The sequence below is a fragment of the Streptopelia decaocto genome (genome assembly GCF_964273445.1).
Source record: "Streptopelia decaocto genome assembly, chromosome: 1".
Taxonomy (NCBI): domain Eukaryota; kingdom Metazoa; phylum Chordata; class Aves; order Columbiformes; family Columbidae; genus Streptopelia; species Streptopelia decaocto.
The window spans coordinates 107,418,863-107,490,951 of NC_138663.1; positions in this window are offsets into that span (position 1 = coordinate 107,418,863).

The following is a 72,089-nucleotide window of genomic DNA, read 5'->3' on the forward strand; positions in this document are numbered from 1 at the left end:
TACCATTGACTTTTGTTCCTGGGGAAACATAAGGGGAGAAGGGTAGAAATGACTATACAATACCTGTTCACTGACTGGTATGCAACGCAAGTGTCAATATGGCCATATTTTCACATGGGTATTACCGTTTGCTGAGTTCACAGATTTGTTTCATAAACAAGAAATTAGCTAAACAGAGACTCAGATCCATGAAATGTTTAGAAAGCTTTTCCATTTCAGAGTTTGAAAAGAAGTCTTGCTCATTTGGAAGTTTTCACTAAATGCATATCTCAAAAGGAAATTTCCCTTCCCTTTCCCCCTCCTTTTTTCATCTTTGAATGACATAAAGTGACTGAGTGTTATCACAGCTTAGGGACTGTGTTTTGGGGGGTTTCTTAATCCTATGATTTGTTCACTAGTCCTCTCCCCACTTTGGAGTGTTCCCAGCTGCCTGGAGAGCAGAACCACACAGAGCTGCTTTGTGAGGGACGGTGCCAGGCCTCTGGGGTCCCCAGGGTGACATGTGCCTCTGTGGCCACCTGCCTCAGCCATCAAAACTTAGAGAAGGAAGAAAGAGGCAAACAAATCCTCCTGGGAAATGTTATTGGCTATGCTGGGAGGGCACCATACTCAGCACAGGGACTCTCTCATGGAGGCACATCACTCTCTCCATTCTGTCTTAGATGTGGTTTGTGATGCTTAAAACATTACCATTTGCCTCCACAAGCTCTCCTGATACTATTTTAATCAGTAACAACACAAGTGTAATTTATAGAGAAGTAAATAATCAGTCAAGAATATGTTAAATGTTTGGTAAAGGTTAAGTCCACAGTTTCAGAGTTGTGAATGTTTTGGGGCCTTCACATTTTATTTTCATTGAATTTTCATTCTCAGACTTTGTCTTGATTTCCTTTTAGCCAAGCGAATTACCTTATTCCATAGAAGACCTTCCTAATTTTCAGAGTTCTGCATGCTTTAAAGGAAAAATAAAAATAAAAAAAAGGAAGAAAATGACAAAAATGTGGAAGAGAGCAACAAAAGTAAGAAATGTTTGGAAAACAAGTCCTATAGCAATATATTCAGGGCCTTAGTGATTCAATCTAAAGGCAATAAAAGAGATGTAACTGCCAGAAATACATAAAGTTAATAAATAAAAATCAATATCAGTTTCTTATGTGGCACTCTTCATAAACAGACTTCGAAGAGCTTTGTGTAGGAGGTCACTATCATTAGATGAAGACAAAGACCAGTTATTTTCAGTAGCACAATAAAAAACATTTAGAAGTTCAATCCAGAGGATGATACATATCTCCTAAAAGGACTTATTTTCTCTACAGCACTGTAGAAAGCTTCTATTAAAAATAGCAATTCTGTTAATTAAGAACAGTAATGGAGCTTTTTTCTAGCAGTGTTTTCTTCCTTTTGATCTTATGTCTATATAGAGAGATATATATTCACACATCTTCTACTCATTTGTTAGGAAGCAACAAGGAAAAGCTGGATGAAAAACAGGCAAGGAAACAAATTGGCTACTGGCCTCGTATGAGGCACCACACATATTTCTCTTCCTTGACCATTCTAGCAGGCCTGAGCAAAAGGCAGTCTAGTTGCTCATGTCTTCCCTGATGTTAAATATCATAGAGGATAGATCTCTCATTTCCTCCATCAAATAGTGGACTCTAATGTAGAGTTTTTGCAGAGGTTAGTATACCAGAGGATTACTGGTTATTTGGATTCCTCATCAGATATTGTACTATGTTTAAAAGAACTATGAGGAATTAAAAACTAACATCCAGATTCATTAGCAAGAAAAAAGGTTGGGACTGTAAAATGTGATGTTTCCCTGTAGTGTGTGCTCGCAAAAAGGTCCCCGAACTCTTTCATTCATCCAGTGGAAACTGCTCAGCACTCGAGCCCTCATGTGCAGCGGTAAGCAATAAAACTCTCACAGGTGGAGAATTACCTCTGCCATTCAGAGCGCTACACTTCTTATTTATGTCCGTTAGCTCTATCTCTGCTTTGAACAGTTCACTTGATGGATAGTTCAGCAAATCAGCATGTTACCTCTTAAGTGATTTTATTCACACTAAGTCAGAACTATACTGCAGGATGAAAACAAACCCTAAGGAAGCCACCTGATCCAGCCGGGCACTGCCAGCTCCTGCGTTGTTCTGCTGCCAGCCATCATTGCAGAGCTTGATGCGATCAATACCACATCCCTCCAAATGCCAGCATTTGTCATCTTAATGCAAAGTGCCACTTTTCAGAAATTACAGCTTTAGAAGAAAATTCGTAAAGTAACCAATGAATACCGGTCAGTGAAAATAAAATCATATTGCAACCAGTGGCTTAACTAGCCCAGTGCCCACACATTCCGGGCTTGAAGGAAACATTATAATTAGATTACCAATATTTGCTGAGGGTAACCGCATTGTCCTGGATACTGCATGAGTATCTAGGAAGGCTTGAGTTCTTTGTAAGCTTTTGATCATTTTGAATTTTGTTGTAGGCTAAACTTACTGCCTCTGCCTTCTGTTTTGCTTTTCTCCTCAAGTTCAAGAACAGGTTGGAAGGGAATTGGAGCAACCTGGTCTAGCGGAAGGTGTCTCTGCCCATGGCAGAGGGGGTTGGAACCAGACAGTCTTTAAGGCTCCTTCCAACCCAAACTGTTCTGTGATTCTATGATTAAAGCAAACCACTTCTGCTCCAGGTGAAGTCAATAGGAGTTTCAGCTTTGATTTCTTGAGGCCCTGGCTTTGACAATATAAAGGAATTAGCCTTTTCTGATGAGGGTAGTTAGCTGTTAATGGGTATAAGACAAGGGACGGGCAAAGGTCATGGAAAGGATGACTTGTATCTCCTGCACAAAGATTAGATAAAGCAGAACGGAAAGGGAGAATGAGCAGACACTGATAAATGCCAACACTACAAAGCCGTCGGGTAAGGCTAGATAATGAGTGGGAAAAGGATAGGCTCTGAATCAAGCAAAAACATTTCAGGGCAGCACCATCACAAGAGGCATTACACTGCTACATGTTCATGGGCTCTGGTAGTGATGGGAGTGCTGCTGCCCAGACTTGGATCCCCCAATATCTCCTGGAAGGGGAGACACTGCCTGCATCTTTGAATCTGTTGCTTTCGTGCCACAATATCCATGGACCCTATGTGCTTATACTACTGCCCTGTGTACAGTATATGTCACAACTACAAGCAGCTCTGTTTTCAGCTACTCACGAGTCCAGCCACCTGCATAAGCCATAAGTTTTTATCCTAGAGCCTGTGTTTGCCACTGGGGTTCTCTCTGTTCATCTGATTATTTTGCAGATGTGTCCAACAAGTGGGAGCAGCCCTCAGAAGGGCAGCCTCACTTTAGCAGCCTGTCTGCATCCCCATTCTCTCACCACAGCACCTGCCACAGATGCTGGGAAGGATGTCCGAAAAGAGAGAGATGATTTGCAGAATGGAAAAGGATTTTTTTATTGATAAACAATGAGTCATTCATATTCCCTCCGAGACAGAGACAAATCTCAGCAGCAGTAGAAAGGAACATAAATGCCAGTGGAGGGGGAGTTCGAGGGAACTGTGACATGCATGTTTGAGCCTCCAGACATGACCCTTTGGGGTAGTTACCTGGCTACCAAGGATTTTAGGTCCCAAAACTTAAGCTCATAGTCAAAAAAAGTAGGAAATGGGCAAGCACAGCCGTAAAGGCAAAAAGGAGAGCTGCACAGAATGCATTTTACTTTTAGCAATGAAACTCAGTTTCATATTATATTAAGACTTCATTATTTTCTGGTAAGTGTTTTCTGATAAGTTTTGTAGGGAAATGATGATACTGTTTGCCAAGGTTTTATTGCAAGGCGACAATAAACGTTGGCAGATGCTCTCTGTTGATCCCCCCACCACCTTCTCCTTAGATAGGAAAAAGTGATAAGAGGGATAAGGAAGAAAGGCTTCAAGTTGGGAAAGTTTTAAAGGCTTTACTAATGCTACTAATAAATAGAGAAAATATAATGCAAAACATACAAAACCCAATCTTGAATATCCCAGGGTAGCAGCTTTGCTCCTCCCTTGGTGGAGGATGGTGCTGTCATGGCTCCAGCAGCTGCAAGGCAGGCACCCGGAAGTCCTGGGTGGTAATTCACAGCAAACTGGAAACTGGATTCAGGGATACAGGGCCTGGATTCAGGGATGCAGGTACGACAGGCAGGGTCCTCTTCAGATGCCGGCCATGGCTGAAGAGAGTAAGACCCTCGTGATCTCCCTCTTTCGTAGGGTGTATGATGCATGTGGGACGGAATACTCAGCTGGCCAGTTTTAGTCACCTGTTCTGTCCACCACTCCTTGCAAATACGCCCCTCTCGCGAGAGGACATGCAAAATCTTATCAGTCTTCTTGGTTGTTATAGCAATAAATCTAAACATGGGGCTGCTTCTGCATTCCACTGGTCATCCTTATCGGCTTTGGAGTGCAGTGTCTGAAAAACATGTAGCTAAATTCAGAAAAGTGCAGTTACTTAGAAGAACTTAGCTGGAAGGAAAAATCACTAAAAGAGAACTGGTCTTGTTTTTAACAAAACCAGGACACTGTTGCAAGTAGGTAGCTCACATTCTTGCTGTGCACTTGGACTTCCATTGGGGAATAAAGTGCCTTTTGTGGGGTATTAATTGTCACAGGTGGATACAGATCAGTGAGGTATGAGACCATTTATTTGTCTGATAGCCTGTAAAAGCATCAAGTCAATTTTTCCTAGTGTTTTAACACTAGATACAAAAAGCAGAAGACACAAGGAAAAGGGAGAGGGAGAAGTACAAGAGTTTGAGACAGGGAATACAGAGGGTATCTTCCCATCCTTAAACTGACCCAAGGTGGTGAGACCTATGTATGAGTGTTTTCGCTCAGAGATTGTCTCTGTTTGGAATACAAAACAAATCTATGTATGCCTGCAGTTTCGTCTGTATCTCACAATATAGGAAAAAAAAAGCCAAACCAACAAACAAACAAACACACCAAACAAACAAACAACAACAAAGACACCACTCCTAAGAGGCAGAAGCATTTACTTAACAGTTTCTCAGACAAAGCTTCGCTTTGCATGATGACAGATCCCCTTGTAACAACAGTCTAGAGATCTGTTTGGTTGACTTATTGATTATTGAAAACAGTGTTTTACTGCTGACTTTCCCAGAAGACTGTGCAGCATGTTTGACTTTAATTCTCCCTTGATATTAGTAAGTGCAAATATTCATTTTCAGAACTTAAGCTTGTTAGGCACGTATCTACAAAAGAATAATGGTTCATGCGAGACTGAAGTAACTGGGGATTTTGTCAGATGAGATACAATAAGAAAATTAATGATATAAGCTGTTTGTCTCCATCTGCCATCAAGCTAAATTAGGTTAAAATATCTGCATAGATTAGCCTGGGACCATTTGGGCAATACATTCTCCATGGAACAAGGTTAATTTCCTGCAAAGATAGGCATATATATATATATATATGCACATATATATACACATGGATATTCTTACATCCATGCAATTGGATCACTTGTATGATATGCAGACATGTAAGTATTTATAAAATCAAGCCTTAAATGTACCATGGACCCATAGAACTGCTGCCATGCCAGTGACTAAACTAATCATTACGGATACATTTTTTCTCTTGCTCTCTGAGAATTATTTTTACAGTGAAAAAGTGAATAAAACTAATTACAAGGGCTTTTTATACAGCTGTTGTGAATGCCTCTTCATGCTAGCAGTGCCTTAGCTATGGGAAGAAAGGGCAGCAGTGGGGCAGGTCAGGGCAGGGACCTCTCCCCATGGCCCCATCCCGCTGCCCCACAGGTGGCAAACAGAGCCGAGCTGGGGATTGTGACCACAGCCGTGGGGATGGAGCAGCTCCGAGGCCAAGCTGGGGGTCAGGATCAGCGCAAGATGTGGGCAGGCAGGGGCAGACTCACAACATAACAGCATAACTCAGTCAGGGACCAGGGGCAAGGGCTGGAGCTGAGATGCAGCTCAAGTCTGTGGAGGCATCCCTGCCCCAACAAGGTTTCCTGCAGCTCTTTCTTACACAGCTTTGCCCCTGAGCCGGGGCAGGGTTATTCTTCTGCACCCTGCAGTACTGGCCTTGGGCCTGCATCTCAAAGTCCACTTGGGCTGTGTGGTTTATTCAGGACCCTATCAGGACCCTATCAGAAAATCAGTGATCGTGAACAATAATTCATGTTTTTGTGATCATGAATGATGTTTTTCTTTCTGGGTTTTTGTTGTTGTGGGGTTTTTTTTGTTTTGGTTTTTGGGGGTTTTGTGTGTGTGTTTTGTTGTTGGTTTTTTGTGGGTTTTTTTTGGGTTTTTTTTGTTTTTTTTTTTTTTTTGAATTGAGGAGGTGATTTCTGGTGTGCTTTTTGCCTGGTTTGTAGAAGAGGCCTTTAAAATCTTCAACTCTTGTATTTCTTTTAACTCCAAATAGCGAGCAGTATTGAATTGCTGCCATAAAATAGAAGTCCCCTAAGGAGACAGATATGATTACAATATTAATATTCCATGTAGCAACAAATATATGAAGTGGTAACTCATTGCTATGGGAAGAAATGCACTCCGATGATTAAAGAAACACATCTGGGAGCAAGACTGCTGTTCCCACCTCTGTGAGTGACTTGGCATACGGCATGCAACAAATCACCTGAGGGTGGAATTTGCAAAAGTTGTCTGAATGGGTGGAGACCACAACTGTGAAATTAGGCAACCCCCATCCTCCTAGTGTATTCAGTAATGAGAATGACCATAAATGCCCTTCATCTGATATTTGTATTCACACTAGCTATGAAAAGCATAAGGTAATGCCTCAAGCAGAAATAAATTTTTAAAAATCTTTCTCCTTGAGAACGGGTGTCATGAACAACCATATATTCGTTTTCATGAATGATGGGATTTTGTGGATGGATATCTCACATTTTGTCCTTCTTGGCTCTTTGCCCATAGACTTGCATCTGTTCCTCCCGTTCTTGGTACACCTTTACCCATCCTATACAAGCATTCAGTGACCTCTTACTGCAGTATTAGAGCTATTTATTGACAGGGATTTTGATCCTGCTCTGCCAGGTTGCTCTTGTGCAGCCAGCAAAAGCACATCTCCCATCTCTCACCCCACAGCAGAACTGCCTGAGCCCACCTTCCCACGCTGGCACTGCCCTTTTCCACTCCTGTCGGGCTCCCACAACTCACCCTGAGATCAGAGAAACTCCAACACATCCCCTCTGCCACCACACTGCTCTGAACCAAGCCTCAACCCTGCTGACCGTGCCACCTGCAAGCAGCACAGCTGGTGCACTCGCTACAAAGGGAGCACCACTGAGGCACTCCTTACCTTTTAGCAATCTTCTAATGAGTGCTTTTCAAAAGGCTTTAGATTCAAAAATCAGAGGCACTAAACACCTGTAGCACCCCTCAATGGAGAGATGTTTGTGTGTGGTGGCCCTCCATCTCCTCTCTCGGTAGTCTAAACATAGCCAGGAATATCTCACATCAGGCATCTCTTAATAAATTTGGTGCTCACAAAGGGAATTGCTAGGCTGAAATCCCTAGAAGCTATTATGGTGAAGCTATTACGGTGGGAGCTATCCTTCTCACTGTCTGCCCCTTGACATAAATATATGGAATATATATGAAATGTTTTTCAAAATGGATATAAGCCAGCATCCAGGAAGCATCTGATAAGGCTTTGAGTTGTGTAGTGACACACTTTGTAGAAAGAAGGTCTATATGTGTGTTTTTACCTGCTACATTTCTAGAGTGACAATTTAAAAGTTCTAAAAGGTTGAAGGCACTTGAAAAGGACCACCATCTCCCAGCATAATGGTATCTTAGCTAACAATACACTTTTCTTTTAAAGTTGTGAGTGTTATTCTGTTGACTTCAGAGCTTTTCACCACTTCTGCCACACTAAGTAGCACTTTGCTTTGTTGTGAAGAGGGTGAATTCACCTATTCCCCACAGTCATCATGCCTAGAGAAAGTCACATAGGCCTAAATTACAGCAAGAAAGATTTGGACTGGATAATAGTGGGGAAACTCCTCTAACAGTAGAACTCAGAAGTCACTGCAGTGGTATTTCACAAGGCTATGGACCATCTCTTACAGAGATTTTGGAGAACTAAGTAAACATTTATCAAGAACCATGTAAGTATGTGTTGGGAGGGGACAGACTAAGGACAGCTTCTCAAGGTTCTGGTTGCCTGAAACAAAATATGTCTTTAAGTATTAGGACAAAATAGAAGAGCAGTTTTCCTTTTTGGCCAATCCCATAAGAAAAGCAATATTCTTGTGCTGCACTGTGCTGTACTGTACGGCACTGAATTCGACTGTGAAATCTGTCATAACAACAGTCATCCAATCGCGCATACAAAATGCACACTCAGTTACCATAACCATCGTATGACTAAATGTGTGTTTACCCACAGCCATTACTTTCCTAGCCTTGCAGTTTTCTGCAGGCATTGACTGATACGTGCAATTACGGTGGCTCCATGTATAATTCAACACACAAAGACTGGGCCAGGTTCATAATTTTTTTTCCAAAGAAGCATCAATCTTCTCCTTAAGAACAGAAAAACAGAGAAAGACTGGTTTATAAAAATAGCAAGCAAGAAAGCTAGCACCACTAGCGCAAGTGTGTCAATTATAATTTATTCTATTTCAACCGCAACATTCAAAACATAACAGAAGCATCATGCATGGATGCATATATCCCTACACCAGTGGATCATGCAGCAATATACCATATACTATTGTCACTACCTTGATTTTGACTCTGCGTTCCTTCCTAAAGACATAACAATTTCACCAAATTCTGTGGAGTTAATCTAGATTTACTTTGGCAGAAAAGTAAAGGAATGTACTGCAGAGACGTCTGTTTCACTCAGAAGTCATTTAGTGAGAAGTTCTTAGAGAGAAAGGTTGGGATAAAAACAGCATATCAATCCAAGGATTTAAAGTGTTTTGGAAAAACAAATAAACAAACAAACAACAGAGTGACCCATCATAATCAAGCAAGAGATTTTCGATGACTAATGCCATAACTTGTTTTTAGTCATGATTTTACCAGGGAGCTTGGGAATGTATCTGAACAAGAGGCTTGATTCACAAATAAACTTCTTAAAGCAATGCCCTATTCATAGGCCAAGATGCATAACCTGAATTTATTAATGATAAATGCCAGGCAGTTGGTGAGTTAAAAAAAGAATAGGCATTTCCTGCTGAGCCATTACAAACAGGTCTGCTTAGTGCAAGTGGAAATATCCACTATCAATATTTGAATTACAAATTTTGCTAGTTTTTTTAATTAGGCGTCTGGACTGCCCAATCATGCTATATTGTGGAGTATTGAAAGCCTGTTTCACTGACTTGCCCTTCACGTGATGCTTCTGAAAAAAAGTCATTTTTCTATTCTTATTTAAATTGAAAGCTTTCTAGAAAATGGGGAGCTTATTCTGAAACAATTGTTCCTGGATGGTTTTATTTACATTACAGAATCCTAGCTGGAAGTTTTCATCAGTCTTCTCCAGAGATCGTGCATAATCAGATTAAAATAAAAACACAGATAAGACTAAATCACCCTTCCCAATGTTAGTGGATTTATCACTTAGTGCAAAAGCAAACCATTTTTGGTCTCATATTTCCTTAAATATGAACTCTTCAGAACTAGTCATAACTCTGCGGCTTCTTAGATTTTGTATGTATTTTAACTGCCTTTTTGGACTTAATCAAAATACTGATCCGTTGTGAACTAGGACAAATTTCACATTGTCTGGGAATATATCACTTCACAGTATCACAGTATCACAGTATGTTTGGGATTGGAAGGGACCTCAAAAGATCATCTAGTCCAATCCCCCTGCTGGAGCAGGAACACCTAGGTGAGGTCGCACAGGAACATGTCCAGGCGGGTTTTGAATGTCTCCAGAGAAGGAGACTCCACAACTTCCCTGGGCAGCCTGTTCCAGTGCTCTGTCACCCTCACTGAGAAGAAGTTTCTTCTCAAATTTAAGTGGAACCTCTTGTGTTCCAGCTTGATCCCATTACCCCTTGTCCTATCATTGTTTGCCACTGAGAAGAGTCTGGCTCCATCCTCATGGCACTCACCCTTTATATATTTATAAACATTAATAAGGTCCCCCCTTAGTCTCCTCTTCTCCAAACTAAAGAGACCCAGCTCCCTCAGCCTTTCTTCATAAGGGAGGTGCTCCACTCCCTTAATCATCTTCGTTGCCCTACGCTGGACCCTCTCCAGCAGTTCCCTGTCCTTCTTGAACTGAGGGGCCCAGAACTGGACACAATATTCCAGATGTGGTCTCACCAGGGCAGAGTAGAGACTCTCTGGTTCTGATACATCTCTCTGAAAAAAACAGTAAGAAGCAGAGAGGGAGGCCCTCAGCAGAGGTAATTTGAGCTGAAAACAGAAAGGGCTGACCTTAAATAGGCTCAACCCAACCCAACACCTCAGAGGACTTTTCCTTCCTAGTAAAGCTGTGAGCATCAAAGTAGGCTGATGGCAGCAGACTGGTGAGACACGGGGTGACACAAAAGGTTCCCACTCACATGCTCTGGATTTAGCGTTGAGTCCCTCATTGTGCGGTATCACGTCTTGACCCTTGACAGAGTGAACAGCAGTGATCCTACAGAGCATACTATTGGTAATCTCCTTGTTGTTGCTGCAAATGCCAACCATAACTCTGCTGCTTGTACAGTTTGGTCCCAAGGCCACCACACTCTTGAACTCGTCTTTAAAGGCTGCGCTTACAGGAGTGCTTGGCTGAATGGCTCAGGGGCTATTGTCCAGCCTCTTGACCCCTGCAGATGTCTTCATCAGCTGGTATTACTTTAAGCCTTCATCTAGCTGAACTTTTTGACTGATTACTGGATGAATGCAGGCTTGGGGAGATGGGTAATGCAACATTTGAAAAGGAAAATTTATTTTTCCTGGAGGAATGCTGTCTGATTTGGTAAGACTTACTTCAACAACATGCATTTTCCAGAGTCAGCAAAAATTATGCTTCTGCCTGTGTATGTACCCAATGTATTGAATTTGTCAGCTATGCTGCCCATACATGATTGATGTATTGAATGCATCAGAATTCACAGCTATATTGCATCTGATTTTCACAGCTGATACTTTTGGGGCTAAATTTTCCTCTCCATAAAGATTTTCTAGCAGGATTCATGGGTTGCAGAATCTTTAGTATTGTGTTCACCTCTCCTTGTCATGTTGCGACATGAACTTTAGTTGCAGACTTTTGTCAGCTCTATCAAGAAGCAGCTTTGAAAACAGAAGACTATTTTAAGGCATACTGGGGTTTTTAACTAGCATCCAGTGACAACAGCACAATGAATACCGGTTGGTAATTGATATCCAGTGGCTGTCATTCCTCTATATATCCTACCCTTTATCCCAGCTAAGATTCAAGTAACTATTTTTCGTCTCACAGAGGCGAGAGAGGGCAGACCAGATCCCAGCAGCATTTGGCTGAGGGATATTGAGGACTGAAGGACCCAGTAGCAAGAGCCCAGCACACTCACACTGAGTATTTTCTCTCAGCCAAAGTTGCCAAAATAGTGGTGAAGGAGAATGTTTGAGGGGACAAAGTCTGCATATGAAGAGTATCAAACAGAGCTCCACATGATTCTCAGGGCCGAATTAAACCTAAGGGTTACCATTTCTTACTGTACATCATGGCATTATGTTGCACAAACATACATGCACATACAGAAATACTACATATGCTTGCAAATGCACCCCCACACATACACGCAGCTAGTCTCAAAATCCAAAATCAATTGCTAGTAAGGGAAAAGGAGTAAAAAATTAATTCCCAGGTATGACTAAAACTGTTTAAACCCTCAAATAAAAACTTTCATTAGCATACAATACTCCTTATATTGCACATAGCTCTACCAAATATTTCAATTCAAAAATAATCCACATAATTTATTACATACATCTTCCACAGTCTGTGTTTGGGCTCACCCCACGAGGCACTTCCCTGAAGCTTGAAAGCTGTTTAATCTTCTTTTCTGGCCCCTCAGAGATAACTTCTGAATGGATTCTCTAAGCTCTTTATAATAAAAGGTGATCATAGTGCAAGGCCAGAAGTTCCCAAGTTCCCTTCAGAGGGAGGATGCATGCTGGGCTTGACCAGTTATCAGCAAACACCAGCAGATTTCAGCCTGTTTTACAAAAGGGTCTGTGTATACTGGAGCAAATACATACATAGTAGAAATTTCCTCATGACAATAAGAAATCACTAGGAAATTACCAGGCAGGAGAAATAGACAAATATTTTTAAACTAATGGTCTGAACCTTTCCCTTTGTGACTGATTGAAATGAGAGTTATGAGGGCTGGATTCAGCCTTTTATTATGAGACATTGAGGTTCTGTGGTGTATTTTTTCCTTTCTTTAATTTAGATCCATGAAAAAAATTGGCATGAAATACAAATAAATGACAAAGCAGTGAGAATTAGGCCATTTGTCTATAAAACTAGATATAATCCCCAAAATAGCAAAACACAGAAAAATGCATCAAAATATATTAGAGATGACAGACCATATATTACACAGGCTATTTATGCAGCTGTAGATCACATATCAGTACTAGTGAGTCACAGAAGCCTAACATTAAATGTCAGAGGCATCATACAGATTAATATTAATTAAAATAACAATTACTGTTAAGTACAGCATTCTGCTACGTACAGTGATAGATGAAAGACTGGTGAGGTGTTCACAATAGTGAGCAAAATAAACATTTCCGCTCTGGAGTATGTACATATATACACACATATGTATATATTGCTAGTAGGAAAGACCTGTGGAAAGATATAAATCTCCATGAATACATCATTTTAAATGCTACAGTTATCTTCCTCATTGCAAAATCTCTCTACTGGGACTGTAAGTTTATTTAAAACCCAATAGCTGTTGCCTTACACAGACATATACGTTTTAAGAGCAAGTGTTCAGCCTTTGGATTTGCCTGGTTCATTTGGGTTTTTATTTACTGTGTTTCAACATAATTTTGTCTGGCTTCAATTAGCCCTAAATACCTACTGTCAGGGCACAGTGTGGCTGGGGTGGGCAGCAGTGGGGCAACCTGGAGCAGGGACCTCTGCCAGCATCCCCATCTCTCCACACCCAGAGGTGACCAGCAGAGCCAGGTTGGGGATGGCAATGGGGACAGGACATCTCTGGGGCCAAGTCAAGGAGGCAAGGGTGGGGTCAGCAAGGGATATGAATGGGGATGAGTACAGCTGCACCAGAGCTCGGGCAGGATGCAGCATGAGGGCTGGAGCTGAACTGTGGTCCCCAAGCCCAGGGATGAGTTTTCCCACAGCTCCTCCTGGCTATATCACTGCTTTCCCAGCAGTGGCCTTCTGCACAGCAGCCAAACCACCGGGGTCACAGAGGACATGGCAGAGCCTGCCCCTGCCATCAGGGCACCTAATGTTTCCTGCTAGAAGTCTCCAGCTCTTGAATTTTACCTGGACAATAAAAAACACTAAGTGTGGTAATATAGGACTGATGGGTGTGGTCCCCAGCCTCAGTTTCACATGGCCGCCAAAGAAAGAAGCCATGCCACAGACTTAATGCAGTGATAGTTTTCTTTCCAGTGCCCCTCTGGCATCTTTTCATGAAGCATCATTTGTTTTAGACAGAGATTTACAACATTGCGTCCTCTCCACCATTAAATGCATATGTAGGATACTGGCATTCTCTCATTAATTCTGCACTGAGTTCCTATTAATGTACCTGAGCAGGAAAGGTGAGCCAGACCCACTCTGCTGATCACTTTCATCTGGAAAACAGTGAATGTGCTTGTGTGCAGGCCAAAATCTTGGGTCTTACTGGTGCAACTCTGCTACAGTGCCTGGAAGCCTGCAGAAAAGCTTTATAGACAGGAAATGAGGAATTGCTAGATGTGCCACTTCCATTGGCAAGGATGTGACATAAGGTATTTCCTAATGTGGATTTGAGGGGATTTTTATATCACTTGAGTTTTGTGATAGATCACTGGAGTTTTCACCTGATGATAGTTTTAGACAGGGCCGTGGATCAGAGCACAGATCTGGCAGGGAAAGCACATGCAGCCCCTTGTGTCACAAGGGAAGGTCTGTGGAGTCACCTAGAGTGAGTCAAGAATGAGCTTTAAAAATAAAGAAATAAAAATCACTATCCCCTGTCACCCAAAGACAGGCCATCCACTTGACCTATAACATTTCAGATCAATAGAGTAGTTGTTTCAGTAATTATGGTATTGTTTGCTGAGGTGGCATTCATTTCCCATTAGAAGATTTCTGCCCTGATAGATTAGAGGTACTCTGGTCTATCTTGGAGCTGAAAGGGTTGTACCCTTTCTGGCTAACATTTGTAGCTAGAAGAAAAAAGGTCACTCATAATTATTTTTCTGGTATACTGGCTTAGCTACTCATTTGATTTATCACATGTCCTTTCTGACACAACATGAAATAATAAAAGAGTTAGATTGTCTTTAGGGAAAACAGGCATCCAGCTCACAGAATACATCAGTTTCAATAACACACTTCAAAGGAATCCAGATCTTTTCAATATATTCAGAGATTTGTTCACCAGTTTGGGTTGAGCTGCTTGCAAAATAGATAGAAGAAACCTCTTTGTGTGATATAACCAGATGCCATTTGCAGAGCCTGTGACATATGGTCCTTCAGACGTGGAGATAATCACAGAGGATAATTCTTGAGAGCCCGTTAGGATTCCAGAGTAGCTGTCTCTGCCATGTGGTGCTTGCTGATGTCTAAATATGATAAATTCACTCACTTTATTTTCAAAAACACAGCTGAAAGACTTTTAAAAGGAGTAGCATGAAAGCAAGAAAGTATCAACCCTAACTACTCAATCAAAGTGAGAAATATATTCCTGATTCCATCCAGGCAAACTAATGAACTAAATAGAAATCTGCAGCTGAAACTCACTGATACGAGAATAATCTAATTTTCCACAATGAACACAATGAGGGTTTCAAGGGAATCTACACAAGCTTTTGTTCAATACAGGGTTTGGGCAGGCAGTGGGTACATCTCAGTATTTAACGCTATCCCCCTAAAAAAAAAAAAAACAACTTCAACCCTTGCATTCAGGGTAAGAAGCAAAAAAACCATAAAGCTTATGTTGTTATCACTAAAAGTATTTCAAAGCTCTCTCTTAACACAGAAGCCCTAAAGTACTGGCTTCCCAGCTGTGCACATGGGGTCCAGGCTGGTATTTGCTCATATGCCATTCCTACTCTGGTGCTGGCCCTCCAGCATTGACAAAAATAGTTCTCTGGGAGGAGAAATCATAGCAGATGGTTGGGAGTGTCTAAAACACCAGCAATGCATACACTGCTCACCTTCACTCTACACAAAAGAGGACCAGACCTCAAGCATTGAACCTTTCCTCGCTTGTGTGGATCTTTCCACTGGATCCTGTCACCATGCCTGGGAAAGATACTGGCGCTACGTATGCCAAGGACCGGTCTGAAAGGGAGAGTGTACAAGGCTACATCAGCATTGGCTTGACACACTCTTAGCATCTACAGGGGCCACCACATGCCTTCATGCACTGTGCATGCCATCAGATACATGCAGCCACATTTTCTGACGTGAAACTACTGCTCACCTGGCCTGCAGCACAAAGCTTCCAGAGGAGACCAGATCTCAGACATTTTGAAAAGAAACACATGGAATAACACCAATATTTTAAGGCTATAGGCTAACCTGAAGGCCAGAGGCTGTGCAATACAAATGCGGCCAGTTGGCTCTGGAGAGAACTTGCCTTGAACAGCATGGATGCAAGGCAGGTTGTGCCCCTTGATCCTGAGGCCAGAGTTTGATTCCCTGCCATGTTAGCACTAAAGGCATAGCCTGTAAATCCCTACACTGGTCTGAGATACATAATGAAAAAAGCAGCTCCACGGTCAAGGATCCATGGAGCTAGAAGTTTCATTGGACAGCACACTACTCCCAAAACAATCTAGAAGGTATGAAGGGACATGGTGTCATCACTTGAAACAGCAGTAGCTGAGGGATGTGAAAGAAAGTCCTACAGACTTCCTACAAGTCCTACAGCACCTACAGCACCTTATATTGAGTCACTTGATGAATCTGTATCTCCCATGATATATTTGCTCTCCTTTTGGCTGGTCTTTCTTCTGACACAAGGAATCTTTCCTGAGGTTTTTTTCAGTGCAATGCAAGATACACTGGATCAGACAGGATCTTTTACTGTGCAGAGGATGAAAGTCCTTCTGGCCCATGAAAGCGATATGTGTGAAAGTGGTACCAAAGTTTCCCGTAGATATTTTTAAACTGATACAGTTTGAAAACTGCTTCATACCTTGGTAATACTGGATAAAGGAGACTAAAATACCCTTTCTGGAGCTAGAATGGGGTCATCTGTTGGCAAACATTCCTTATTCTAGGGCACACTCCATTTGTAGCACGTGGCTACACATTTGTTATGGAGCATAATTGCCTAGCTTAGCTGCACATATAGCATCTGGCAGACCTCTTCATGTCTTTTAGATCCAACATATCAGAGACCTCTCTACCCAGTCAAGAGTCCAAGAAAATCAGTTGACTCTTCTATCTCTTATACATGGATTGCCTGAGAAGACAATCAGTTATTTTGTGTAGTTTGTATAAAGCTTTGTGTGCAGGTTCTGGAAACCTGTGCCTGAAGACTTCAGCAGGTAAATCAGGGAGAAAAGACTGTTTTGGATTAACTTGTAAAGTTTCAGCTGCTCCATAGCTCATCTATGACACAAGGCAGCAGCAAATTTGCATTATCAGCCTTGGGAATGTGAATTTTGTGCACCCCGGAGTAACAGAGCATCCTCTGACTTGAGAAAGAAAATAATATGAACTGTTAACTTTTCATATTTGTCAGACCTTCCATCTTAAGAAATGAGGGTGCTCCAAGTGTTTTCATTAAAGTAATTTAATAACAGAGGAGCTAGAACCAAGACATGGAATTTCCATGCTGCAGGAGATGCTGATCATCCTGGATTTGTTTCCTACAAAAATGACACATAAAAGTAGAATGGAAGGAACAGAAGTTTTGCACAACCGTGATTCAGGCATTTTAGAACTTTTGGATTAAAATAAAGCATTTCTTGGCATTCCAAAACCAAAGCTTTTCTCTGTGCTTCAGTGGCCTGAAATGAAACTTATTGTTTCGATCTTAGTCAACATTAATCTCTGTGTCCACTCCAGCTACCAAAAAGCTTCTTGGGAGTTGTCTCCCCTCATCTTCTTGTTCTCCCAGATGGGCACTGCTCACTGGCCCAGTTGTCTTTCCCATGGCCTCTCTGCAGAGTGGAGGTTGAGGAGCATCCCATCATGTATCACACTGACTCAGCCACAAGCAAAAACAGCCATTGTTTTTCATTTTTCATGGGCACAATTTCATCAAAGTCTTTTTTTCCTGTGGCAAATTTCTATTCTGATGAAACCACCATTTCTCAGAAAAATACGTGAATTATTTCTATGCGCTTTTAAACGTCCCTGAGGAAACAGATCTGAAGAAAGAGTGAGTGAAGAAGTATACCACTGAAGGCAGAGTTTTCCCTGTGGAGAAAACAAAAAATAATATTTGAATTAATTTGGTAGCTAATTCTTCTTCTAAAACGATGGAAGTTCATCATGCATTTATTTGTACATCTAACACTCAAAGACAGGGTAACACAGTCTGAATTTAATAAACCTGTATATTCACATAACACCAATGGCTTATTCAGCTTCATAGGGCATGGTTTGATTTTTTTAGAATGGGTATATATTTAATAAGGTAGGAAAAAGTGAACAACATGAATACAAAAATTTGGAATCAGTTCTGTTGCAGTTCTTGTTTCTAAAGGGAAAATTCGATTCACCTTTTTTCCTATTTAGACATATGGGAAGAAAAACACTTTTAATACCCATGGCAAAATTAATTATTTAAAACTTCACATTCCCCACAAATTCCAGTCCTGTTTTTATCTAGTAATTATACACTCATGAATCTCAATTATCATGAAATATTGTGTTATTGATAACTTGCTGTCCAAAAAGTCAACAACAATATTCAGAGCTTCTCTTAATTTGCTCATTTCCCCTAGTTATTGATAATTCTGTTGGATCGTAACTGGCCATCTGAGTCAGATGAGATTGATTTTATTACCCGGTTGGATGACATCCAATTTGAATGAGAAGAAGAACAGGTAGCAAATGATGGAGAATTAGAAATGCCAGATGTATTTACTTTTGATAGTCACAGACAATTTCAATGACTCCCTCCAGCAATTCTGGTATGAGAACAGATCTGATAATGTGACCTCCAAATCACAACTAATTTTGTCAGAGCTATGCATGGGCATCCCAGGGTATTCCTGTCTTCTGTAAGCTCCTGTGCTTAGGCATTGTGTTAGAGGTTGGAAATTGGAGCTTGTATTTCCCTGATAGACTGTAGAAATAAACCCTAGAGACAGTATAGACTTGGGTATAGGTATAGTTGTAGGTGTAGGTGTAGGTGTAGGTATAGGTATTGGTATAGGTATAGGTATAGGTATTAGGTAGGTATATATACTGTCCCAGACAAACAAGACCAGTTTAGAAATCAAGATATTCTTGGTGCCCTCCCAGAGAAGAGATGTCTGATGGAAAGAAAGACAAGGAAGATAAATTCTCCTCCTTGCTAGCCGCAGCAGTTCTCCAGCACTGCACTGTCAAGGCAGTAGGAAGGAAGAGCTAGATTTTGAAACACAGAGCTGTAAAGTAAAAGAAGATGGAGCAGGGACAAAGGGAAAAAAAAACATACTGCAGGTTCCCCTTGCTGTCAGGGTGGACTCCTGTGGACTCTGGCTGCATGGCTGTGGGGACTCTTTAGGTCAGAGACCCAGCAAACGTGCCTTCCCAGCTGGATGCATTGCTCCATGCAGCAAGGAGCAGCGGGCTGCAGCCAGCACCAGCACCAGCACCCTCTCCTCGGCACGGCAGGGGATCTCAGAAAGCAAAGGAGGAATCTCCTCCCTCCAGCTTTAGCAGCTGAATTCCCTCGCCACCCTGCTGGGAGCTGGTGAGGAGGACGGCCTGTGCAAGGGCTGTCATTACCGATGTAAATTAAACAGTTACCACCGCAGGGTGACTCTCTGCTCTTTTCCCTGGGCAGACAGCTGCTCCACAAAACACATGCTCGGGCTGCTCAGGCTGAAAGGAAGAACCACTGAGATTTTATTTATAGATGCAATAGGCAGGTGTTCAGCACTTAATGCCTGCCCAGTAAGAGCTGGAATTGTCTCTTTGCCCACAATGACTACATACTTGATTACTTTCTGTGTATATAATGCATTATATATGCTCTATATCTCTCCCTTCCCATTTGGACTCAGTGCATAATATCTATACAGCTGCGTTGCCCTCTCTCCTGTAGCAAAACATTCACTGATCTTACCAAGACAGAAAGAAAAAGTACCAAACAAAAAGTACTGAACTTTAATAGAGGAGTTCACACTGCAGTGTGCTTCTGGGTGTCCAGAGAATGTCAAACAATGAGCTTGTGTCCATCACTTAAGTATGAAATGTTTCATTGCATCATAGAATCATAGAATGTCCTGAGTTGGAAGGGACCCACAAGGATCATCAAGTCCAACTCCTGTCCCTGCATATGACAACCCCACAGTTCACACCATGTGTCTGAGGGCGTTGTCCAGTCTCTTCTTGAACACTGTCAGGCTTGGGGCTGTGACACCTCCCTGGGGAGCCTGTTCCAGTGCTCCACCACCCTCTGGGGGAAGAACCTTTTCCTCATGTCCAACATAAACCTCCCCTGGCACATCTTCCTGCCATTCCCTTGGGTTCTGTCACTGGTCACCAGAGAGAAGAGATCGGCGCCTGCCCCTCCTCCTCCCCTTGTGAGGAAGCTGTAGACTTTTTTTCATCACGGTTTGGAAAGCCATGCATGAAATATTAATTAATTACCGCTAAGTCTCACTATACTCTTTTGAAACTGGCACAGTGCAGTTTTGCGCAACTTGTTTTCAGGAATTGTTGCCTTTTATTTCAGCTACATGATTGTAGCATTCTGCATAATTTATATGTCTAAGAGCCTTTTGTAGGGCACATCATTGGTAGAAAAGCTCATAAGTACCACAGAAGCTGGGATCTTGTAAAGATTAACAAGGATTTGGGGGCATTGGTAAGCAAACACAACAAAAGCAGTTCCTGTTCTTGTGCCATCCATTATTTTGGTAGTGGCAGCTTTGCTACAATGACTTGTCACAAAGTAGTAAGAGAACAAAAATAAGCTCTCCAAAACCCCAAGTGAAACAAAAAGGACACCTTGCTGTTAATGCGAGATGCCAGCTGTACCATGACACAAATGTATTTTGAAAGTATATGAAAATTAACTTTAAAATTTGAACTGAGAAGGCAGATCCTTTTGGGACTGCAGTGCTGTGCACCAGTCACCAGCAATGCAGAGCGCAGGAGCACAGGCGACTCCACTATGGACTGTCACTGTCAAAACTGAGAAACATTTCTTGTTTGGAATAAATATGCTAGCATGCCATTCTTACATTAGTGAAATGCATCAGAGTGAGGATAATTTTAAAACTCTTCCTCTCTTTGGAAATACCTCTTTTGTCTTTGGAGAAATATCCATGGGACAGAATGCGGAGTGCTTGGGAGTTCCTCAGAGGCTACTTGAGAGGACATTAGTGTCAATGAGATTTTAGGTCCATCGCCTAGAGAGTGGACCTCAGCTGAGATACGTCAGCAAGCACCACCACAATGTACAAGCAGGTGAGGAGCAGTGATGCACAAGTCAGGCACAGCAGTATTGTTCCTGACCCCCAGGTGCAAGGGCAACATAAATCCCACCTGATCTGCCTACCTAAAACCTCAGCACCTAGCCCAAGCCAGGCATCCAGAGCACCTTGACCCATGGTGCAGAGGGGACCTGGCTCTCCTCCTGGGCTGGGAGGGAGCCTCAGTGGCAAGCTTGGGTTGGACCCCTTGCCTTTGCACAGACATAGCCGGGTAAGAGGGATGCGAGGGACGTGTCAGGACTAAGAATAAAGCTCACAACTCTTTGCTTTCCAGCTCTACAATTAAACTGCTAAAATATGTTGACAATATGTCTGAACCTTGTTGGAACATCTACGGCAGAAAAACAGCTTATGCCTGAGCCTGGTATTACTTATAATTAGAACGTGTAATTAGGATGTGGACAAACAGCCAGGCTCAAATGCATACAGAGCACTGTTCCTGCAATGGCAAAATTTACAGAATGCCCAAACAACAATAATCACAGTTTGTAGGCACTAATTCTCATAGCCTGGTGAAGAAACATACACAATAACCTACAAAAGAATTCTGTCCTGTTTACTCTTTTGCACTCCTCAAAGGCAATCCATAATTGAGACATTTTGAGAAAGCCTTTGTGTTGTTTCACTTGCTCCACAGGGTCTATGCAGAGCAGAGAATCACCCTGGTCTGCACGGTTCACAAGGCTGTGCCCTTCTGTTCCCCTTTCCCTGAAAAAGTGATGGCAACCTCAACAAACAACATCCTCCAGAGGCATAACACAGATCAAGCTAAAAAAGGCTCTAGCCCCAGCTATCTCTAGAGATGGGTGCAAAGAGGAGTGCTGGATGTGGTCGTCCACTGGTGTGGTAGCTCGAGGAAAGGGACACAGCAGCAGAGGTCAGAGGGAGCCCAGGGACATCAGCCGAGGACAGGCCTGAGGTATCACAGCATCTCGCCTTTCCCCTGACTACCCTTCCCTAATACTCCAGGCCCTTGCTCCTTGGCATGTGTGGGCAGAGAGACAGCTGTATTTAAGATCAGAGGCACAGGGCAAGATGGTCTAGATGAGCACATGGAGGACCAAGCCATCTGGGGGCACATGCCACAGACCATGCTGAGACAGCCCATCCAGATTCTGCTAGACCCCTCCACCTCGCTGCCATCTGTGTTCTCCCTCATTCCTCCAAGCATGGATGGTGAATCCAAACACAGTGCTCAACTGATACCTGTCAAAGAGAAGATTTAAAGGGAAGTGAGATTCTTTGCCACTTCTCCTCTCTCATTTTACCGGTGAGAGAGCAGTTCTCCAGAGGATGGAAAGTGTCCAAGGAGTTATTCATGAACATGGCACTAGCACAGCACCTCCAGTGTCCCATCAAAGAGGTAATGCTGGGGGAACAAAACAGAGCAGGCAACAAGGCAACTCTTTTGTCCCAACCCTTATGGCACAGATGAAGCCTGAGGACTGAAAATAAACATATAAAAATGGCCCCGTGGAAGGAATTCAGTGGATATTTCTAGCTGGTATATAACAAAGCTACTTCTCTGTTGCTGAAGGGTTTTGCTCTCCGCAGGTTCCCTACAGAAATGTAGGCAGGTACCAAGCCTGCTCAGCCTACAGGAAAAAACAACTCGTGTCTATGAAGTACAGCCAAAGCCTCAGTTAAAAATAGGCTGGATCTCAGGATTCACTCCAATGGGAAGAGGTGGCACGGGTCTATCACCTGCAGGTGGGCTCCTAGGGAACTGGAAATGCATCTGAGAAAGTGCAGCTCACCTGAGAGGCAGCATTCAAGAGAGGGAGCCCCTGATTTTCTCCATGCATTCTGCATCAAAAGCTTTGCAGGGAGGCTAAAGCAAAGTGAGAGGAGGAGGCAAATTTCAGCAAGCAACATACCCTGCTCTGCAAGAGACTTGAGGCTAAGCAAATATTTCCAATCAAAAATCTAAACTGCAGCCCAAAATCTAACTATGTGCTCAGTGGCACATGTTTCCCCCTGATTTTTACTTTCCAGAAGTAAATTTTCAGATGGAGAATGAAAATTATTTAAAAACTCTGAAAGCACGTAGGCACCTTTACATTGACAGGAGCACAGCAGACGAGCTAATTGTTTAACTTCCACAGTTTTCAGTTGAAGCAAGCTGTCTTGGTCCGATGCCCTCCAGCTGCAGAGCTGAGGATTTGTTCCTACTCTGCCTATTTACTTTGCCATAATTAGTTCCTACATCGCAACAGACTTGGCCTCTCACCTGCCAGTGTAGCATTTTACCAGTGGCTACTCCAAAGTTCATACGAGCCGTCTCGCCATTACCCACCATGTCATCAATTCCCCAAAGTAATTTGGAAGAAGACAGATTTTGCCTGTGGTGATCATTTAAGCATCATACATATCCCTAATTATTTTCCTTACTAATTTAACTAGTAAAGAGGTAAAATTACTTTTTCTGTTTTAATAAGGGAACTATGACTTTGGCAACATTCCAGTCCTCCTTTATGGTAGCTGGCTTTAATGATAGTTCATGTACTTTTGCTGACAGATGAACCACTCTTAAATTCTTCCAAAACTCCTGGATGAATACCATCTGGCCCTAGTGATTAATTGCATTTTTAAATTGTTCTTCACCTTTATTACCTAAAAAAAAAAAAAGCTCTAGAGCAGGTATTTCCCCCTTGTCCTCTGTGATGAAGATAAATGCAAGGAATTTGTTTCTTTTTACTGCCATTTCCTGATTATCCCCAACTGTTATTTTTTCAAAACAGGCAATGTCATCTGACAGACACATTGGGTGGAATGGATTTGCTTCTCTCACTGTAGAATTTATGCAGCTATGAACTCTTTTTACTTTTCCAACCAGCTCTGTGGTTGGCCAGCCATCTTTTGGCTGCGTAAACAGCAAAGGGTACTACTGATTTATTTTTGTCCCCATTGGTGCTTTTTTTCTTTTTCCAGACGGCTGCTACTGCTAGACTGTTGAAACTGCTACCCCCTTCACAGACACCTAATTCTGAGTTTCTGAGGAAGATTTTGGCTTTCTTCCCCCTCCTTCCTTATTACGGCCCTCCATACAGTGCATGTTCCTTCCCACTGACTTCACACAAGCTCAGCATTTACTTTTTTGTTTCTTTACTTGCTCAAGAATATGCATCACTCTTTAAAAACATACAATCTATCACCTTGAAAATGTTTTAGCACACCTTTATAGCAGGACTTCAAAAAAATTACTATTGCAGGGAGTTTACATGCCGAAAATCACAGTTGTTTCTTTTGACGTAAAAGCTAAGCCTGCGGGTCCCAGGCAGTTCACAGTATGACATAAAGACACAGATGAGAAAGGCAACCCTGGCCCCAGCCAGCAATGAAAATACAAGTATACACTATGCAGCACCTTTTCAAGAGTTTAACACTTACCAGACTCTGTCATACTTCACGGAGCACAAGGTAATCTAATGTATAATAATACTGTGACAAACTAAACTAATAAGTATATCTTTAATCTCTGCAAAGCCACATTTGGAGAAATGTCATTGTGGGCACAGTAGGAGTAACATGTAATAAATATTTCATTGGCTCCCACAGGTAATATTTTGGCCAGGGCAGCTGGAGAAACTATGCAAGTTTACTGTCTGTCATATTCAAGCTCAGTAGCTATTTGGGGAAAACAGCTGAGGACTAAGTACAAATTTACATCATTAAAACAATAAAAAGCCTCCCTCTCAGTCTTATACTTAGCTCTGACAGTATAACTTTATTACCGTTGTTGCTATTACTAATAATAACATCAGTGTTACAACATCCAAAGCATGGTAGTCTTCAAAATTATGTGTATAGAAAAAAGCAATTACCCAGAACCATGATTGGGGGTAAGAATTGAGCAGAGCTGGAAATATCAGCCATTGCATCCAATCAAAATTCATTCAAAAAATTTATTTTATTACAGGCTTTTTTCCAAGCACGGTAGATCGGGAGGCACAGAACACTGGAATGAAAGAAGGTAGTAAAAGACAGAATATCCATCAAGAGTAGGCATCTAACTGCAATGTTGGCTTCTAGATAAGTTGAACTGGCTTTTCAGTACTGAAAGCACTGAACAGCATTATTTCCAATTACTCCAAAGATTGCCCAGGATTTCTGAAAAAAATCAGGCTGCTTTATTGCCACCTACTGCTCTCATCCATGCCTGCCCACACCCTCACCTACAAGAGACATTTGATGGAGAGATAAGTGTCCATGACACTGCCCTGTCCTTGGTCTTGCATTTGCTAAAGGAAGCAGGCCTAAGTAGGCCAATCAAACATACTTGGAGGACATTCATTGTTAATATCAGCGTAGGCAGGAAAAAATGCAGACATCAACTCTTCCAGGAGCCCATCAACATTTCCAGGAGTCTGACTTTGTTGACATCTTCCATCTTCATCAAGAAATGAAAAACAGAGCTAGAGCTGAAAGCCTGGTGTTTCTCCTGTGAGCTTTTAATAGAACTCAGTGCCAAACTCATTCCCAGAGCATCACACTGTCTCTGGTAACATACACAGGGAAGATGCCTGAGGAGTCAGGAGGCTGTGGCATATTCTCCCACTTGCGCTTTCGCATGGGGGAAGAACCATCTAGTCAGAAAAATATTTCAGCCCTTTCATCGCAGGCACCTAACACTACAGGCACTTATCTTTAAAAAATTATTGTCCACAGCTCCCAGGAGACACAAAAGGAAAACCTGTATTGAACAACATTCACCCCTTCCATCTTCAATACACATATAAACAAGAATGATATATATCAAGACTGGACTATTTGTGTTTGTCTTGTTCTTGCATTAAAAATATTAATAAGGAGGATATTAAGCTATAATGTTCCCTTTTCCTGCATTGGTAATTCTGATGGAAAGCAATATGGACAGCTTATACTGTCCCTGGGCAGACATTAAATAAACAAAAGGCTCAAATACAATAAGCATTAATATTTCATGAAGTTGGGAAGAGCATCAAGAAAGCTTTTCTTGGTCACTTTACCTAGCACTCTCCCAATGGGATTGAAAAGAGCATTAATGAGAAGCAGAAAGAAATATCTCAAGCAGCAAAAGCACACACTGAGTATGAAAATGAACTCCTTTTTGGATCTCTCAGAGGAGTAGGGCTGTGCAAGAGACAATATTTCAGATGTCCTAGCAGGATATCTTGAAAAGTCAGGCAGCTGAGTTCTGTTCAGCTTGTTATTTTATTTGTTGTTGCTCAGAGAGATTCCGAAAGCCTGCTCAGTCACACCACTTTACAGATGCTGCTTGAGAATGGTGACAGCTACTCAGGATGGGACCATTTGGGCCAGCAGATAGATCTTAATGTTGTGGCAACCCAAAAGTACTGTGCAGTACCCACAATGGTTTAACCATCACCTGAAGAGGTGCAGAAAGCCCTTTTCTCTTTTGCTGCAGGTTGGAAGGGGTCCTGGGAACCTCAGGAGCAGGCTGGACCTCCTCAAGCCAGCAATCTTATGGTCATGGGTGCCCATAGGGGTTTGCATTTCAAACCTACAGTGGAAAGTGAGGAAACTTTGCCACCAGTGCTAGGGCAAGGGGAATCCCAGCTGACCATAAAGCGTATGTGCTAGATCTGCAGAGCAAGAGGCTTTTGGAAGTGTGCCATGGCAAGGGTGCACACGGTGTTAATTTGTGTCACCTCACAAGGGACTCATTTTGCTTGATCTTAGACAATTATAGCACAGACATCTTCATCTGAGCTAGTTGTCTAACTCTCTTTATAGTCAAGGAGAAATAGGTGATCCTGGGGCATAATTCATCTCCTTCTCGGATAGATGTCTGAAATAGAGCTGATGAATCATTCTCTAGAAGCATCTCCAGACTCTCTGTTGTCTCCACAGTCATAAAGGAGGCCAGACAACCAGTTCAGATGTAGACTTCTGCTTTGTGGACATATAAAATTAAGTGAGACAAGTCTCACCTTTTGTTACTGAATTGCATTAGACTTGTATATGATTCAATGTGAATGCAATGAAGGATACAATCACTTTCATATAAAACAAAGGAAATAAACTATAATTTTCATCAGCCTGCTTTTTATTGAGCTGTGCCACAAATAGTTCCAAGTCCATTTACAAGAAGAATGCCAGATACCCACTCCTCCTGAACAATTCACAGGATAATGTATAACTTCTTGGAGCACCCCTTTATGCATTTGCTGGCACTTGTGGTTTCCCAGAGCATGCGTTGTTCCCTCTTTGCAGTTTCTCATGGCTCAGCTTGGAGCTCTAATGGTCAGAGCGCATGTGCGCCTGTAGCCAGTTTGTTTCTTTTTCTTTCTGAAAATCAGTCCTTTAACAGATTCGGAGGGCCTATTCTAGCCACGGCCATTTGTAATTCTAATAAAATCGCAGTTTTATGGTGACCCTATCTTCTTTAACTACATGTACTCCCTACAGATCTTTCTCATTTCTAGCACACAAAATGTGCTGTATGTGTCCAAATGTTGGTTGATGACTACTGCCCTGTTCCAGTAGCAGGCCACATCATAAAAATGTCTTCAGTCCACAGCAGAAATGATATTGTGTAGTGCTCTTTTATTTTAATTCAGTTCAGCATTGTTCAGTGATTCTGTTCCAGGAAAAGGAAGCGTTGACAATCAGTATGTTTAGACTATCTGTAGACTTTACCCTGAGCTAATTACCAATTAACTCAATGTACTTAGCACACTTGTAAAGCCTATAATGGACACACTACATATTTCTGGTTATGAATTTCTGTTTCTTATCCAAAGCTGACCTCCTAATCTTTTTTGTAAATAACTATTTCTTTGTTGTTTTGATGAAATGGAAAAGGGTCCACAGTAGCCTTTGTTGAATGTGTTGAATACTTGCTGCTAATTGTCTATTAATTAACTAGAGCACTAACAGTTTACAATAGATCTATCTGCTCTGATTTCTCTGGCAAAAGCATTTTTTCATCAATCATCAAAAAGAACTGTGATTAGTTCCAGACACTGTCCTTCAAACAAGATCATGGCATGGAAGTATAGAGCTCTTATTCTTGTACATCAGGATTTAAGTGACACAGACCAGAAGTTGTTCACTGTGCTCTAGTGACCAAAGTCACGTAACTTCAGAGGTGTCCCAGCTTTCCTGTATTTTTTTGGGCCACTCTTAATCACTTAGAAACACAGCACATTTGAAGACTACTGTGAAGCAAAATGGAAATATTTCAAAAAGTGAAATCAAAGATAAGGTGCTCTGACATACATAGTAATTCATAAAGCTTCCAGGTAATTCAGAAAGCAATTGCAAGAACACGCTTCCCACGTGCTACTCACATACATCAGCTCCCAGTGAAGACATTTTTGTTCACCTTTCACCACTGAAACATTTTCAAACTAATTAAATTTCCTCTGTGTTTTATACTGGAAATAGATTTTCACTTAGAACAGAGTATTGAATAAGCCTTAATATACTCATTATACTATAACTTGGTTTTTCCTTGATTTTAGCATTTTTAATTCACATCCTACTGTAAGAACACTTTACCCAAGGAAAGAAAGAAAGAAAGAAAGAAAGAAAGAAAGAAAGAAAGAAAGAGAGAAAGAAAGAGAGAAAGAGAGAGAGAAAGAGAGAAAGAGAGAAAGAGAGAAAGAGAGAAAGAGAGAAAGAGAGAGAGAAAGAGAGAAAGAGAGAAAGAAAGAGAGAAAGAGAGAAAGAGAGAAAGAGAGAAAGAAAGAAAGAAAGAAAGAAAGAAAGAAAGAAAGAGAATTTTAGAGAAAGTATCTGGAAAGAAAAAAACTGAGTTTAATTAAATAGCCATTTGCAGGTCTTTGTGGTTTATATTTGAGGAGCGGGTTATTTCCTAAGTGCTAAAACTGCACATTGTTACATTAATTCAACTAATAGGTGTTAGTTATGACAGCCTGCCTGGTAAAGGTTCTAAGCCAGTGTCATTCCTATAGATTTATACACTTGGAAATGCGCACTTTAAATGAGAATCTTGCCAGTGTCAAAATTAAATTAAACTGAATTAAATCATGTGCCTAATCACAAAGACCTGGGATTCTTTTCAGAATCAGGTCCAAATTACAATCGTAACTCTAGCCCAACTACTGAAGACAATGAAAAGGCAGTTCCAGCTTCATTATCCCTTACTGAAGTTGCTGCCTACACAAACACAGAGCTAAGTCCTTAGCTGAGCAAAGTGACTGATACTAGAGCAGTTCTGGGACAATTACGCCCACCCTCACAACCTGAAAAGCTCCCACAGCCACAACGCCCTGTTAAAAATGGCTCCTCCAGAGACTATGATCATCATGAGGTCAAGTGCTCACGAGATGAGCATCCAAGATCAAACTTCAGGTCCAACAAGACCCCACTCTCAGGGGTCAAACTCCAGACCCAGCAGCATCTAGTAGTGAAGCACTCTCAGGATTCGTCTGTCAATGTTGACACAAATGTCTTGATGCATTGGCGTATACCTTGTCTGAATTACTATAGTTGATCATAGGTGGTCCTGTCTTGCCTCGGACCACACCAGTCAGAGTGGTCTTCACAGAAAGTGGAGTAAGTGGTGGCTCTGCCTTCTTTAATCCAGTAGTCCAGTGGTTTTCAGCATTTAGGTGTGTCACAGCCTTGGTGAATATAAAATGCAAGCTAAGAAAGGCTTTTCTGCAAAGAGGGAAGGTGCTACTGCTAACTCAGTGATGCTATATTGCCTCAGAGTAAGCCAGCATCCATCACTCCTGCTGAATTTGGATTCCTGTAGGAGTCCAGAGCCAGGAACCAGGAACCACTGCCTCCCAAAGACTGTCCTTTTGCATTTATGCAGCTCCCACATGTGCTGGCTAAGAGTGGCCCGCCTGCTACTTGCTGATCTATGTCAAGGGCTATTACCCTACCTTAAGCTACTGTAAACAGCAAGGCAAGAGCAAACAAATGCAACATCTCAAGACAATGTGTACTGGGAGTTTTGCCAGCAAGCACCCGCTATCGGCTGTGCCACACAGAATCACAGACCCTTCTGCATACAGGAAAATTCTCCAAGAACTCTAAACATCTAGCACAAGTCATAGCAAACATATTAGTCTCATAAAATCAAAAAGCTAACACCATTGCCTTATACAAGTTGCAAATGTAGGCTTAGGCCCCAGCTCTGTCAAGCTCTCATCAGTCAGGAACAGAACCATGGCAAGAAAATTTTCATTCTCATTATTGACCACAATCAATATAGCATCTGTTAAGCAGGGGATGGGGCTGCTGAAAAACATGAGCGTCAAAGTTGCACCATGTAGCATCAATTCAGCTGTGTCTGTCTTCACTGGTTAGACCAAACACGCTACTGCAACAACCATGGACTTGTAAGAAATGGTATTGGAAGTTAACATGAATGAGCTGAGGGCTCGGCTTTGGTGAAAAGAAATCCCATCACATGTATCTCTGCATTGCAGATGTGTGCCTCATCTAGGGGTGAGATTTAGGGACTTTCTCCTCATACAGCTGGGGCAGAGTCATCACAAATAATCTGCAAACCTGACAAGTATCTGGTGTTAATAGGTTTCAGTAATCAAGGGAAGAGCCCTGACCTGTCATTTTCATGTCACAACATTAAAGAAAAACAGGACACAAATGAAAGGAGACAATGCACAAATCCCCAGATGACACTGCACTACCATACCCTGTCCCCTTCCATCCACATGGGCTGTGGGACCAGGGATGGTTGACATGCTGTGCTGGTGGCAGACCGCCCTCCACCAACCGACAGGCACCCTGGGAGTAGGAGCAGTACTCAAAATGTACCAGACACCAAGCTTACCCCTGTCTTCTTCCAGCTTCCTGAACCCTGCATAGCTCAGTACTCCCAACGACCAGCCCACTGGTTTTCCACTCCTCTCTCTTGCCTGCAGAGAAAGCAAAGTACCTATTTCCAACAGATACCTGCTACGATCAGAAGCCAGCTTTGTTCAGATACTGTGCCCAAGGGCAACCTCTGGTCAGCCAGGCTCAGAAGTCTCTCTGGCTTATTGGCTGCCTAGAAACAGATTGAGGCAGAGCAAGTTTTTCCTTTTCTTTGTATTTTCTTTTAAAGAACTTTTCTTTTTAAGTGACACTCAAAGGAATGCCTACTCCTCTGTACAGTGTTCTCCATGGGAGGGGAAAATATTGCAGTTCAGTGCACTGTAGAGAAATATCAATTATTTTAACAGGATGCAACTTGCATTACTGTGCTTCCAAAACATGTAGAACAAATACTTGTACATATAGCACACGTTTATTTGGAAATGAAGTCTAATATTCCAGTTTTCCCAGATGCTGAGGGTTTCCTCACCCATTATACTGCAACCAAAATATGTCAGTATAGCTTTTAATTTTCCTGGATAACTTATAAAATTATTTTCCCTGGCCATCCTTCCATGCACATCTGCATTCAAAACAAGCTCATCCGTGCCTTTCTTCAGGGAAGGGACGGGGTGAAGGAACGAGGGGTGATGCAATAGCTTTCCTGCCAGCAGTCAGAAGAGTGGCACAAACAAAATCAGCCAGCCCACTTAGTTCTCTGAAAAGAAGTATGCTCACAGAATCAGAGAACGTTAGGGATTAGAAGGGACCTCGAAAGATCATCTAGTTTAATCCCCCTGCTGGAGCAGGAACACCTAGATGAGGTTACACAGGAATGTGTCCAGGTGGGTTTTGAATGTCTTCAGAGAAGGAGACTCCACAACCCCCCTGGGCAGCCTGTTCCTGTGACAGAGCATCTTACAGGTACTATCAGCAGGAATCTCTTCCATTTGTGCACACTAAAGGGCCACAGCCTGAGTAACAGGAGTATTACAATGATGATTTAATGGTGTGAGCTCTCTACCTGTGCAGTACGAGGCAGGATTAAGCCACAGAAGTAGCTGCAGTGACTTGCTAAAGTAATCTGGATTGCTCAGGCAACCCCTGATAATATGGTTGCATCATCTATGTAGAAAGTGGGAGCAGCCATGGGGGTAGCCATGGGCCTCACACCCTCACCCTAAAATTCCTTACCTGAGATAAACCCCGCATGTTCCAAAATAAAATCTTGCTATTCTCACCAGGATGCTGCTGAAAAGAGAAAACTCTTCTACTTCTTCCAACAGTAACTGAACCATCCCACAAGCTTCCTTGGCACCTAATGAGTGATCATTAATCACTGGGTGTTTTCTAAGCACAGTTTAGAGTTTTAATAAATGCCAAATAAAGAATTAACAAGGCTATAATCAAGAAAATATGTTCTTGATTTGGGAACACTGCAACAGAAAAGCTTTGAGACAGATAAATGAGGGGCCGTAGTTCACAGCCTCTTCTGTATCCCTGCACTTTCTGCCACTGGGCGGGAAGCAGACTCACATTTTCACATCTGTGTTAAAGAAGAAACCTGACTTCTCATTGCTCCCCCAGAGGGAGAAGGGTGATGAGCGGGAGAGGGGTTCCTGATCCAATTTGAACAGTGTGTCCAAGACCCTCAGCTCACCCAGGTACAATTGTGGGTGTCAGCAAGAGACTGTTTTAGTAGAACAAAGACAAAGCAGAGAGATGGTTAGGATTAAAGCCACAAAGAACTTAGCTTTTTCAAAACTCAGATGAAACGGTCCCTTCTCCACCTCAACTTGCAGGTAGTTCTTCCTCTCCCGGTCACCTCCTGCCTGCTCCAGCTTGAAGCAGGAGTCCCTGCTCACCCGGGAGAGGGCAGTACACCAAATCGGGTACTAACTTGCTCTCTGTCCTGTCTCTCCCACTATGGCTTCCTGCCTGTACCTTTGCTTTATGGCCAAACAGGCAGTAGACGGAAATGGAGCACAATTTCAACGAACCATTACATGTGCAGAGGGAAAATCTCTAAGAAGTGTACAGTTTAACCTGAGACATAACCACCACCCATGCCAAGCAGAAGATAGTGACAGTAACTTTGCCCAGTCACAACAGTTGGCTGCCACATGGGCTGATGGCATTATAAATGCACGCTAGGAAAAAACATAAAACTGAGCTGGAAACATCTGGACCCAGTCAAGCAACAGTGGCTGGTCGGGGAGTGTGGTTTGGAGTGGAATAATGCAATCACTGGTTTCTTTCTTGATGGCAATTCTTTAAACCACTCTACCCCCTCTTCCCACCAGGAGTCAGTGCCAGCCTATCATACCCAGGGCAAGTGCAGTTGAAGAAGAAGGCTTTTGCTATGCAGCCTGTACCCTGCCTAGGAAATCAGAGAATAATGACTGAATCTACCAAATCAATGGGAGAAGGGGAGCACATGCAAGAGCATGACACAAAATGTGGTAGCAGAGGCAGTTACCACCCAGCCAGTGCCCAAGAAGTACCCTCAGTGTAGTGATGGGGCTTCAAAGCTTTGAGTACGTACAATCTGCTGGGTCCTTAGTGATCCCAAAAGGTAAGATGAGCTTCCTCCTCACTGTGGACCTCACTGACCCAAACACAGTTGAGTGCATATGAGCGTGGCCAGAGGGGAACTGAATTTGTCAGCATTTGCTTACTTGGCAGCATTTTGGCACAGTATCGAGCAAGTCACTTAAACTAGATTGCATTCTCCCTAATCGTGAGGTTTTTTCACCCCTTGCTGGTGTGACGTGACACCTCTAGGCCTGACACATGCAAGTGTCACAGTGGAAGCCAGTGGCACTGACCCACAGAGCACGTGCTGGCAGCTGGGTGTTTGTAGCGCTCATGCATTTGTCACACCAAATTCATGGAGATCTGTGTTTTCTCCAGCCAGGCTCCAACTCTGTCCCTCCATGCCAGCCTGCCTGATCACCAGTCCCAGTCTTACCAGGCTCCCATTGAATCTCAACCCCCCTTTCACATCTTTGCCTTTGTCCCCCACCCCATCCCAGCCTGCATTTCCCATCAGTTGCTGTATGCCAGGCAGCCCAGGCCCTGATGGGAGCCCTCCTCCTTCCCTTTCCAAGGCTCAGTCCCTTCGTGAGCCCCACCAAAGCCCCATGCCCACCTGAAGCCTCACCAAAGCTACCTGAAACTGAAGCCCCTCTCCATGCCCAGTGGGTCTCTGCCTTCTCTCTTCCAGCCCCTTCCCCAGCTCCAGCTGCAGCCTTCCAGTTGCTGGATATTGGTTTTTTTAACCTTTTTTTTTTTTTTGCTGAGCTCCTCAGGTGTTTTTTCTTTTCCCTTTTCTTCCCCATTTTTCTGTCCCCAATCTCTTTCCCTCCCTCCTTGCTGGCTTCCATCATCTAGAGATACAAACTGAAGAGACCTCATTTTGCCCTCCTCAGATGCAGCACTGGGAGATGGTCCCCCCTTATTACGTCAGGAGCCTGTCTACACCCTCTTTTAGGGGACTGTGGCTTCACAACAGCCTTACATACTAGACTATATATTCGATTGCACAAATTCCCTTTGTTAACTGTACAAAGTCTTACCGACTGATATACCTGTCCATTTACAGATTACTCGGTCCAGCCCTGCAATTAGTTGCAGTAGAAAATGGAGAAAAACTTCAGAAGTGTAAAATTGCATTAGCATTTTTTAAACAAAACTGTTTGCTTCAGAAAATTTCATGGTCAACCTGAAAGGGTTTCCTTTAATACATGTTGCCAAAAAGAAAAATAAATGTATTTTGGGTCAGACCACAATAACTTCTCAATTTTTTGAGAGCTGGTTATGAAAGAAAAAAAAAACTTTAACATTTTTCTGATGAAGTGCACCTTTTCAAGTCATGCAGGTATGTAATTTTTTTTCTCATACATGAGTAGAGATCTTATTTTTAGATATGATCTAATGTGCAAAAGGCTGCACCTACATTTTATTCCACAAAGTAGTTTTAAAATGGAATCAGTCCAAAATACATCATTGGTATAGTATGTGTTTATGTATGACTGTCCCTCGACTATATGTCATGCCAAGGCTGCAAAGTCTTTAAAATGGATTTTGAAAATGCAGAAGGCTCAGAAAATAATTGCAAAAATTATTCCAGGGTTGGAGATAACACTGCACCACAAGGCATTTTAAAAGGTTGCCAGGAAGAAGACTCAGACCTCACTGGATTACAGTATCTAAGGTCCTCTGGGGGAAGCTTTTCCAGGTGGGAGAGGACTGTTTAATCTTCCAGAGGGAAGCAGGTCAAGAAATAATGGTTGGAAGCTGAGGCTGATCAGGAATTAGGTGCATCATTTTAATAGTAAAGGTATTAACCAGTGGGACAAGGTGGGGAGAAAGGAGGGAATGTGAAAGATTTTCCATTTCTAGAGGTTTTTAAATCAAGACTGGATGCTTTCCTGCAGACATGGTTTATCCAAGCACACATTATTGGGACAACTAGAGGAGTATCAAGGTGAGATACATAGACCTGTAAGCCCCAGTCATCTTAACAGATTATGACTAGGACCCTTCTAAATACAGAACATTCATGTATTTCTTCTTCATCGGAATCAAAAACACTACAGACAGATTTAGTTTCCCAGGATGTACCAATGTATGTTGAAATGCGGCAAGGATTATGAGATATTCCATGGTTTACAAAACGAGCCACGGGATCTCTAATACCTACAGATGGTCTGAGCAGCAGCTTTACACCTTGTTCAGCAGCACTGTATCCTGATATCATGCTGAGGGACAAGTATTACACTGTCTCTGACCAGAATATCATCGACTGAGTTCTTAGTATTGTTTACTGCAGCACCAAAGACATGAATGGAACAGTTTGGTCCAGCAACACGCCAGTTATATCAGGCATCATGGACAAGGTGCCATGGATGTTACTTCATCGTTTTTATTATTCAACTCATATTTGTGGAAAAGGGGATATCACCCTCCTAAGCAGAGGGCAGAAGGAAAAGAGGTACTAAGAAGAAAAATCCCGGGATGGAGCTGGATTTTCCATCATCACCCACAGTATTGCAACACCTTCGTGCCCCATCCAGATTGTCAGCAACAAACCTCACCAAGTGTGCATATATGGCACTTCCACATCAAGGCTGTCATTAGGCAAGGACAACAGAGGCCACCGCCCAGCACAGCTCCATGGCAGCTGGCAGACCCATCTCGATTTGACCCCCCCTGCCCCAATATTCAGGGGAAGAGAGCTGGCTGACATCTATGAATTTGATACGAGGAGAGACCTCAACCTCCAAGGGCTTCCCTCCCTGAAGAGCCCCTGTTCTAAGAAGTTATTTTAATAAAGTTAAAAAAGAAAAAAACCATATTTGTATGCTTGATGCTGCCAGTTCTTCCCAGTTGCTCCTGATGTGCAATTCCTATATGTTTCCCCACTTTTTTTGGCAGATGAGTTACCACCCAAGCTGGTGGTACTATTTTTGTGAGCTGTTCTATTTAAGAAAAGATTCTCATTGTTTTATTAAAGTGTTGTTAATATTCTGAAAATACAGTTTTCTACAGGAGATATTCCCTCCTCTGATTCTATAACACAGAAGTAAACACTCTGTAATGTCCAGAGACAAACTGCCTCCTAGAACTGAACTTTCCCACAATATTTAATTCAGGCAGTTGATAGATTAATACTAAACCTATTAAAAACAATATACAGCTACATGAATAGGGTAGTAATTTCCTTGCCAGAAGTTGAAATGAGTGGGTGCTTTGATTCCCACAGGGAAGGCAACTCCACCAACCAGCAGCATAATCTACAAACACTGCAGCACCAAATGAGGGATTCACCATCCACAACTGGATCGTTACGCTCTATGGATATAAACGTTATAACCAAAGTCTCATCCACACTGCAGTAGCCCCAGGTTATATTGAGAAAAGAAAGCAAGGTGATCCCCTTAACAAAAAAAAAAAAAAAAAAAAAAAAAGAAAAAGCAGCAGCACACTTACTTTTCCCCTTGTGGCTTATGAGATTGGTATGAATGTGAACATTACTGTGCCAAAATATCTCTCGCTTAAATTGTCATTGCAAATCAATTCTGAGTATAAAAGAAGCCCTTCCACTGAACTCATCTGTTCAAACCCCCATTTCCTATTGCAGCCACCAGTGAAAAAGAACATTTCATCCACTTGCAGCAACTTTTTTGATTGAGGATTAGTCACAAGGAAAGTGAGACAATGATATTAGGTCTCTCTCTATGCACTGGGATGGCTCATGATGCTGCCCATGCAGGGGCAAAAGCATAGCCAGCTAAAGTCAGCTGAAAAAGTTCCTGCAGTCTGAAATGCGACTGGACCTTCTATGGATGCAAGCTAGTGGGACAGAAGCTGTTTGCTACCCACCACTGATGTGGTGGCCCGGCCAAGAAGAGAAGGATGGAGCAGAGTCATTGGCACGTCAGCCCTCCAGCAGGTACACTAATGAATACTTCCACACCAAGAACTAAATTTAGTTTAATTAGTGTGAGAAACAGATCCACAACAGGTAAAGCAAGAGGAATGATGCAAAATACAAGGTAACAAAGTGAAGAAGCAATAATTCTGATGGGAAACTTTGCCAGAGTTTTATAATTTTAATTGGTTCTTTAAATGCTGCACATTCCAGGCAGCCAAGACTCCTATTTAGAGCGTTGTATATCAAATTTGAGCAGGACACCCAGAGAGAGGCTATAATTTATTTTTAAGTTGCAATCATCTAGCCCTCATAAAACAATTTATCATATGTCACCAAATAAGCAACACTTCTGGGCATTTAAGTTTCTTAAAACCACAGCAGCAGCTTTCCCAAGTGTTCCTAGATCTCTGCACATTATTGCAGTGGTCTTCAATAGGTTCAAGGGTTCCAAACGAGTTTTTGTGTAATTTTTATATTCATATAATACAAAATATTATCAACAGACATTGTCAACTGCAATATGACAACAATTTACTCTAGCACCACTGAAGCAAGAGGAGATCAGATGAGGGGTTCAAGAGATTTGAAAAGGGGAAAGAGAGGGAGATATTCCACTCAGCTGAGGATCCTCAAGCTTTCCAAGCCCCATCATGTCCCCACTTTCCCCTAGAACTCACCACAAAATTCAGTTTTGCCAAAGCAACAGTACATTACTTTGTTCCTCATGGGTTAAATACTATCCTCAATTTTTGCCTCAAACACCTTGAGCCACCTCTCTCCTCCTGGTGAAAGCTCACTGCTACAGGGTGAAAGAATGGGGAAAATGGCTTTCATTCCAACTGTAAACCTAAAGAGTTTCTCCTTTGGCTTCCCAGAGGTTCCCTGTCTTCATAGGTCTACCAGCTGTTTCTTTCAATACCCAGTCAAGCCAAAAGCATCATTTCTATCACTTATAAGACCAGCTAAACAGCTCATCACAAACACACCTGCTATTTTCTCTTTTCAAATTGTCCAGCAGCATACCACAATATCTGCAGTGTAAACTAGTCACAATAGCCTCTGTGGATAATTTTTATCTCTAGCCAATCAGCAAAATATATCTTGTGAGTTTTGAGCATCTTGAACTGAAAGCATTTCTGTTTACAGAATAATCAAACAATATGTTTTTGTTCTGTGACTATGAATGTAATTCATGGCTCTCCTTGCAAGCCCTGCTATTTTAAATACTACTCTGAGATGGACGTTGATTCAAACTAGTGCACTTTCACATTGTCATTTTGTTATATTAGCTGGTGAAATCTCACTCATCATGATGGGGGAGGAAAGGAGAGGAAATCCAAAGTAGATAGAAGCATCCTTAAAGGGTTTATCAGTAAGGATTTAACCTAACCTCCTCCTCCTCCCTACCACAGACACACACACACATTTTCTAGGTTCATTTTCCCTGTAGGTTTCCACTCCATAGAGCAAATCCTGTCCCGTCAAAAGCCAATGTCTACCCATCTCAGTATAGAAGCCTCTAGAATGCCAAGTGTTTTTTAGCTCCCTCCAACATCCTGCAATAGTTCACTTTGTTGCCCATCTGCCTGCCATGGAAAATACACTCAGCATCATTTCCCACAACTAAACCGTGAAGACAGGGTCTTGCCTAACTATCTTAATTAATGAAAAGCTATTAGTTTGATTGCAGGTTGGTAATTGTTCTGGCCCTGCAGTAAATGCCATTAAAATCATTTTTACAGAACTCTCCTAATAACTAGCTATTCTTGTAGTGCAATTGCTTTTAAATCTCACGAGGCCAATGTGTAATACGTGACTGTTCCAGTTCACAGCTCTCAGCACTCCGAGGACATATATCACGTTTCAAGTTTTTAATTTGTTATGGTAATCAATACCTTATTCCTTTTAACCACAGAGACAAACTCATTTGCTCTTTTGAGTTCGATACTGGATTATGCATGATTTGCATCCATAACTCCTGTAAATGCCACATGACACTTAACAACATCAGCTAGGGATTTATAAACCGCTTTTCAGTGGGTTTTCAACAGAATTCACCTGCAAGTTGGGAGATGACAGAGGTGGAACATCAGCAATATTTGGTGGTTTGTGACTGCTGTTCAAAGACAATCTCAGAGATGATGATATATTCATAAATACGCACACTTAAAAAAATATATTCAAACAATCAGTCATTTACATTTTAGCAGCTAGCATTCATGCACACTACAAGAGCAACAAGCAACTGTTTGGATCTTACTGGCCCTATCAACAACTTTCAGTTGTGCAGGAACAGAAGTAAATCTGATAAACATGCCTGCTAAATAGATTTGTGTCAGCTATAAACAGGCTTTTCAGAATATAATTTCTTGAAGGATGTCCTGGGTGTTATCCTAGGTTGTAAATTGCATGCAATCCAAAGTATAATGCAGCAGGAAAAGAGAATCAGGAAATCTCAGTGTTGTTCTACCTGTGGTTGCAACTTGATCTGACATCATCATTTAGGCCACCAGATCAATGCTTTGCACACTTAAAGAGCACTCTGAAGACAGACATGAAGGCCCATGAAAATAGATCTGTTTACAGGACTGGGTTTTGATCATATTTCAGATATATTACTTTTTTAATATTTTAAAAGGTTAGAATGACATTTCCTCTTTCAATTATTTCCTTGAGTTTCTCTGTCATTCCTTGGAACCTTACTTCTTTCTTTATTCTATTCCTCTTTTATATGTAGGTTTTAATTGATTTTTATTTCCTCAGCACCACAGGTTTCCCCACCCATTCTTTTTAAATGATAGTTTATTACCAAGTGCCATGGTCACACTTCAATATTTCATCTGGGTGACACTAAACTGAAGTGGCTTAGTTTATAGGCCATGAAATTTTGATGAGTCTTAGTTAATTTTGCATGAAGATCAAGAAGCCAGGGCAGCAAAAGTCATTCATGGAAAGTGCTTTCTCTGTGGAAGAACACTTGTAAGACGAACTTGTTCTTTGATTGAAACTCTTTTTAATTACATTAACCATATTGTCCCTCTAAGCTCCCATCATTACTAAGCTTGTTATTTCATTTCCCGAGTCCCATGCACTTTCTGACTGATGGATCCCATGTGGAAATACTATGGCTATATCTAACTCCAGCATATTTCAGCCTGATGTCTTTAACTTGACCACAGATATTGAAACATATGAACCTTTTATTTTGCTAATAGTCCAAAAGAGAGTGCTTTGGAATGAAATCAGTCATTGCTTCTCTAATGTAAATGGCCCTCATAAAGCACTGATTCAGTAATTTATTTTAAAAATTCTCATTGCTGTTTGGTTTGTGATAACTACGTACTCTGAGCATTTCCAGAACAACTTGACATACACCAAAATATGGAAAGCGTTTGCAAGAATTCAATCAGCCTACACTTGGAGCATGAAAAACCTCAAAGGAGCAGACTTTGCCTTATGCCTTAAGAGTGAGACTTTAGTTCTGTCAGAGCACAGCAAGAGCTTCCTACAGTAAGAGCTGTATGCCACGGACAATTAAAACCCTGAATCCCAACCTTCAAACCTGAGCTGAAATGTCCTTTATTTCATCTCTTAAACTGGGAAAAAGGGAGGGAGACCTCCTCTACAGGTATCAATACTTTAATCATGTTCAGGATCAAATCACTACATTGAATTCTCTCTCATGGTTATCTGGAAAGGAGGTCTCTCTAAGCAGAATCAATGCAAAAATTCATAAATGTGTTTGCAGACTTAGCCCCTGAATTCAGCTAGCTACTATTTCTAGGTCTTGCTAAATAGCAGCCTTCTCAAATCCAACAGAAATTCAAAACCCTCTGCAGCTTATTCCTTTCCTACTATCTCTGCATCAATAGCCATATCTTACTAGCACCCAGTCCAAGAGAGTATCTTAATTTTCCACTTTAATTTTCAAGTAAGCACTGTCAATGCTTTCTATTGCTGCTGGGAAAAGAAAAAGAGAAAAAGGAAAAGGAAAAGGAAAAGGAAAAGGAAAAGGAAAAGGAAAAGGAAAAGGAAAAGGAAAAGGAAAAGGAAAAGGAAAAGGAAAAGGAAAAGAAAAAAAGAAAAAGAAAAGAAAAAGAAAAAGAAAAAGAAAAAGAAAAAGAAAAAGAAAAAGAAAAAGAAAAAGAAAAAGAAAAAGAAAAAGAAAAAGAAAAAGAAAAAGAAAAAGAAAAAGAAAAAGAAAGCCAGCAAAAGACATCCCTCCTTGAAGTCCTTTCTTGCCTGATGTCTACAAAATATGTCAACAGTTGAGCTCTGGGTGAGCTGAGATCACTGCCTCATGCTGAGCTACTTTGCCTCTCTGTTTCCTGGTGCTCCTCTGCATGCATGACATGGGCATCAGCTGTCTCCTGTCTCAGCCTTGGATTGCAAACTCCTTCTTCCAAATTGCAAGCTTTTTCTTACAAGTTTGTGCAATACCTAGTAAATTTGGCTTGTGACTGAGTGTCAGTAGCAGCATCAGTAACTAAAACTCTAGGGTTTTCACAGGCTTTGCTACAAATTAATATTTAACTAAAAATTCATACAGACAATTCAGTGTTCACAAGAGAAAAACTATGCTTAGGAATAGAAGCAAACGCATGATGCCAGTCTTATTCTGAAGGGCAGATCTTCAGATTACATAGAATAGTATAATGACATTGGAGTCTGTAGAACTATTATGACTGATACCAAGGAGAGATCTGTCAGTCTTTGAGTAAAATTTACATGATACATAGCTCTTTATCACAAGGATTTACGGAGCTCACTATGTTGTCAACAGTTTCACAGGACTTTCATGTCATAGCTTTTCAGCCAGCAAGATCTCAGTAATCCCATGAGGGAAATAAAAAGATGTCATATGGCCATAACACCCAGTGCAATTTTTTAAAATCAAGTGTTCTTAAACAACCACACAAGTCAAATGTATTAATCCCAACTAATCTGTGAGGAAATGCAGATGCCAAATCTGTTATGAACCAGTACTCACACACTACCAGTACTACCACCCACATCGTGCTTAGTCAAATTTTCTAAGCTTTATTCAGTGCTAACAGTGGTGTTGTCCAAACAAACAAAAAACAGTTGTGAGTCCACGTATAAACAGGGAGACTTACAACTACCTCTGACTGTGTCTGGGAGCAGAAAACAGTCCCACAGGGGAAGGAGGGCTCCAAACCACATCAATAGAAAGACCAGAAATAATCTGTCCTTTCTATGTCCCTTACTGCTTCTAAAATCTATCAGCATCCCTAATGATTTGATGAACTTCTACCCATTGCAGAGTGTCACACAGACCCATCCCAAGTCAGGAAAGGTAAGAAATACACCTGTCAGACAGAGCACAGAGAAATTAGCCTTTTCTAACAGCCTTCAAATATTTCTGAATGGCAAATAAAAAAAAAATCAGGTCAAAGAACTCATTTGCTTCAGATTATTTCTCAAGGTTTCAAGGAAGCAATGGAGTAATTGAAGCACAGAAATATCTACCCCTATCAGAGCCACTGGGAACCCAGGATGGATTTGTGGTCCATCATATTTAATGTTGTTGAGTGATCCAAATGAATTAGCATTGATTTTTCCATATATTTGTCCCTTGCCAAGATGTAATCACTTATTAATAATACCAGAACTGCTACTTTAAGAAGTATCTTGTGTCTCTTTTTTTTTTTTTTTTTTTTACATTTCATACTTGTTTCTTGTTTAATATGTTATTACCAGGGTCAAAGTTCTGAGACCACATATGTACTAAAACTTGCTTAGTAATTTCTGCAGCAATGAATTATACCCATGCCTACCTAATCAGATAGCCTGTTTCTCCACCTTTTCCCAAATCATGTCTCCATAAGCCAATGTAGAGGATTATTTCTGACAGATAAGTAACATCTAATTTGTACAGAATGGTCTGCATGGCACATCAGACTCTGTTTCTACCAACATTCACTTTTTGACCACTCAGGAACATATTATTTTTGTAGCATTTCCTCATACAACACTACTTCTTTAAAATTAGTTATTTGTTAACGAAAATACTGCTACTATTGCAGAGGTTTTGCAAAATCTTATAACAGTAATGCAAAATGCAAAGTTTGTGCATTGACACCAGCTGTCAGCTCAGCATTTTGTGAAAATGTTAAGCGACAGAGCCAAGGATGATTTGAAAGTGTAATCTCATATATATCGTAATGAATCATATATTGAAACTTCTCACCTTAACTAGCCAGGAAGGGTGGCTATGAGTTGTGAGATGTCTCTCCAGTTTTGGAAAGTGTTTACGTAGCATGTGGCAGATTTATGTGCTGGAAGAGTCAAAATTTACTAGCAGCTCTTAAAGACAGTGTGAATATGTATTAATTAGCAAAGTGATAGTGGTATCTTTGGTAAATTTCTATTTACAGAACTAGGGATATAGTAGGGATATAGTACTGTAGGAAGCCATGCAGACATAGGCAAGAAAACCAGATAAAAGCTCTGCTGGTGATCAAGATTTCTGGTTTAAATTCTGAACAATATTTTTCCAGGTCCAGAGTTAAATCCTAAACATGCTTTTTTGATCATAAATGTCAGTAATACCAGGATAACACCTTAAAGGCACTAGGATCCAGCATTGTTATAAAGCATAAGACTCACTTGCAAGCTACAATTGACATCAAGGCATGCATACATATGACTGTCCCACTTTAGATTTGAAGAAAATATATCCCCTAAAATTAACATAATTGGAGAGAAGTAATTTTTCGATGTCCCGTTCTGCTTGCATCTGTGTTACAACTAGTATTCACAAAAGGTTAACAAACCCAATAACAACCTAAAGGTTTTTCCCAGAAAAAAGCCTTTACGACAAGCCTTATGGCAAATGTTACATTATAGATGCATTGCCGCATTGCAACTGAGGAAGAAGAAAGTATGGAAAATAAACACTGCCAAGATTCTCTTTATATCTATCAGATTAAACTAAAAGGTAGGTCAAAAAAAAAAAAAAAGGTGGATGAGGATTAGAAGTTTTAGGAAATTATTTGCCCCCAAATTTGCCCCTAAACCTGCATTCAGCAGGAGAGACAAACTACTTCACCTGCAGTGTAGAGGGGAAGGGACACAGAGAAGCCCTGTGTGAGGTGCAGTTCTGAAACAGGGCTGTGGGACAGAAATGTCTCCTTGGCTTCCACAAAGAAAATTTGTGTGACAAATGGAGCAACCTGTAGCTGTGAGGTGTATTTGAAGTTTGCACTTATTTATTTTTTCCTATTTCTTCATTGTAACTTTGTTGCCAGTAAAAATAATCAAGAACTTAGCCCTCTGCTTTACTAATTTTTCTCTGAAAGTATGTCCAGCACTCAAAGTGATCTAGATGATTCTAAAAAAAAAAAAAAAAAAGAAAAAGGGTGTGTTTTTACTTCCATGGGGATAACACACCTAAGCAAATTGGCCTTCCAGATAGCTAGGAGCCAAGACAAATCTTGGATTTCCAGGAATTAGTCTGTTTCCAACCACTTTGCAAGTTGATATTGTGAAATAGCAGGATGGAAGGACTGGTCTCCCTTAGTGGTATTATCCTGAGCCCCCCTTGCAAAGAAGCAGGTGGTAAAAAGACAAGGCACGCTTTCAAGAAATTCCGTATCATCTCCTGGTAATTATGTGAGTGAAAGGCATCCTGTCCTTATCATATCTTAGGCCATATGTCGCCTTTTCAAATCTCTTTTAACTTCATCTCAACAACCTCATTAACAATTCAGTGTCAAGCCTAAATAATCTCAGGAGTGGTTTATCCTTTAGATAGAATGAAATAGTCAGCAAGCACTTGCTCTGCACATCTCAGCACTGCCAGACACTCCTTTCTTTCCATCTCACTTCAGATAGAACTGCAAGAGTCTTTACTCCCACCTCTGCTTTCTTATCCCTTGATGAGGAGGTGAGCAATGCAATAAGTTTGGATGCCTCTGGGCCCGCAGCTCTATGCAGCAGCAGTAAAGCAGTATTGTTAATTCTCCATCACATCACAATTCAGGAGAATTCAGTGCAGAGACTGTACCTGATGTTAATAACGTATTTATGGCATACTGAGACAGAAAGCCTTAAAATCTACTGCAGAGAAAAAAACAAAACACAACAAAACAAACAAAAAACCCCACCATCCTACCATGAACAAACACATGGGCAGGTGCATTAAAGGCAGCAAGAATTCCTCCTGTTAAACAATGAGTGTCTACAACCTCCTCCCTTCCCTACAAGATTAAGACAACCAGAATTTTGCACACCCAAATTCTAAAAGACTTGGTTGCCCCTGTTAGAATTCACATCCCATGCACAGCATAAGTTTGTTGCACAATGACAAAAACTGACTTGTGTGGGAAAGGAAAGTTTCTTTCAGTTTGGTTTGATGTGCAAGTAAGAGCTCTGAGACCTTTGACCTTTGCAGACCTCAGTAAGATTAGGCTCCTCCTGCAAGGTGCAGTTCTGTAATCATCATTTTCCCTTTCCCTAAATGAACACCAAGTGACAGGTACATTTAGAATAGAAGGAGAAAAAGCCTACTCTAATATTGAAACTGGACAGCTCGAAGAGTTGTCCCTGTGGAGAGAAAGCATAAAGAGCAAGAAGAAACTTCCAGTAAGAGGTTTTAGTTCAGTGTTAGCAAACAGACTGCATTCAACATACTTCTGGAAAACACTCTGTTATTATGTCCTGACACTAGGAAACAGGGTAGGAGACTGTACGCTAGGGATAGGATAGGATAGGATAGGATAGGATAGGATAGGATAGGATAGGATAGGATAGGATAGGATAGGATAGGATAGGATAGGATAGGATAGGATAGGATAGGATAGGATAATTTCCTGTTGAAAAAGCAGATAAGTCTTTCCTTCCAAAGTTTTAGATTATTAACATTATCTGAAACTTGGGAAAGTCTATTAGAAAGTTCCTTCAAGTTCAAAAAATATAGGATGAGTAATTTGTCTCAACTACACATATCTGAAAGATCTTCTTTGGGTTTACAGATAAATCTGAGCTCATGTTCATTTAAGAATATTAATTACACAGCACATCTAATAGCCATATTGTAAAACTATATTCAAAATGGTGAGTATCTTAGTTTAATATTAAGGGTTAAATTTACAGTTTTCACAGCTGAAAGATAACCATGAGGTTTAAATAAGAATGCTAATATAATATTGTTTCTAATTAGAGAGAATAATTATTTTTAAAAAACTGATTAACAGTCGTTAAATGAACTCTTAAATTAACTAATAAAATTACAAAACTTAGCATAACTTTGAGATTTCTGATTTCAATGCTTTTTTCCATAGCTAAACCAATTCTTTCTACTTTTCCTCATCCATCTGGCCCCTGCTGGGAAATGTCATTAATGTTTCAGACCCCACTGAGTAGCAATAGAGCTACTTGCTGAATGGAGATAATTGAAATAGGGATAGGTATTTCTAAAAGTGTTTTCAGAATTCCTTAGAGACACACGTACAAGTCTGGTAAATATTATTTAGCTTCCTGCAGAAACTGCTGCAGTAGGAGGGAAGATACCAGCACTGATGCTGCTTTGTTTCTGGAGTACAATGCAATACTTGGTTCTGTTTTCTACCAGGTCTCCAAGGCTTAGTCAAAGGCCAAGGCTTCTCTGGTCTGCACCCTGAAAGACACTCAACCTCCTGAAGCAGGAAAGCAATTTTATTAAAAAAAAAAAAAACAAAAAAAAAAAAAAACAAAAACAAAAAAACCACATAAGTAATTTATTCAGCTACTCCCTCTTTCCAAAGAGAGTGTCCTTGATTCCTCTGATGTGTATGAGCTGTTTAGTGTAACAATCTCCTGGTGGGAACCTCCAAAATTGATAACTCAATAACCGGTGTCTGAAAGACCACGATGTGTGAGAACGCTGACATGCTGTCGTCGGAGCAGCTGCCATGGCTGGGCTCACCATCCGTTTGCCACTGCAAGTTGATCACAGAGCCTCGCTTCTTCACCATGGCAAGTGAACACCAGCTGCTTCCAGGTAGGCTGCAGTATGATTTTAGGGCATTTTTGAGTGCTTTAGGGTAACTGCCCATGCAAACAGTCTTCCCCTGTGACAAAGGTGGGATATGCCTCAACATCCGAAAGAGGTAAGTTAGTTTACAAGGGTAAGAGCATGCATATTGCTTATCACTTGTGGGATCCTGCTCACATGCCAATACCACAGAGGTAACAGGAAATGTATTGAAAAGCAGAGTACAAATGGAAGAGTGGTCTATGGAGATAATTTATTCTGTCACAGGTCTATTTAGAAGGACCACACTTGTCATTTTCACAAGGCTCTGAAGAACCAGCAAAAGCAGGTGGAAGAGCCATGGAGCTTTCCAGGGACTAATGAAGCCCTTAGTTATGCTGCAGTGTATATACTTCTTGAGAGCTTGCTCCTGCAAACAGTCAACGTGCCCAGATGTGGACACCAGGCCTTTATGGCAGATCCCCTTCAACAGGAGGCTACTTGTGAGGCACACAGGTAGAGCGATAGGTGCAACCAAGCTCCCATCTCTCTGAGCCCTGGCCTCATCTGCTCCGTCAGGGACTATATTCCTATTTTGCGACACACAGCAGTATCCTCAGTCTGTGAGTCATTATAAGCTGCAAATTACTTGCAAAGTGTGTGCATGCACCTGCACTCCGACCACATAGTACAGCAAGGCACAAATAACTTCTAATTGACTGAAGTAGATGCTGGCTAAAGGGGTGAGAAAATCTGCGCTACAACGTAGAGGGGCTAGGGAATGGTGCTGTCTAACTGTCTCATGACAGCACCGGTGAAAGGTTTGCAGAGAAAGCCCAAGTAGAAGGGATATTTTTTTGCACTGCAGGTGGTTTTCAAATTACTAATTCCAACACTGGAAACAGCTCAGGCATGGTAGCACAGAGCTGTGAAGCCCAGTTCGTCCTGCTTCACAGCAGCTTCCTGCATAAACAAGCTCTTTCTTTCACACATCTTTTTACTCTTTCCAAATCCCATCACATTGCAATGCAAAAAAGGCTGAGTGCTGGATATTTATTTTTGCCAAAATGATTCTCCTTTCTCCTTAGGTATTTCCACTGAAAATATTCCAGCCGGGTGTAGCAACAGCATCTGAAATGTGATAAGACATCAGAGACATGAAAGAGATCAGCACTTAGCCTACTTGGAGGAGGTGGAAAGCGGTTGGTTTATCTATTCCCTGACAACATGTTGCTGGGTGAATTGAGAAGATTTCCAGGGGGGTCCCAGCTTTCAGGAGTGAGAACCACAGGCTCTCCCTGCAGCCTTGGGCATTTTGAGGCTGGGGCTGTGCACCCATGAGCACCAGCCAGAGCACCTCCAGCCCTCTGAAAGCCATGGCCAGCCCCAGCACATGGCGTGAAGGCAGAGACTGACAATAGCTCCCAGGGCTTCCAGCTCCTCTTCTCTTGCCAGGGGCTTGAAATGCCACTGCTCCGCCCAGGCACGTGACTCGATCTGGTAATCAAGCCCCTGCTCAAGTGGTGTGGGGTCAAGCTGCTGGAAAATATCAGAGAGGGAAATGTCTTCAGCTGGGCAGGGCACATGACTGCATGCTGGATTCTTTAAACTTAATTGGGGATCTTTGAGACATCAAAGAATTGCAGTACTTAATTTGTCCAAAGAAGCAATGCACAGCCCTTGGAAAACACAAAGCTACAGAAATGCTTCACTGGATTTCACTTGGATTTAATCCAAAGCTGGCACTACCATGACAAAATCCACTCCTGTCTCCCCCCTTCATACCTTCAAACACAGCTAATTTTAGTAACAAAGTCTTACTCCTTAGTCTCAGCAAGGCTCTCTGAAGTTTTCTTTAATGATTATTCCTTCAGCTAGTCCCAAAGAAAAGCACAGATTTGCAGACCTAAATGTGATATTACATCATATGCTCCTGTGTTCCTACTTCGAGTGAACGGCTATATCCCACAGCTGAACCACAGTATTTGTCGAGTCCATCACACTCGACAACCTGAAGTTTACTTTACAACCTGAATGTGAGCTGCTCTCACTTCACATAGGCACAGAAGTCAGGATACATTTCTTGGCAACAAATAGGATGGCTGCATTTCCACAACAAATCATTTTGGGATTCTCATCCCATCAGGGAAACCACATTTTAAAAGAATCAGCTTGTTTTAGTAGTGGTACAGAGCTAAGTAAAGGGTGTATAGACACCTATATTGTGGGAGTTGCCTGGAAAAAGCCAGGCAAATCTTTGCTCAAAATAGAAGTGCATTATCTCCACTTATCTGTCCTTTTCTTTGGCCACATAAGTGATCTCAGTAAAACTGAGAAGTGTCTAGAACAAAAGAAACCTATCAAATTGTAAAGTAACAGAAGACTTTCCTGTGTCTTTGAACTGCAGCTTTTAAAAAGAGTCCAAGGAGGTAAGCTTCACCAAAATTTCAGATTGCAACATTTTCTGGTCACAGATGGCATTGTTTTAAGATTGACATTACATAAAATATGTTCATTTTTATTTGTATTCTTATGCAATATTTTAAAATTAAACATTTCAAATTGTGGTTGAAAAGTTTATTATACATTTTCAGTCCCACATAGCCACCCCTGTGGTAAATTATGCCTAAGCAAAAAGTAAACAGAATATAATATTTCTTTTACATTACAATAAATTAATGGGATCAGTAAAAATTACTTGATTACCACTATTGGCAGATCACAAAACAGTGAAAATTATCAAAACAAAATAGAAGTGAAAGTACAAAATAGAAAATCACATTTCTGGGCTTTGAAATTAAAATCTTAGAAACTTTGTCCCACTCAAAATTTTTTGAAATGAGACATTTTGAAAATCCTGGATTTTATTCTGAAGCCAAACAAAAACAAAATTAAAAGTGTGCAGAATCTGAAGGTTGGTAACAAGGTCTTTTCCCTGAAAGCAGTTGCTTTTTCAACATTGCCAGTGTGAACTAAAGTGAGATTAAGAGAACATAAGGTCTCATAGACCAACAGGATAAAGGCAAGTTTCATCAAGATGACTTCTTTAGCTTAAAGGGAAATTCTGAGACTTTTTGACAGACTTCAGACACTGACAGATGACAAAGGCAAGGGAATCCATATTCTCTTTTTCAGCGACATAATTTGCACTTGTCTTGCAAAACAAGGGTGAAATGGCTTCACATCTTATGAGAGTCATTTCCCACACAGAGAAGCCAAAAAACTTCTTATCTACAGGCAGAAGAATCCCAGAGAGCAGGAATAAAGGGAACAGGCTACAGATTTCTGTTGTATTCCCAGAGGAACTGGATCTGAGGGCACCAAAGAGCATGCAGAACTTTTTGAAATACATTTGAATATTGTCTTTGAAATAGGAAGAATGGGAAGACATGAAAAGCAACATGAGAACTGGAGATCTACATCGCTCTGCTCACCATCTGTGTGGGTAGCATGTCATGGCCCTGAAACTTCAAGCCTTACTGCCTACCACCCAACTCTGAGAAGGCACCAGAATAACTGTCACTGTTTCTAATGGCTTATGACAGGGAGCAGCAGCTCAGTCACCCTTCAGATTGGGCCAGATACTTGCAGGTTCCCCACTCCTATTCCGTTACAGCTGTAAGCGCTTCAGGTCTGGTGGATCTCCTTGACTTCAGAGCTCTTCTTCAAGTCATCTTCATCTAGAGAGTCAAAGCTGACTGATCTGAATGAAAAGAGGATAAATTAAAAACATTGGTGTATTCTATTTACCAGCTGTGTCCAGTGAATTCATTCCCTTCCAGTGAAGAAACAATCACCTTACCCATTTCAAACTTCTTTTTTTTTTTTTGACAAAGTTGAGATTCTCCCTGAACTGTTTCCCCAGACTTGACTTGAAGAACGCATGGTGCAGCCTGACCAAAGTAAACCTTCCTTGCCTATAAGGTTCACAGTGAGATTTCATAAGATAGCTCTTCCCTCTCACATGAATCCAGCAGAAAATGTCTTTTTCTTTTTTTCTTTTTATAAGCCAGAAGAGGAAGCCAAACCAATTCACTAACAGGCCAGGTGAGAGCCAAGGCAGGTGAAGCAGGAAGGCTGCTTGTTCAGGAAACTACAAAAGAGGTCCTATATCTTTTGCTACTTGCAAACCTTTTCTCAGATCAAACCTCATCCCCAAGTAGAGCAATACCTAGATAAAAGCTATGGGCATTCCTGCGATCCTTACCTCTGTTTAGACCACTGTAAAGAAAAGGCCTTATGCACCTTTGTCATTTGGGGTCAGCTTCTTCAAGGGTAGAGCAGAAGCAAGAAGTTAGCTGTGAAGCAGCCACCACGTGGCCCATGAAGGCCCTGACCGAGCAGGCTTTTCCAGCTCTGCTTATCTGGCCATCCATGCTAGCACCAAGACTGGGATTTAAGCTGGCCATAGCACAAGGTTAATGATGGAATTGCACGTGTTTACACAGAAGGAAGGGCCAGCAGTAATCTGGTCTGCATGGATAGGTGGTTTATAGGGAGATAAAACCTCTAAAATGCAGAAAGCAAGAAACTGAAAACAAGTGCAGCCCAAAGTTGTTTTGTTATAGATCAAATGAAACACACACCGTTTTTGAACCATAGAATTTATGTGCTTTCTTAGTGATTAATATTTAAAAAGATTGCTTGGCACCGGACATTCAGTACATGTCTTGCAAGGACTTGGCACAGAGAAGAGGTAAGTAATCAGAAATGTGCCAAAGACTTGTCAAGGAAAAACTTACGCTCAATACTAATCAAGCTCAACTCTGTGCCAGTCCTCCCACTCATCCTTTCATAGGAGAGCTAAGTCTTTCAGTGTGAGTCTGCCCATGCTGCTTCAGAGACAACCAACACCTTTCACAGTCAGTTCACAAAAATGAAGTTTGCTGCTTTCAGCCTCCCCTCAAAAAAAAAATACAACTCACCTTCTGCTCTGCAGCAAGGATTGCTGCTGCATGCAAAGTCCTGTCTGTCCTGCTCAGGGGACTTCAAAGAGTAGAAGACTTCATTTACAAGTCTATGGCACCAAGAGATGAATTTCAGCATGTCCCACACACCCACCATGTTTCGGTCCCCAGTGTCCACGCCGCTACTGCTCAACAGCAGCCACCATCTTTTTCTGCTGAGGACAAATTCACGCTAGAGGCTGTAGCAGAGACGCTAAACACATTAGTGTTGTCCCTGTGTGGATGAGAGATGCAGCTGCAGAGCAAAGTCATCTCTTCCTTTGGCACCTCTCACCTGTGGCGTGCTTAGGGTCCCCCCAGGATACAGCCCATGCCCAGCATCGGTGTGGGGCAGGGACCCACAGACAGGTTTTGTCTGGCTTGCCAGGGCAATGTGCTGTGCCCAAGCTGTGTTTTCGCACTCTTTTAGAGGAAAGGCCTTGCACGGGACAGCCACAAGCACCACCTCCCGGAGTCAAGGTTCTGCCTGCTGGCAGGGAAGTGAGTGCCTGCTGAGCTTATGCACATCCCTCCTCCTGCCCAGTGCTCACAAACTGAGCTTATCACCCCCCAAAATAGGGCAGAAATCAAGTAGCTGTCTGCTATCAAAATATTTTGTCTGCTCTTCCACCTTTCCTCCCAGGGTCTGAGGGTGCGCTGGCAATATTAACGAGCGTGGCTAACGAAAGCCCTGCAGAGCCCAGCACGCTCATGTCGCAGAAAGGAGACAGGGAGGTTAATTAGCTTACCAAGGGGCGCGCAAAGTCATCAGAGCCACCGGTGCTGTTAGTACTCCTGTTATTTATTTACCAGGCAACAACCATTTTCTGGATGACTTGCATCCAGGAATTAAAACAGGGAGGGCTATACACACCACCTGATTTGTTGCACCTAAATTAGAAGACTAGTCTCTCAAAGTGCCTAAATCAAGTAAGTGCTTTTGATCATCCCTGGAGTAATACCTCTGTCTCCAATGACTATAGAGAAACCCTAGAGACACAATTTGCTGTCTGAATACAGGTGATTATAGTTAGCTAGTATGTACCCCTATTTCCTGTACAGTTTATGTAGCCTTCTTTCATTTAGGCTTAAAAATAGAATGCATCAAAAATCTTTTGAGAATCAAAACCAATTTACCCAATTGAAATTGCTTGTGTACAGAAAGTTTCACTGACTTCAGGAGCATGAAGCATAGTCTGAAAATATTTTTAAAGATCCCAAAATGTTTGTTAGTGTCACACACACTGTACATACACAGGGTACACATGTGTTTAAAAATCTCCGTGGTCAGAGCCTCATTTGGCTGGGAATCTGAACCAAATCCATTTTTAAAATTTTGCCATTTAAAAAACATACATATATTTATCACTACACTGAAATAAGAGCTTTTCCAAAAAAATAAAAACAAAGCAGCAGTCAGGTTCTCCCAGAAGACATGTGCTCTTCTTCTTGTTGCAGTTAAATAGTATTCCAGAGTTGCACACATCATTCTTAATATTATCAAAGATGCTGCATGCACAGCAAATGGTAGGAAACTGGGCTACACTGGCTCCTGTGCCACTGAAACACAGGAGAAAAGACAGGCATAATTTGCATCATTCTGGCAAACAGCATTAGAAAAAGAAAACGAACCTCCCAGCTTTCAAAGCACATCGCAAACGTTACAAGAGAAAAATGCTTAAAAAAGTAACACTTCTGCATCGTTTTGACAATGTTCATTTCCTGCCAGGGAAAGTCAAAGTTTTGATCAGCAAACATGATTGTCACAGTGCCAATCATCAGCCCAAAGTCAATTATTTTTCCAAACTAACTAGCGCAGGTTCCTTGCCCCACCAGCGGGAGATAACACACAGCCTGAAAGCCCATATGCACCAAGGGGAGGTGGGTGGGAAGGGGCCGGTGTAGCGGAGGTGCACGCCCTATTTCCTTTAGAGAGGCACAGCTCAGAAACAATAGAAATCTTCTGGCTCTAATTCTCAGCTTGAAAAATATGAAGGTCTCAAAAAACCCTGAAGGAGCCACTAACATTTAAATATTGCAATTGTTCAGGGACATTAGGAGGAAAAGGAAACGCAGTTGCTGTTGCTGGCACATCTGATTTTATCTCTCCCTCCTCTCGTAGCAAGGGTTCCCACACTATTAAGAGAAAACTGTGTCAGAAACCATTTCAAGATCCCTTGATCCCAGGATTAACAGGGGCGAGACCAGACCCCTGAGCTCTGGTGATGCTGTTTTACTTTCTCAGTCCACTGACTGTAGAAAGCATGGTCAGGCTGCTACAGAAAGAAAGAAAGCTGGACCCCAGCCTGCAGTGCTGTAGTACTTGGTCTCTTGTTCTGCTCCAGTAAGGAAACTCTGCAAGATGCAAAGTCATATTCAAAACTGTTCCCTTCCCCTTTGCTAGACGAATCAGCCAGTGGGTGGCCATGAGAATAGTCCTCGGGTGGCTGTGGCTTCAGGTGTAAACCATGACCTCAGAAACAAGCATTTGTTCAAAGGCAAAGACAGAACAATGCAGAATTTAAAACTTTTCAACACAATTTTCTTCAGCCTTATGATCTGAACAATAACTTTTATCAGTTGTAGATTCTCTCTGCTCTTTCCCCTTAAAATAAAAATATTTGTAAATTATTATTGTTGTTATTAATCATGCTTTCTACAGTGGGACCTACAGCACCAAGGATTAATGAGAATGTAGCCAAGCACTAATGTAGATAAATAGGATCTACCTACCTCGTCTTCAAGCACTTACTTCCTCATGGTCCACGCTGGAACAAACAGGTTAGATAATGCATATTTTTGTCTGTCCCTATGGCAGTAACCTAAAGGCCAACCCTACCAAGTACCTACTGAGTAGCAGGACCACAGAGAGCTTACAGTCTAGGTAGATAAGACAGAAACAGGAGAGGGGAAGTAGTGGGGTATGTGAGGAGGTTGTGATACTGGGGGAAGAGAATGGCATATCAGTTGAGAGAGTGGGGCAATTTAGGAGAGAATGGGAAAACAGTAAGGCAAAAAGGCACTGACAGGGACAGATGAAGTGGGGGCAGTAAGAAGGTCAGGTGGAAATGAAGACAGGTGACACAACTTCTCAGACACAGAGGGAGTCAGCTCATCCACACAGGGCAGAAGAAGGCCAGTCACAGCTGCACAAAGTCCTTTGGGTCTTCCCTGGCCCAAGAGCCTGCAGTGGTCTCTACAACAGCTGGGCACAGTCCCTCCATGCACCAAGAGACTTCAGTGGCACTGCCCGCCCGGTGCACTGCCAGGCATTGGTGGCATTATGCCAGCAAAGTGATGCTCCAGACACGGGACAAGATACAGCTCCCTAGAGACTCTTCTTGATCCTGGATCTCAGGGGCAGAGGAGGCTCTTGGAGAAATCTCATTCAGTCTGTTCATAACGCAAGACACAGTGTCACCCAGTTACCCCTGCACAAAAGCAACCAACCTATCTTTGATTACCATTTGGAAAGGCACCCAGACTGGCTATGAAGATGTCAAGGGATAGCGAGTCCACCATTCCATTTGGTCATTGATTCTTCTAGCTAATCCTCTTTACTGGGAAAAAAAAAAATAGGCTTCACATCTGAGTTTCTTATAATCTGTCACCTTCAGAAATACAAAATTGCACTGCTAGAAGCTAGACTTTCTGGATGGTTCGAGGACAAAAAGACAAAAAGTCTTGCAAGAAAAGATGCATTCTCTGGGACAAGCAGCTAGCATTTTCAGAGCTGACCAACTAGCCACATCTGGATGAGAACATTAATTTGAATGATATGGGCATATTCTTTTGGGCCAACACTTCTGCCAACATTGTGCTACTGTATCACGTACCTCACATTCAAAAAGAGACAGTGCTGTTTCATCACAGAACTTCGCAGGAAGAGACAGGGAGCCCAGCCAGAGTCAAAGCTGTGTCCTCACACACAAAAAGGCAGAGGTTTATTTCAAGTCTTTATTTTGTAGGAATTTCAAGATAAAAATAGAGGATTTTTTCCATGTAGAGCCAAGAACACCATTTTCTGCACAGTTGTCTTCTTTCATGGAATATCAAGTAAATCTACCCATTTAGTAGACAGTCTCAGGCAATAACCACCAGTATGTGAACAGAAGAGAACTGCTCATTTTGCTTTAAAGGATCATAAAGCAAATTTGTCCTTATGCATATAAGCTTACAAGAGTTTGGGCCAGCAGGAATTTCAAGGAAATAATTGTCTTTTTAAAAGTCAACCACAGTGCTCAAACATGACAGCAATGAAAACTCATGCAAAAATAACTACTCAAACATAGAAAAGCATTTTATTGTTAACTGCCTAGTAAAGATATCTTGGAGCATCAAAAGTTGCTCAAGTTTTTAGAAACATTAATACTTTCATTCCAAATATTATAAGAATAACCACATACCTAATGCTTTGCTACGACTCCTTGGTCTTTGCTTTTCAATAGCCTTGAGATGCCAGCAAAGGCAGTTCACTGGTTGGTATAAATAGATAGTAGCTTAGCAAGAGCATACAACAGCCATTTTTTCCATAATTGTCTGATAGGTTTTCATTCACTTCCAACCAAAACATTTTTCCCACTGAAGCATTCATTTTGCTTAAGTTGAACTTTAAAATTCCCTTGTAGCAATTAGAGTCGAGGTCTTTCTGAATATCATTAACAGCCAACAAACAAACAAACAAAAAATATGGCAATAATCTAACCTTTTAGAAGAGTTTCCTTCTGTTCCCAGTACTGGAGGGAGGATCAGAATTAAGCTATCAGCTAAAAACCACAATTCCATAAGGGAGATGAGAGATCAGACATGAGCTGCAGACCAGAGCATGCAAGATTTGTGGCTTGGAAAAATAAGTGCAACGTGTGTGTTTTTCAAACGCATTTCACTGGAGGGAGTTTATAAAAAGTCTTAATGATAGTCAGAACTTGAACCTTATCCCCCAAAAGGGCAACAACTCATCTATAGAGAAGACATACTTTCAGCTTAATCACAGAGTTAAGTAAATAACTATAGTTTTGGCCAGGTAGAAGACCAAAGATTTACAAGGATTTGAATGATATTTGAAATTATCTTTGACTTTAAATGAAGATGTCTGTAGAAGTAATGCTGGGTATTATCTTTCACCTGGAACTAAAAGTGAAATTGGCTTCTCTACACAGAAGGTCCCCTCCACAGTACAATAAATTATAATAATCCATTAGCAGAAATGTCAAGCTCAGCTGATAATTATCAACTGGCTTTGCAAAAACACTGGCCATTCCTCATTAAATTTATATAAGAGATCTAACTAGTGAAGTCCATTCTGAGATGTCTTTCATGCCAGGCAGAGCAGGCTCAGGGCATCACACCACCCCAGGGAAGAAGGATACACCATGAGTTTACCCCTACCAAGGAAAATCTAGGAGGTAAGATGCAGCTGTAAGCCAGGCAAAGGGCTCTGCAAGCTGCAGTTTGCAGCTCACGGGGAAGCAATGGTGTTTGGGATCAATACAGATGAGGCAAGACTAGGCTAGGTAGCAACTGCCTTTGCACACCCATACAATCATAGAATAACTTTGGTTGGAAGAGACCCTCAAGATCATTGAATCCAAACATTAACCTAACTCTGGTGCTAAACCATGTCCCTAAGAACCTCATGTACGTGTCTTTTAAACACCCCCAAGGATGGTGACTGTACCACTTCCCTGGGCAGCCTGTTCCACTGCTTTGCAACCCTTTCCAAGAAGCAATTTTTCCTAATATCCAATCTAAAGCTCCCCTGGCATGACTTGAGGCCATTTCCTCTTGTCCTATCACTTGCTACATGATAGAAGAGACTGACCCCCTCCATGCTACAACCTCCTTTCAAGTAGTTGTAGGCAGCGATAAGGTCTCCCCTCAGCCTCCTTTTCTCCAGGCTGAACAGCCCCATTTCCCTCAGCTGCTCCTCATCAGACTTGTGCTCCAGACCCCTCACCAGCTTTGCTGCCCTTCTCTGAACTCTCTCCAGCACCTCAATGACTTTCCTGTAGCGAGGGGTCCAAAACCAAACACAGGACATGAGATGCAGCCTCACTAGTGCAAAGTACAGAGGGATGATCACTTCCCCAGTCCTGCTGGCTAAATGATTTCTGATACATGGCCCCTGTCCACAGCAGCAAAGGCAGCCAGGTTGGCCAGCAGGTAACCCCAAGTCATGGGCTTCCTGGCATGCAGAGCAGTCTACTGAAGTCAACTTTCTAGGCTTCTATCTGGGTTTGGTAGTAAAGCTGGAACAGAGGGATATGGGTCAGACTCTTCTTCAGTTCTGTCATGCCAGCACATCTGCATCTTCAGAAGTGGGTTCAAAGTACCTGAAGTGTGTTCCTGGCTCTGCTGAACACGGTGGTGGATTTCCCAATCATTCCAGCTGTGCTGGTGTTTAGAAAAACGTGTGGCAAAGCACTGTAGAAAACAACATTGGCTTGCTGGTGAAAGAGGGATGAGCAAAGAAGATTGTTTTGGTTTTCTCCAACCCACTCTGCTTTGTTCTTAATAGCTAAATTTATGCAAACAAGCCAGAGAAATACATATCAAACCACTCACATGAAGGGATATTTTTAAAATAAAATGCCATTTAGACAAAATTTTGCCAGTTCTGTTGTGGGGGCGGGGGGGGAAATAGCCTGTTCTAATTCTGCATGATCCTAACACTGAATTTACCCTAAGGGCTCTGCAGATATCCAGATAAATTTTCAGGGTTTGTATATTGGGGTGACACTATTCATGGCACACTCTCAGTGAACACAAGGAGGGAGAAGCCTAAAGGCTTAATCTGTTCCCTCTGGAAACCAGAGCACTACCCTGATGAGGCAAGACTAGACTGCCTGTTCTATAACAGTATGTATAATGGATGAGACTTTCAGGGGGTGGATGTTCAGGTGCCAAAAACTGATGCGCACAGAATCATTAGTCACTTCTGAAAAGTCTTTGGCAGGATCCCTAACTATATGGAACCAATCCATAGCTATACAGCTCACAAGCGGGATGCTACAGACTTAATGGTCTGTTCTCAAACAGATATATGGTTTGTTTTTGTTGAGTTATTGAGTTTGTTGATGGCTTCTTGGAGCAGAATGGGACTGAATGAAAAAGGGAAGGTGATTCACAGAAAAATGGCTCAGTTGACCAAAATACACCTCCTCTCCTCTATGTTGCTGGCTGCCACTGTCAGCTCCCACTACAGACAGCTTGGAAAGGTATTTCCATCTTTTCTTTTTATCTCTCACAACAGCATGAGTGTGCCCTTCTTCACAATGACCGATGAAGGCCTGAAAGCATTTTAGGAGCAATAGGGTAAGAAGAGAGGATGAGAAATAAGTCTGGTCCTATTTCTGCCAGAGTAGTTCAGGGTGAGAACTACTGCAGATACATCACACCAGAAGGGAAGAGGTGGCAGCACTGAGCCTTTAAACAATTTCTTCTCTGTCACTAGCAGACATTGGTAACCAGGATGAAATGGGTATGCTATGAATGAAGAGTTTGAAATGGCCACTGCTAACATTTCCTCCTCAGTTACTGGCAGTCTCTTCATTCCCATAAGTCAACAACTTATTAGCTGTAGTCAATATCACCTCTCTTCTTTTACACTCTTACCAGAAAAGATGAAAAAAGGACATGCCTGTTTTTCTTTCCTGCCACTTGGTTTTAGAGCCATCTATGAGGCTAACCTGCAAAAAATATATTTAAAAAAAAAAAAAAGCCCAAACTTAAAGGGCAACAGAGAGCAAGGCTTGAGAGCAAAGACGCAAACAACAACAGCTCCTTTAACCACTCAGCATTTTGGCTCCATTAAACAAGACACCCTCCTGGCGGTCAGGCCAGAGGGACTGTGGCAATAATATCATCTCAAAACGGAGACACCACCATACATCATGGCAGACACCTTGCTGAGCCAAGAGGAGACACTGGATGCACGCTGATAGGAATTAATAAAGTAAAATGGTGAGCTCGAAGCCAAAAACCTGCTGCGGGGATTACCTGCTGCGCAGAGCTCGCAAGAGGGTGCATCAGGCGAGCAGAAAGGTGCCTATGACAGCAGTGACGTGCCTCAGCTGAGCTGACAGCAATGTCCCTGCTCACTAGAGAGCAAGGCAGAGGAAGTGCTTTAAGGGACTGAAGTCATGCTTGATCACCATAACACCATTACTGTCACAATCAGCTTTTTCAGTGTAAACACATCTTCCCTTGAGGTGACTCTGCTGTGCCTTCATCCAGCTCTGAGGTGTCCAGCAGCAAACTTAAGCAGTCCAAATACCTATATTCTGCAGTTGGGTCTCAACCCCATACATCTCCTCTAGCACATACTCAGACCTCTGATCTTTGAAGTGCTTGACCCTGTGCTGTGCACTGGTGGATCTGAGCAAAAATGGAAGCTTGACATGCTATAGAGAGCGAGGGCAAAGAGGCAAACTGTGGAAATACCCGTAAGGAGGAATATCCTAAATCCTTGCTTTTTGTTCATCATGGACTTCACAGTGCCATTTAGCAATCTGTTTCCCCAGACACAAACACCATTTTCTAGATTAACCCAAAACTACGTTTAACATCTCTCTATGTGCATTTGAACGTGTATAGACAAAGCCACTTCATCACAGCACACAAGATGTGCTGTGTTTGCATGGCCCAGTCTGCAGTCACACAAAGATCAGTTCAGTTGAACTCTGACAAAAAGACCAGCCTGTGCATCTGATTCTCGCTTACCACACATAAAGGAGATCCAAGGGGATTTGCAGAAAACAGCTATGTGCCATACACTGACACTAAGACATGATGTTAACGAACTACAGAAGGGCCCTGGCCAAACACCCCCAGGGGCCCCTACTCCCTCACCCCAGGTTGAATTTGACTCTGACATAGGTGATCAGCCCCCATTCTCTAGCGGTGCAGGCCTTGCAGGGCTGTCAAACTTCACTTACCTTTCATGATTTGTGCATTTGACAGGCGCGTCACCTCCCCACAAGCCTCAGATACAATATCAGGCACTGACAAGGGAATGAAAACCATTTGGCTTAGGTACCAAATTGCCATTCAGGAGAACACGACTTTAGTATTCACCTCTTCCCCAGGCAGCCCTTGATATTTTTCAATTTGCAAGCATTACCAGAGGGCTTTTCACACCTGCCTGGGAACAGAAGTCAAGGCTTCATCATGGCAGGTCGAATCTGATGCCCTCTGTCACAATGACTTTCAAAGCAGAAGTATCCAGCCTGTGGTTGGCTCTGCTATATAAAATCAATGCTTCACCCACAGCCTGCTCGACAAATCAAGAGAAATAGGGCCAATATCTAATGCTCTTTTAAAAGTCCTCTGGAACTCACTGGTACAGCAAGTAATAGGTCAATCGGTAGCGGCTGCTTCTGCCTACAGGCTACTTATTCCTGCAAAATAGAGCTGTGCTAGTGATCCACTTTTAAAGTGGCACTTACTAGAAGGCTGGATACCTCAGCTTAAAAAAAAAAAAGAAAACAAACAAACAAAAAACCCACACAACTCAAAAGCAAGTATTTACAAGCAGAACTAAGCACCTCTTACATCAGAACACTGCAAGGAGGTTAACCAGCTTAACAGTCACAAATCACTGATTTAAATCTCTCTGTTTTCCAAATAGTGTTATGTTTAGCCCCCCAATATGAAATGAGTTTTACCAACCTAAGTCTGTGCATTTCTTCCCTATTTCCATCAAGGCACTTGGCACTGACCATTAAACTAGAAGCAACAAGATGTGACAGGGGAAGGGATGGATAAAGCATTACTTGCCTTACTTGGAGCACAGCAGCCATTGGGATCAGGGCACATCAAGCAGCAGAAACCGGGACTGACCCAACTGTAGAAAGACATTCAGTGAGGCTGACAGCTTTCTACCTGCACTAAAGCACACAGGTTTCTCACCTGGAGTTCATCAATCTGTGCTAATTACTTGTGAAATGTGAGCTAACTCAGGCATAATTTCCGTAATCAGTGACATGAAGCTGAGGGTAACACAGCAGCCACGTTTCTGCTACTTCTGGGAGTCAAAGAAGTGCTAATATCAGTGCATACCCTGTCCACTATACGTACCTCACCCAGTGACAGCTCCAAAATTGCACAGCAGTGCCACTCAGCAGAGTGTGTTTTTTCTGCCTGAGACACATATGTGCTCACTGCAGACCCACGGGGACCCTGCAGCCATGCCCCCCCTCACTTTGGAGCTACTGAGCTCAGGTCAAAAGAGCAATAAGAATACAGCCTGACATGGCCATGCACAGGCCAGGATAGACATGTGATGACTGCAGCCTGAATAAAGCCAACCTTCTTACAGGCCATTGCTAGGCAAAGGCCAAGTGAAGAACAGTGCAAACCCACGCACCGTGATAGCATCCAGACCACCATGGCCCTATAATGTGGGGCAACCTTCATATGGCCTAGAAGCTTCTCGTGTGCTTTAGTCAAAATGTGTTAAATACAATGATCATCTGGCTCTTTTCCACTAAGTCAAAGTCACCAAATCCTGAGCAGGCTATCACCCTACCCAAATATCTGTCAGACCAAAACAAAGGTAATTTGCATCTTCAAGTTGATGGTGTCTGCTTGAGGACATTCAGTTATCTGACAAGCCTGGGTGTGAAAAGGACTGATGTCCCCAATTACTCATAAATCTACCTGTCTCTCCATATCATATGTATTTTTGGAGAGCATATTAAGGACCTTATCAATATTTTTCTACTGTCCAGAAAACCTTTGAGGAGGTCTTCCCCCACCCATAAGCAAAAAAAATGCAGTAGGCAAAACGTCTTCATGAATCCATCAAAGCCAGATCTGTGGCAAATGTGTTTTGTTCTGAAATAAAACAACCATTATTTTATAAAGTCCCCACTAAAAGCTATTCAGGGGAGTTGGGAAGGAAGCGAGGAAATTTTCTTCATCCCCACGTGGCAGAGAGAAAAACTTTGTCTCCAACTCCACAAGATTGCCCAGGTCTCTTCTGAGGAGTCCCAGGCCCTGTGCTCTGGGGTTGGGCTCCTTGATCCCAAAGGGATTGTGCAGGCACCTGGCTCCCACCCACTTGGGCAGGGATTCTGGAAACACCAAGGATCCAGGAAGGGTGTGCAGAGCTACTGCATGCATCCAAATTGCCTTGCTGGACATAATAACCCAGGAAAGAACCTCAAAAATGACTAGAGCTATTAAAAAAACCCTCTCCTTGCAGTGAAAGGCATCATCATACATGTACTTCATCTAAGAGAAGGTTAAAAGGTGGCTTGATCACAATTTACAAGGGGCTGCACGAAGACACAGATAGATTTCATGTCTTCTTTTCCTCCCAGAAATGAGGTGTGAATTTTTAACAGAGCTGGTAATTAATCATTGAAACAGCTTACTCAGGGATGTGGAGTATTCTTCATCACTTGCAGACTTTAAATAGATGCTGGATTTCTTTTTAAAAGAAGACATGCCAGGTCCCAAACAAGAGCTAGAGGTCTGGTGCACGATTACTAGCCAAGCCCTTTTGCTCTTCGCCTACTGCACAACACAGGCTTAATAACCATGATGCACTACCTCGGCTTAAACATCTCTGGAGGATATTGACACATCTAACCTGGGATATTCCTAGCCTCCCTCTTCAGCCAAAGGGGGCAGTGAATCTTCTCTAGAGGCAGAAGGAGAAGCCAAACTTACATGCTCTGAACATCCACTTTGCACAGCTAAGGCCATTTGTAATCAAGTTTAAACTACAGCACACTGAAGATAAGCTCTTAATTATAAAAATGGCTAGACACCTGGACATCACAGCCTTTCCCTCCCAACCCCACTCCCTCCTTGGAGGTGCCGAGAGGTGTAGCAGCGGTCCCCCTCTACTCACCCTCCCTCCAGACTCACGCCAACTCACGTAGCACTGGAACACCAGACAAGTCACACCAAACCTGTACACTGCTCCTCCCTCAGCTTTCAGCCAGGTTCCCCTCACTGGTGGTGAAGTACATCCATTTTAGTGGACTAGTTCAACAAGACATTACTATTTTCTAATTGCTTCTGCTGTTTGAGAGAGGAGTTTGTTTCATACAAAGAATAGCAAGACCCAACTAGACCCCAGATAAGCTTAGAAGAAGGAACAGATGGCCTCTTTCAGGTACCACTGTGAAAAGCAGCCTCACGTGTCCTCAGTGTTACAACTTCCTACAAATCCTTCATATTTTTAAAAGAACAGTAATTCTTTATACATCTTTACAAATATTTGCCTTTTTCTGTGCTGTTAACACTTGCTGTTGCCAACAGATGTTGCCAATTTCTGTTTGAAATGCAAGGAATGAACTGTCATAATTTTGGATGCATTTTCGGGGGAAAAAAAGAATTAAAAATTTTACCAAAAAGCAATTCATAGCCAGATTCACAACCATGACTCTGTGAAATCTGATTATCTGATTTAGCAAATCACATCCTGAAGTAAGAGCCAATGTTTCCTGGAAGAAACACAAAACATTTTAGGTATCAAATCTGTCATGGATAGTTCTATAAAAAAGATCACTGTGATTGGTAGCAGACTAGTCACCTTGCACATACACAAAGGTTATAGCAGACTGATTTTTATAATTGCACATGAAGTGTTGAAAAAATAGGTTTCTGGTAATTACAAGATAGGAAAAAAAACCACCTTATTCTACAGGAGCTAACTCCAAGAAGCATGCATGTTCATTCAATGATTCTTTCTTCTACATAGTTTTGGAAAATTGCATCACTGTTTGCTTCATCAGAATTTCCAAAATATTTCTGATTTCATTTTGATTTGCAACATCCACCCTTGCCATGAATGATTATGATTGATGCACCCAGGACATCAGTTTATCATAACAACAACAACAAAATATATATACACACACATAAATGTGTTTATGTATACACACATATATCTATTTTTATGTATAGGTATATATTTCTAGGTAAAAATATTTCCACTAACAGTTTGACAGGGATGTGACCTTTCCTGTTACTGAATGCTTTTACATTTTGACTGCTAATCAGTAGCAGAACTTTGCTGTTAACACACAGAATGGGCAGGCATTACTTATGTTCTTCCCATCTGCGATACTTATTTATGGATCTTGACATTTCTCTGAAGTCAGCCACTCAAGGAAGCAGTTATGGCCACTTGGAGGGCTTAGACAAAATGCAGCCTAACCTACCAAAAAATCAGATGAAATTGTGATGACTCACTGTCTGACACATCGGTGGTACCCATTGCAAGATCAGCTGGGAAGGACTTGCCGACATCTTCATCAAGCACACGTATGAACTGGAATTGCAGAGTAATGTTAATTGATACAGGGAGCTATAGTGGCTTTAGAAGGATACCCAGGAAAATAACTGTATGTGATGCAACATTTGGTGGCACTTCCCAATCCGCTTGGCAACAGGATGCTAAAGGAGCACAGAAACAGCCAGCATTCAACTGTGCCCTTTAAGCAGTTTGCCTGTAGAAACAGTGGATGACTCAGAAAGCAGAGTATTCTCAGCTGAGACAGCAGCTTCTGAGTCAGCAGCAAGCAGCCAAGTGTCTGCTAGTAAAGGTGATAAAAAGGTCAGATTGATAACTTCAATTGAAGGAGGAGCTGGTAACAAGTTGAGCTCACTACTTTGGACAGCATACTTTGGGTGGAGATGCTCCAAGATGTCCTCCTGGTGCTGCAACTAATCAGTGAAGCATTAGGTATATTTTGGACTGATTTAGTAGTCCTTGTGGATACATCTTTGCAAAAAGAAGCTGTTCTTTGGAAGGAGAGAATGACATATGTGGCACTGCCACACAGAAACTATCCTACGAGCTCTTCCTAAAGAAAAGGAATCAAATAGCAAATCTGTTCTTGCCGTTTATGGACTTAAAGCAAAACATGTCTCTGATAAAACTCATCTGTCCCTTCACAATAAATTATACTTACAAGTCAGAGTATATTTCAGCATAAAAGGAAATTCATTAGTCAGATATTGAATCAGGCCTTCAGATCCAGCAGGGAGGGAGCCACACAGGGTGCCTACTGCTGTCACCACATAAGGACGAGTCCCTTGCAGATACAGCAGGACACAGCAGTAGCTGTCAGGCACAGTCTTGGGATACCACATGTTTCTTTACAGCACTGCCAGATAGAGAGGACAAAAGTTTCACAAGTAAACATAATATCTGGCCATTGAGAAAGGTCCCCTTTTTCTTGCATTGCTCTGTGAGCCAGGAATGATGACAAAAGGAAATAAAGAGTGTTAAACTAAATTTAAAGAAACCACACTCAAGAGGATACTTGCATTTTTGAGTTCCCCTGTACTTGGTGAGCAGTTCAGAGCGTGACCTCTGAAAGAAGTGGCCATAAAAACCCATCACCACTTCACGTGCTGTGGTTATATCCTGCAATGGCATTTGACTTACCTGTAATAGCACCAGAAAGGAAAGTCCAAGAAAATCTTTGGTGTAAATGTGAGAAAAGTATTACACACACAGAGTGAGAAGGAGTACTGCAAGGATGCCACGAATTGTACAATAGCTGAAGTTTCCTTTTCTTTGCCCAGGTTATAGATTCAGTAATGGGTACTGTGCTTTCTTGACACTGGTAGGGAAAAAGTAAATGTTTCATTTGCTCTGGTAAAGGTGGAGTGAAATCTCTCTAGGATGAAAAGACTCAGGTATGAGAGGACTATTATTCATCAATTCAAAACTGCTCCACTTTTTGCAGTCTCTAAGAACAGGTCTGTCAGAAAGCAAACAACTGAATTGGACTATCATGACTCTGGAAACAGAGAAGATTTAGATGTACTGTGGTATGTTAAGAAAATTTCTTTTCTCTAGGTTTCCCAAAGCAGATACTCAGGCATGGATTCTAGAAATTCTTAAATAAATAATTTGTAAAGTACAGCGTAGAGAGCAACTCAAGCTGGGTGCCTCTGAAGAAGGCAATAAAAGACAAGGCGTCAAAGAAATCTAAGAAAGCAAAGCAAGCAGAGAAAACTCTGGGCAATTATACCCTTACAATCTAAACTTCTCAACCCTCATGCATCAATTCAGGTCAATTATAAAATTTGAGTCTGGGGTCTCCCCATTCTTCTTTGAATCTCTTCATTTTTGTCAGGTGAGAGGTTTCTTATCTTCATGGGTAGCTGTTTGTCTTTTACCAACCAGACTGGAAGTCAATTCTAGGTCCTGTCTGTCAGTTGCTATTTTGCATCTGCAGCTGGGGAGAGAAATAAGTCCTTGGCTATAACCAAAACATTCTTCTGTTTCTTGTTTTCTTTTGGATGTGATGTTCCATGCTTTTACTTTTCTCTAGGGATGCTGCTGCTGCTGACAATCAAAAGCTCCCTTATCTTCTTGCTTGAATAGTCTCTGAGGCCCTTCTAGGCACAAAGTTCGAAAGTTCATAGCTTGTGGCCTAAGCAAACTTAGTTACTTATGCTGAGTTATGCTAAGCAAGTTCTATATAAGCAGTTTCTAAGCAAGCTCTATAAGAAGTATCCCAAATAATTCAATAAGCTAAGGCAGTCTATTCCATAACAGATCAGAAGAATTAAAGCCAGAGAAGGGCACTGTGAACACAGAGAGAGTGGTGCCCAACCCGTGGGTGTTAAGCTTAGTGTGAAATTTGAGGGCCCCTCCTATGCAATAAAGCCAGAAGCACTCCCTGCATGCCTGGGGGACAGTGCAAGGACATAGCAGGGTGTCTGAAGGTGCAAAGTCCTCTGGAATAGCAGTGAAGGGCTGCTTAAAATGCAGAGAGGCAACTCTGGTGCAATCACAACCCTGCTGCTTTTGGGGCATGGCCACTGCTACCAGCTGTCTCACAAACTGACTGGGCAGCATCTCAGAGAGCACTAACTGGCCCAGGCCAAACCAGCCAGGGAATGTGCTGGTATTTAAGCAGCACGGGCAATCAGAGCATCAGCACTCAAGGGTGCCATGCCTTATTCTGCAGCATATTTTCAGCCAATGTAGCTAGGTTTCCACCATCCCTTGGCTGAGGGACGACATCTCACCCCTGAAACATAACCAGTCTAGTAGGTGAAAATGAAAGGTCTCAGCTCCCCTCTTCTCCTAATTCTTCACATTTGGGTTGTACCTGTCATCACAGAAAGCTACCTTTTCTCCTAAGTTTTTTTCCTCTCCTTGAGGTCTGGTACTTTCTATCCATGCTTACCTGCAGAGATCAAGGGTGCTACAGAAAATCAGAGCAGATGCTACAGAGCTATCAGATAGCAGCAATCCCCAGCTGATTGTAATGCAACCCTTTTAGTTCCTTGAGTCATTTTGCAGAGATTTAGGAAGAAGAGAGTTCCCTGCAGCATAGGATATTGTCATTATGCAGCACAATGAGGTGCTGTGATGAGACGCCCTATTCTCACCAAACAGGATTCCCATGAAACTCTGAGAGGACACAGAGGCTCGCAGCCTTGTGTGAGACCAACAGGGTTGGCAGATCTGGGCTGGGGTTTCTCCCAGTCAGGAACCCTGAGCTCTGTCAATAAATGCCACAGTGTAGGTGACAAGTGGACATTGTTCACTACCTCAACCAGGTGTCCTCTCCTGGCCTCCAGGGAAGTGTCCTCTCTCAGGCAGTGGGGAGGTTTGTGATTGACCCTCCCTGCCAGGGAAGGGAAACATGCAGAGTTTGAACCAAGAGACACCCACAACCCACCCCATTGCACATCACACAACCAGAGTAAAAGCAGGAGAGAAGAGGAAGCACTTTGCTGCTCAGAGATCCTTTAGGCTTCTGAACACCACAGGAGGCAGGCACAGTTGAAAGGAAAAATCTAACTGTAAGCCTGAACACACTGGTTTCCATTGGTTTTTCTGATCTTTAACAGTATTTGATCATACAGAAAACCATTTCACAGTTTCTCTTTGCCATTACTCTGGTGTGTGTAAGTTGCAACTGTCAGGAGTAATATATCCCACTTGCCCACACAGCGGGACTCCTCATGAAAGCAAAGTGAATTTGATTCTCGAGCACTCAGTCCAGATGCTGCGGCTGACTCTGGCTCTTGTTCCCCATTCAAATACAGGCCAGGGCAGAGGACTTCTTTCTGGAACATCAGCATGTCAGGTAAAATCAATAAAAGCAAGGGGAAAAAATGCCTCTGGCTCTGTAGGGCTTTTAAAGCACAGCTGCACTTCAGAGCCTGAAAAAAAAAAAAAAGTGCAATGTCAGCAAAAGCCCCAGAGGAGCAGAGAGAGCAGAACATGGGAATCACCTTCAGTGAAGTCTCAGCTCTCCCTCTCTCTCTTGCCATTTTTGCTGACTTTATCCAAGGTAGGTCAAGTCATGTGTTTCAGTGGCTTTTCTGCAGTTTATCACCTGTTTCAGTGCAATGAGGATCCAACAAGTACTAGAGCAAACTGTATCACTATGTATGCCTTTGATCTGTGCCTAATGCATGAGAGATGCAGCAGAATGACAGCTCTTGCACCAGAAATCATCATTTGTATCTTTTTATTCTTACACTTAACTGTTTGTGCATGACCAAGCAGTAGAAATCAAAAGTTTTTGTTTCATACACCTTTCATGTGGTGGTCGGGTTTCACAATGGCATCAAGCACTGAATGCCCTTCAGAAGCTGGTAACATGGCACATATACAGCCTACACTCCATAAAGATTTCAAAATGTAAAAACAATCCCCCTGGGCCAAAGTCTTATAGCTGCAATATCTTAGGATGATGAATTTTTGTTAAATCCAAGTCAGGTTTCCCACCACAGGGCTTGAGACAAACCCCAGAGATGAACAGGCCCATGAGAGGAGATGTGTTGCTATCTATGTTCCCCTGCTCTGGAATAATGAGCCAGATCAGCATTTCAGGCTTTTTGCTGTGGACTCAGGAGCCCTGGAGCCCAGGGAGGCAAGCTCTAACAAGAATCACAGGCAGCTGTTGGGTGACAGCTATAAACCTGACAAGGATGTCACCTACCCTGAGCAGATGTCAGCAAGGCTGAACTTCATTCATTGTAGAAGTACTCAGTTTCTGAAACATTAATTTCTCAGAATTTCCACTGTACAGTGAATTTTCAAACTGTCCTAGTACAGCCTAGATCTTACTGCAACTGTTCTTTAGAAACATGATCCAGAAATCAAAATCTCCACTCAGACCAACTTCATAGTCCTCCTCCAACAGCTTCCTCCCAGAAATCCCCAAATGGCTCCTTCTAACCAACACAGCCTTCAAACCCCAGGCCAAACTACACTTCATGGACAGGTCTTTCAGGTGTAAATAAAGTTTAGAGAACTATTTGCCGCCAAATATTGGGTTTTTTTTTTCTTCTCCATATTCTCCCCCATATACTTTGTCTCCTGAACTTCATCCCACAAATCTCATCTATGCTTGAGCTTAGCAAAATTCTGAAATATTAGATAATTTAATGGGAAGCCAAGTCATTTAATGGTCCAACAAGCAAAACTTCCAAATCATAGATATTATGTGATGTTATTTAAACAAAAAAAAACTCTGGTTTACTACAGACCTTCAAAAATCTTAAGAATGAAATAGAGTACTTTATTTGAGCTGAGGGTTGTTAGGAGTTTGAACTTTTTTGACCAAGTGCTTTGTTCACTCAGACTGACTAAGCAATTACACTTAGCCACATATCCATTTCAAAGGACAAATAAGCCCCTGCAAACACAGATGGCCACACACTTCACACAGTTTACTACCATCCAACTCTACTGCACACCTCTGGTTAATATTTCTTTCCTTTTCCTCCAGATCATGACCTTTGGGTTTGCTTTTCTTTGCCTTGTTGAATCTTTTGTTGAGCCCAAAACTTCACAGAATGTCTATTTCACATGCATGAGAGTGAAAAAATTCTATTGTTCAATACATCACATCAATAGACAAAAACAATTATTCCCACTCTTCTTCTCCAAATACCTTTCTCTACTCTTTCCCACAGTCAGGCAAACTTAAGACTCAAAGGGATCCTTCTGTCAATATCTTTATTGTGAGAATCAGTCTGAGAATCCTCAAAGGCACTAATACAATAAGAAAGCTGCCAGGCAAGCCGTGAGCCAGAGAGACCATGCACAGTATTTGCACTACCGTTTCAATAAGATTTTTCAAATTATAGACCTTGAAATCTACTATTTGCAAATGAAATTGTTTTTCACCTTCCTGAGAATAGGGGTCAAGAAAAAAGCTAATGATGGCCTTACAGATTACGCACACAAAATAAGCATCCCTCACATGCAAAGCTGCTCTCAGGAGATCATTTCGTTAAAAACTGCACAGTCAGAATATTTTGGTCCTGATAGCCAGACAGGAACCCAAAAAGCCACCATGAGTCACACGGATAGCTCAGGCTTATGTTACCCTCAGTGAATCCCAGCTGCCCTAGGGGACTATTTGGAGGGCTCCTCATTGAGCTACTCTGCATCTTGTCCCTGACATTTCCAATCCCATTTCACTGTGCTTCTCCTTCAAAGGCCAGATGAACGAGGTGGCTGTCAGGTCTTACAAAGCTGTGGCTTCAAACTCAGCTGGAATAGGAAAAAGGGGGTGCGGAGAAGAAACTCCTGGTTTAATTCCCTGGGAAACAGGCTCAGCTTTGAGGTCCTGGTCTGAAAGGGCCATCACAACCACTTTGTATAAGCTGTAACACCAAAATGTGTCAGACCCACTGCTCAGACACGACACAAGTATTTGTGGGTCTGCATTGCCAGCACAACAAGACAAGCACTACTATACCCAAGAGATATGACTAGAGCACCAAGCCCAGACCCTCTAGAAAGCTAAAACCAGCTCTGCCATGGAAATGAGTAACCAGAAGCACACTAAGAAAACGTGTTCAGTAGAAGATAAGATTTCTCAATTTAAATCAGAACCCACTTGCCCACTAAAACAACTCTTACACCCCAAAAATGCCTTGCTGCTTTACCACCAGTCTCTGCTGCCTCTCCAGCAGCCCTGCTCACATCCTTTTCTTCAATTAGAGTTAGCTCTACTAGACTTAGATTGCTAACTCTGAAAAGAGTAAAACTGAAGTTAAGCTATTTTAATGAGGGATTAGAAAAGACAGTCATTTTATTGTGCCGCAAATGCTAATGGCCC